General features: G+C 53.2%; 10 protein-coding genes across 10 annotated transcripts; 5 read left to right on the top strand and 5 right to left on the bottom strand.

Annotated features, from left to right (window-relative positions):
* Nucleotides 1-2532: 2532 nt before the first annotated feature.
* Nucleotides 2533-2880, bottom strand: CGGC5_v017286 (uncharacterized protein; the record flags this gene model as incomplete). Its single annotated transcript, XM_032027698.2, has 1 exon — nucleotides 2533-2880. One exon carries the CDS (start codon nucleotides 2878-2880, stop codon nucleotides 2533-2535), a length of 348 nt encoding a protein of 115 aa, XP_031875957.2.
* A 1680-nt stretch (nucleotides 2881-4560) lies between these two features.
* On the bottom strand, nucleotides 4561-6732 carry CGGC5_v017285 (uncharacterized protein; the record flags this gene model as incomplete). Its single annotated transcript, XM_032027697.1, has 1 exon — nucleotides 4561-6732. One exon carries the CDS (start codon nucleotides 6730-6732, stop codon nucleotides 4561-4563), a length of 2172 nt encoding a protein of 723 aa, XP_031875966.1.
* A 32997-nt stretch (nucleotides 6733-39729) lies between these two features.
* CGGC5_v017284 (uncharacterized protein) lies at nucleotides 39730-40375 on the bottom strand (the record flags this gene model as incomplete). Its single annotated transcript, XM_066153880.1, has 5 exons — nucleotides 39730-39751; nucleotides 39835-39993; nucleotides 40054-40090; nucleotides 40167-40192; nucleotides 40260-40375. The coding sequence occupies 5 exons, from the start codon at nucleotides 40373-40375 to the stop codon at nucleotides 39730-39732; spliced, it is 360 nt and encodes a 119-aa protein (XP_066006730.1).
* Nucleotides 40376-42537: 2162 nt separating this feature from the next.
* On the top strand, nucleotides 42538-42924 carry CGGC5_v017283 (uncharacterized protein; the record flags this gene model as incomplete). The annotated part of the gene is made up of 1 exon (XM_032027694.1): nucleotides 42538-42924. One exon carries the CDS (start codon nucleotides 42538-42540, stop codon nucleotides 42922-42924), a length of 387 nt encoding a protein of 128 aa, XP_031875961.1.
* Nucleotides 42925-61327: 18403 nt separating this feature from the next.
* Nucleotides 61328-61924, bottom strand: CGGC5_v017282 (uncharacterized protein; the record flags this gene model as incomplete). Its single annotated transcript, XM_032027692.1, has 1 exon — nucleotides 61328-61924. One exon carries the CDS (start codon nucleotides 61922-61924, stop codon nucleotides 61328-61330), a length of 597 nt encoding a protein of 198 aa, XP_031875963.1.
* A 23-nt stretch (nucleotides 61925-61947) lies between these two features.
* Nucleotides 61948-62605, bottom strand: CGGC5_v017281 (uncharacterized protein; the record flags this gene model as incomplete). Its single annotated transcript, XM_032027690.1, has 2 exons — nucleotides 61948-62396; nucleotides 62458-62605. The coding sequence occupies 2 exons, from the start codon at nucleotides 62603-62605 to the stop codon at nucleotides 61948-61950; spliced, it is 597 nt and encodes a 198-aa protein (XP_031875958.1).
* Nucleotides 62606-62893: 288 nt separating this feature from the next.
* On the top strand, nucleotides 62894-64386 carry CGGC5_v017280 (uncharacterized protein; the record flags this gene model as incomplete). The annotated part of the gene is made up of 3 exons (XM_032027689.1): nucleotides 62894-63280; nucleotides 63330-63398; nucleotides 63445-64386. The coding sequence occupies 3 exons, from the start codon at nucleotides 62894-62896 to the stop codon at nucleotides 64384-64386; spliced, it is 1398 nt and encodes a 465-aa protein (XP_031875960.1).
* A 139-nt stretch (nucleotides 64387-64525) lies between these two features.
* CGGC5_v017279 (uncharacterized protein) lies at nucleotides 64526-65542 on the top strand (the record flags this gene model as incomplete). The annotated part of the gene is made up of 2 exons (XM_066153879.1): nucleotides 64526-64549; nucleotides 64601-65542. The coding sequence occupies 2 exons, from the start codon at nucleotides 64526-64528 to the stop codon at nucleotides 65540-65542; spliced, it is 966 nt and encodes a 321-aa protein (XP_066006735.1).
* Nucleotides 65543-65772: 230 nt separating this feature from the next.
* CGGC5_v017278 (uncharacterized protein) lies at nucleotides 65773-66591 on the top strand (the record flags this gene model as incomplete). The annotated part of the gene is made up of 1 exon (XM_032027686.1): nucleotides 65773-66591. The coding sequence occupies one exon, from the start codon at nucleotides 65773-65775 to the stop codon at nucleotides 66589-66591; it is 819 nt and encodes a 272-aa protein (XP_031875956.1).
* Nucleotides 66592-66890: 299 nt separating this feature from the next.
* CGGC5_v017277 (uncharacterized protein) lies at nucleotides 66891-68489 on the top strand (the record flags this gene model as incomplete). Its single annotated transcript, XM_032027685.2, has 2 exons — nucleotides 66891-67999; nucleotides 68069-68489. 2 exons carry the CDS (start codon nucleotides 66891-66893, stop codon nucleotides 68487-68489), a joined length of 1530 nt encoding a protein of 509 aa, XP_031875954.2.
* Nucleotides 68490-69814: the final 1325 nt, after the last annotated feature.

Raw genomic sequence — 69814 nt, 5'->3', positions numbered from 1 at the left:
GCACAGAGGAGCAACTAGCAGCAGGTCGAGGGTGCGGAGGATGATGAGACCGAGGTTTGGAATACGGCTTAGTCAGTTACAAGTTCTCCCACGATGCTCTTAATGCAGAAAGTTACGTATTTAATGGAAATCGTCGCCTAGGAGGAGAAGTACACGAAAACTCCTTTTCCCTTCTGCAAAGCCGTTGATGTGTCCACGAAAAATGCTGCTGCTGGTCCTCGGAGTCCCTATCCTGTTTGAAAACTTGGCCGCTTCGCATTCCCTTGAAACGCCTCATCGAGGCTCTTTGGTGGAGGCCTGATGACCATTCTGGTGACTTAATAGCCTGCAGTTGTATTTGAATGGTTCTCAGAGCCGGGAGGCATGTTACATCGCGATGACCATTATCATGACCACCACTTAAGCCCGCGATGCTCGCGGAAAGCCCGTCACCAATACTTCCTATCGCTCAACAGATGTCCTTTCCCCACTGAAAGGGGCTGTGGAACCTGCGTGGAGGGCAAGCATGGCCTCCGAGGAAATGCAGGAGACGTTAATTAGTCTGACTTACTCTGCTTGTAACATTGTCAAGATTGTTAAGCCATGGCAATGACGATAGGGATGAAAGGTACGCGTGCTCGGTCCACTCAACCGTGACATGCCGCTGTTCCAAGTATCACTCAGGGCCGCGGCAGAAGTGGCGATAGTGTTCCAAGAACAAGATTGTTGCTTTGGTATTAAAGGCGACGACTGCCTGTGCATGGGCTTTGTGCGGACTGTCAAATAGTCTGGATGAAGAGATCCTGGCCAGAACTCATTTACAGTTTCAACTTATTCCCAAGTAAAGCTCTCATTTCACTGCCTCACTGGTGGAACAATGTCTATGTATCTGTCCGGTCTTGAGTTGGATTACGCTGCGAAATGATGGGGTCCGTCAAAGCCACTGAACAGGGTAACAAGCAAAAGGCAAAAGCGTGGAACGCACAAGAACACCAGAAAAAGGTTGATTGCTCCTCCTATTATTCTCTTGAGCCTTGACTTCGGTCTAGATCTGTTCAAGATCTGGGTGTCGACATTCTGCACCGCAGGGAGGCAGGCTGGCGCCATCCACTTCTGTTCTGCATGCTTCCCACGCCACTAAACTCACACGTTTCATTCTACTTAATGGAGTTTCAGCTCGTAAGTGTCTTGCAGTCGCCGTCTCACAGCACAGTATTCCCCCGCGCTTGAGCGCTGTTCTATCTGTGATTATGGCTGTACGTGGGCATCACTGATAGCAACACACAGCTGCCCGAGTATGTTAGCAAACCCGATTTGGGCGGTAAAAGTTGCAAGGTATACCTGTTTCAATCCGTGGAGCTCGTGCTACGGTCACAGCCAGCGGACGAAGACGTGCAGTGGTGCTGCGTACTGGATTCCCGACTGACCATCCATTAATGCTCCTGTTGCCGGCCGGCTGCAACGACAACGCTGTGCTTTCTCTTCTGTCGCTGTTACTGACATCAACTAAGTCAAGCAGAGGTTCAAAGCACTTTCATCATGCTTTGAGTGATTCAGGCCATGTTATTGGACTGAGTTCTTGGGCGTGTGGCTGTGGTGGGTAGGATGCAGGCCGGGAAATTTCACATCTTGTCTATCAGGCAAACAACTCACTACGTTGAGAGGTTACGTTCAAGATAGTAATATCATGTCAGACGGCTCCTCCATGTATGAAGAGCGGCCTGTGAAACCGGTGCATGAATATTTGCCGAGCAGGTTTGTCCGTTGTGTCTGCGCACCAAGTTTCGGAACATGGGCTGATGGGAAGCCTCCCAGGCGCGTGCTGTCTGGCGCAGAGACGAAAGCACATCTTCCAATGCCCCCGACTTGCATTTCACTCTCATCATAAGCGTTCCACGCCAACGAAGTGACGTGATGCGGTTTTCGAACCAGTGGAACACAACCGCGCGAAAAGGCCGGAGTTGGCCGCTGCGTGCAGTAGAAAGTGCAGATACAGTCGGTCCGGGTGACGGCGACATCGCGTGGACAGATTCGAAGCGGCCTTGAACCCAAGGGCCTGGCTTAAGCTCTCGCTGCTGTCAATGACCGCGTCTTGCTGGGAAACTTTATTTCTCCCCTGTCTCAGGATTGGATATTGAGGTCGACTTTGGCTTCTATCAGACCGACAGACCGTCAGAACTACGTAGCGAGTGGCTTACGACAGGCAGCCCCTACATTGACCACTGTATCATTGTATTGATATCCTCTCTATAAAAGCTATCTACGGGTGCCAAATCATAGTCCGATCAAATACCATCGGTTCTTGGCTTCCACCCCACACAACACGACGGAACATCTTCCCCAGGTCCGACGCCAGTCACCGCCCCAATTACATCCCGTCTCTCATCACGCGACTGTCAAGCGCCGCCGGCTCTTATGAAGAGCGCCAGGCCAATATGTGTGTATTTCGACCGGCATCTCCTGTTCATATTCAGTGCGGATGCCATCCACGCCGGAAAATTGCATCGACTTCAGCAGTAGCGCGGGAAGTATGGTGACTAGGGAGAGCTCGATTCATGAATCCGCCTCCTTCTCTCTCAGATGCCCGCCTGGCCTCCCTGATTGGTGCTCTTGGCTTTGTACTACACCGCCTTCATTTCCCTTGCTGCTGCCCTCGCCATTGTCGACGTCCATCGGCTCGAAGACAACCACAGTCGAAGTAGCCTTCCCCGCCCCCTTCACTGCGCTGCTAGCTCCGCCATTATCCAGATCCACAACAACGGGCGCCATCTGGACAGCTTTCAGCTTTCCCTTCGCCTTGCTGCTACCCCCGCCGGTGTCAACGTCCATTGGTTCTTTGCAGCCCCCGCCGGTGTCAACGTCCATCGGCTCTTTGCTGCCCCCGCCGATGTCGACGTCCATCGGCTCAGTAGCCGGAACAGCGATCCGGACCGGCATCCGCCAATCTTTAGCGGATTTCGTACGCCTCTTTCCTGCTTGTGGCATCTGCGACTATGGTATGCACCAACATGTGTTCCTGCCGACGATACGTGCAGCTCGCCATGAGCATTAATCGAAAGCTGTAGACACAGCCAGAGCAGGGTCCCAATGCCAGGAGGGGTCATTGGCCGGCACTGGATTCTCCGCCTGAGGTAGCGATACCAACACCCAGGAACTACACGGCTCCCAACCCGGCGCACAAAGCTACCGCTGTCCGTAAGTCGGGCAACGGAAAGATGCTCAAGACGTACGGAAAGGGGTCGCCTGAGAAGGTGTCGAGCCGTCTACCCAGCATGACAATCGTGGCTGCGGGGGCAGATGATGACGAGACGCCAGTCCCATGATCGCAGGAACAGTCTCGGCAACTAGCGTAGGAGCAGATGAGCGCGATGGTGCGGGTCCAACGGCCGGCGAGGGAGAAATCTCCTTAGGTGAGAGCGCTTGGCGGGTGACGTCACGCCAATCGCCCATCGACGCCAAGCCCACGATTCGGACTGAAGTTCGCGGGGGGCGATGTGGGCGATGCGGTGCGGCTGCTGTCGGGGCACACGCGCGGGTGAGGTGCGCAGACGTCTGGCTGACCCATCATGTTTATCCCCAGGACTAAAATGGGAAAGGGCAGGTGTGAGCTGTGCGCCATCCCCCGCTCCTGCCTTCTAGTTGTGCCCCGCCACGAAGTGGTAGCCAGGCCCGCTGCAAGCTGAGCTACCACCTCCAGCTACCACCTCAAGCTACCACTTCAAGCTACTACCTCGCCCCACGGTCTTTCCCCGACACGACACGTGACCCCACTTGCCCGGCGCCAACTGCCTTGACCTCAGCTGCTGCCTCTCCCGAGCCTGCCTCCTGTTAACCTGGAGCTTCTCTTGCAATGATCATCCCTTCCCGCTCCTGCCTTCCAACTTGTGCCCCGCCATGAAGTGGTAGCCAGGCCTGCTGCAAGCTGAGCTGCCACCTCAAGCTACCACCTCGCCCCACGGTCTTACCCCCGACACATGACCCATCTTTTCCGAGCCTGCCTCCTGCGAACCTGGAGCTTCCTTTGCAACGATTGTCCCTTCCCGGCTATGCTCTGGCTGGCATAGAGCTCCATCCAGCTCACCAACTGCACCTTCCGCCCATTGCTTTGGCTGTCAGGGGTATTTGTGACCTGGATCATCATAATGAGAGGCAAGTCAACGATTGAGCGACGGTTCTGCCCGGCCACTTGATAATCAGACGATGATGGTGAAGACTGGAGACCCGAGCCATTGTGGTGGTGATACCATCTTCGCGAAACCATCGCCGCCTCACCGCTCGATTGATGCCATTCTTATAGAACGACTGGTTTCATGTTCGAGATCGACGATACGTTCATGGCCGCATCTATTCATTCCGAGATGTCAACGAAGTCAGGGACAACAATCACAAGTCGCATAATCAGTTGAAAGGGGTTCACCCGGGGACCGAAACAGGGACGGTAGACTAGACTTCGCTGCACACGGAGTCTTCACACACGATTCGCAACGAGGCGCATTTCACTGTTTTGATGTAGCAGCAAACAAAATATATAATCCTTGCAAGCACCCCAAAAGCCCCATATCATCCACACGGGACAAATACTCAGATGCCTGCGGCTGCGAGGATGGAGGCAGCGGGATTGCCGAGCTTCTCCTCCAGCGCCTCAAGCCACCCCTGCAGTTCCTCGTCATCCTCGACATCGCCGTTGTCCGGTGCGTCTTGATCCGGTGCGGGTGGTGGCGGCGTCCGCGCGGCGTCTTGGTCTTGGGCGCGGATGAGGCGACGCAGGCTGTTTGACACGTTCTGCGCCAAAGCATGCACCTGGTTCCGGAGGCCGTCAACCATGTCGGCCTGCACACCCAGGGGGGGCAGCACGCCGTGGCGGAGTAGCACGCGGTGCGACGAGCGAACTCGCAGACGACCGTCCGTCACGGCGAACCCCGGCGCGTCCTGGAACGAGACGCCGACCCAGCTGCCCCTTCCCCGACGGAGGTCGTGCAGTTCAGCGCGGAGGCGTTCTGTGCGTTCGCAGAGGGATCGGCTCGTCACAATGGCCTCCACGACGGCAAGTTCTTGAGAGAGGATGGACGACATGCGCACGGCGGACAGCCGGGTTGCCAGGGTCTGCACCTCGGAGACAGAAGCAGTCTCCTTCCGCGAGCGGGAGAAGTAGTGCATGGGCGACGACCAGAACGCGGGTTGAGGGGACTCTGCCGCCGCGGCGTTGGGCGCGAGCGGATCCCAGAGGCCGCGCGAGCGTACGATATCGAGGAGTTCGTCGACCTCGGCGGCGACGGCGGTGATTTGGCCCGCGAGGGCCATCAGGAGCGGGACGTCGGCTTGGTGCGACATTGGACCGGGTGGCGAGGTGGGGACGGCTGCTGCGTGGTCATCGACCTGCTTCAGTTGCAGCCTGCGCCAATGCTCGAGGAAGCTGACGAGAGGTTGGACGTCGCTAGACGGCGGGAGGTCGGGCAGCTCGCAGACCGGGTGAGGTTGGCCGCCGGTGCCGTCCGCCGAACGGCAGCCGCGGAAGAAGGAGCATTGGTGGCCGCCGAGGCGATGCAACAGGGTCTCGTTGTACGTATCGAGCACGGATGTCATGGTGGTAGACATGTCGGCGATGGCCAGGACGCCGTCTGCGGCCGCGGACAGCCGTCGGCCCGACGCGTTGAAGGACTCATCGGATGCGAAAAAGGACGCGACAGCATCATCGCCGTCGTCGCCGCCGCTGGTATTGGCCTTGCTTCTGCGGTGAGCTGTGCTGCGCAGGCGGTCGCGCGTCCAGTCGAGCGTGTCGGCGATGGCGGGGATCCAACGGAAGCCGGCGTGGAATTCGAGATCGACCTCCCAGGTGGAGGTGGCGGCGGAGGCGGAGTCGATTATGTTGGCGATGAGAGAGCGCTCGGGTCGCGAGTGGCTGGCGAGGGGATCGCCGGGGGAAGCACGAAGAACGGCGCTGACGAGGGAGCGGGCGAGGACGACTACTTGGTCAAGCGGGACGGCCTTGCCAAAGTGGCGGATGAGGTCGGCGTCGGAGATGGTGGCGCTGCAGAAGGCCAGTCCGCGGGGGCGAGCGAGGGAGAGGAGAGTTTCCGGGACGGAGGCCCAGGCCGCGGCGAGAGCGAGCAGCTCGTCCAGGAACGACATGGGGACAGCGACATGGTTTACCGTGGCGGCGGGGGCAGAAGGGCATGCCGTACTTCTGGGTGGACATGGAGGGCGTGTGGGCCATGGCGACGGCAGTGTGAAGATGAAAAAGACGGCTACGCTAACGGCGGCGGCAGCGCAAGCGACAATGTAAGGGGATATTCGGGAGAAGAGAGTCGCTGGCTTGGAAGGTGGCTGCTGCGCGTCGTCAGGCCGAAGACTCGAGGAGGCAGAGGGGCCTATGTCGATCGGATCGCACTCGACAATGTAGCATGGTGGTTGCGGGGTCGGCAGCACAGGTGGAATCGGATAGAGGATGACACGGTCGCGACGGTCAAGGTGCAGCGACACGGGATGGTCGGGGTTGGGGGTGAAGTCGGAGTGGAAGCAGATCTCGACGGGCTGCAGGACAAAGTCGGCGTCGGAGCCGGAGTCGCTGGTGTCGGGGTTGATGGGGCCGCCCTCGTACTCGTCGTCCTCGTCGCCTGAGGGGAGACATAGGCGGACGCTGAAACGCAGCGCGTCGAAGCGATTCGGAGGATGGTCGGAAGCGCGGCCGAGGACGGCACGGAGTGGGTGGTTGTCGGCATCGGGGTCGGCATCGAGACCGGGTCGTGAGGGCATTGCAAATGGACTGACCGACTGACCAATTGAAGCGGAACGGCTGCTGGCGGGGTGGTATTCGTACCGCGTTACGGTGGCAGCAGAGAGTAGTTGGGTAGAACTGGGTCGCAACGAGCGCGCAACAGAGGTTTGAAGCTGCCAGACATTGCGGCGGCGACTGTCGGCGGTGGTGGGTGTGGTGATGTAGTTCGGGTAGCAAACATTGTGTGATGGAGCAAACAAAGGCAAGCTGATACGAAGAAGTTGATGAATGGGAATTCAATTTCCCCCACACTGACAGTAGCAGCAATTCTCTGATTGGCTGCAGGCACATGCAGCTACCCGTCTGAACCTAGTAGGGGGAAGCTGCACCCCTGACCTCACTACGTATACATAGGTACACCCATTACCTCAGCCAGGCCAGTCCACCCCTCCCTCTCTTTTCCGAGGGTTTTTTTTGGTTTTTTGTTTTTTTTTCCCCCTTTTTCCGAACCTAGATATATATTATTATTAAATCTTTTAGAACTTATTAATACTATTTAGAAGATTTAAAGTATTTTATAGAAGTTCTAACTAGTTAATAATACTTAAGTTTTTTTATATTCCAAACTTATAACGTGGTTGATAAGCGAGTCGATCAGACAAGCGAGTCGATCACCTTAGCAAAATTATAGTAGGCTGCACGCGAAAATTTGGTAAGAAATTGTTAAGATGTAACTAAGATGTAACTAACAATTTCTTACCAAATTTTCGCGTGCAGCCTACTATAATTTTGCTAAGGTGATCGACTCGCTTGTCTGATCGACTCGCTTATCAACCACGTTATATGTTACGAGCGGGTCAGGGCAACCAACTGTGGCACAAAGCAAAAGCTTCGATAATGACAAATCCGTTGTCATTGTCCCCTGTTCTGCACTATATAGTTACGAGCCTACAGTGACCAACTGCAGCGGTCGTAACAATATAGTATGAAATAAAGCTTATTGATATACTTATTTAGTATTATATAATTATATTATATAATACTCTTAAAGTAAAAGTAACCTTACTATTAAATTTTCTATAGTTAGTTATAATCTCTTATAAAATAATTACTAGTGTATTTCTTAACGTTTTAATAAATAAAGATCTATTTGTTAAAACTTTCTTTAAGTAAGTTTACTTATTTTAATAATTCTATACTAATTTACTAAATTTTACTTATTCTTTATTGTTAATATAACTCTAAGTCTATTCTTATAATAAAACTAGCTAAACCTTTTTCTTAAAAAAGTAGGATTATTTTATAAATCACTGAAATATTTGATTATTTATAAAAAGTCTCTATTTACTAATTAAATCTAGATAATATATAGTATTTATATATAGTAATATAAGAAACTTAATAATAAGTAAAGCTTTAGGTAAACTCTCTTTGTAAGGGTCTAGGACAAGGTCGATGCCATTGGTCTATGTTACGGTCAGCTATCCGACAGTAGGGTCTGCTAACAGAAGCTGGAGATTGAGACGTAATAACAGTACACTTGGTCGTGGTCTGGGTCATAGGTCGTAGGCTAACAGTAGATCAGATCTTCAGAGGCTAAGGTGATCAGTCTTAGACTCAACAAGTAATTCGCAGTGAAGGTAAGCTGAGAGTATCCTGAGGATGAATACTAAGTTGATTGCTGAAGAGCTATGGAAGTCTGACCATGAGCCAGGCTCAGGGTCATACTATATATATAAGTCTTATATGAACAGTTCTGCTTGTTCATGAGCGCTGTGCCCCTTGTCACTATGAGCGCTCATTCTAGAGTGGGATGAGCGCTCATTCTAGTCTCCACTGAGCGCTCATTGTGGGTCCCTTATCTATGCTCATTCCTTATCATCACGTGACCTGTACCATAGTTCTTCCGTTCCTGAGTGAGTCCCTGTTGTTCCCGTGATCCTGCAGAGTACAAATGTCCTGTCCTAGCCGCCCGACGCCCGAGTGGGTCGCGGTTAACTGTTATCCATGCATAACGGGTCGTAACAGTCTAGCCTACTACTACGAGTACAATAAATCTTCTTGAAGAACAGGAAACAGAACCGTATCCTCCCTATTTCCTGGGCATTCTTATAACCTTGCCATTGACCTTGTCGATATTCCTGGAACCTTCTATCAAATGCGCCATTGGATTTGGTGGGTCCAATGAGTCGTGGCTGAGGGTCTTGCCGAAGGCCGAACACCGGTCCATAGACCGTGACAGCAACCATTGACTTCTTGTCTTATCTGCGATGACGTTCCTAATCTACGGAATCAATGCTGACTGTTGATGCTTTTCGAGACCGGCTCTGGGGATGGAGAGAGCTCGGAGATGGTCTTTTCCTTCACATGGTGACCCTGCAAAGACATGGGGTGGGACCAGGAACAGCAGGCTTCCGTTCGCGGGTGTTTGCTCCGGAACGATGCCAGGTGGAACGCATCGTCCTGGACTCCAGACTATCGCCTGACGACTGACACCATCCAGTCTCTCCACGGTCTTGGGTTGTTTTCGTGATGGGGCGAACAAGCCGTTGTCTCAGCTGGGGTCCAGCTGTGGTTGACAATGATCTCTGGGTTCAGGCAATCGCCAAGGCCATGGGAAGATCCGAGCCGCCAATCGCGTTGGTCTACTGACTCCCTGAGGACATTCATGACGTCTTTCTCATCTGAAACGGCGATGGAAGGGTCACTGCGAGAAACATTCATGGAATTTCGGTTTGGTGTCGTCGGGCCCGGCGAGGTCCTGGTTGCTGACTTCTGGCATCTTTTGGTTTTCATGACGAACTTTTGACAACTCGGCATGGTCCAAGGTGACGCGAGGCATGATGCAATCGGATCGGACGTGTCAAGTTCGGCCTGAGCAGGATCTGTTGAAGAAGATGCTAGATCCGGGGGACGAACCAGTAGACGACAGGCGGCGAACGCAAACATTTAGAATTAAACTTTAGTAGAAGGGAAGTACGATCTGGGTCTAATTTGATTTGATCCTTGCTGCCAGGGCAGTCGCAAAGTGGACATATGTTTTGTACTTTGGTCTCTGCTTACAGGACTCCCCAGAAGACCGAAGGGCACGCCGCAGAAAAATATCCAGGCAATATCTCTAAACATCGAGGGAGCGCTCAATCATGTAGAGATTCTGATCCATGATCTGCCAGCCGACGATAGAGGCCCCCTCAAGATCGAAATGCCTCCGGCTGTTCCCCTGGAAGGACATTGCTGGATGCAAAGTATAGAGAGAAGAAGACCTTTGTCCATATGACATTCATATTTCGTAAGGTCCCCGAAACTCTTGGAGACTGGAGCGAGAGGCTTCATGTTGCAGTCGTGCGCATGGATGGTAAGCGCGCGACGGAGGGTTTGTGCGACCCATGGCAACGGTGGTGGGAGCGTTGGAGGTCTCGGGGATCTAATCTTGGTTCCGAGCTTGCTTGCTTTGGCCATGATGGGTTCTGTCATCCCACGCCTAAGAATATCGAAGAAGGCATTCGTGGGACTGGACCCATGGCTTGGGACGTTTTTGAGGATACGCGGTGGTGAACCTGTCCTACATCTGCGAGACGATGATGACGGTCGCGCTGTAGGTCTGATCGCACGGAAGGCAACGAGTGCGAACCCCCTGAACGAGCAAATATCGGAGGCCGAGGTCGAATTAGCAATCCATCGCATCGCATTGCGACGCTGTCCTGGGACGAAACCTCGAGGCATACCCTTGGGCAGCAGTCGGCTTCCGTGAACGTTCAGGCCATGATGCGTGGTTTTCAGGAATATCGAGAGAGATGCAAGTATCTTGGTGTTCCTGAGGCTAGTCGAAGGGTTAGAATGGACGTGTGCTATGCGTGTCTCTGGGGACATTACCTCCGTCCGAAAGTATGACGATCAACTCGACAAACACGAGACGGTCGTCCCTGCGTTCAGGAGGTGATGAACGAAAGTGATTTAGTTCACCTGACATGCCGTCGGCCCTGGGGGAGGAAGTCCTGGAACGTCCCGAACACTTTGGGGCCGATTGCATGGGTACAGCCGGGTGATTAACATGCAAGCGAAGGTTTTTTGCCTGAGGGCTGGTGAGACTAGAAGTGAACGCAAAAGGGCAAAAGCAAGAAGGCTCGAGGGAGAAATGGGCCGAAGGACCTTTGGAAGTTGACGTGCCCGGTTCCCAGGAAAGAAGGTGGTGGGAGAACCTGCTTCCGCTTCCAAAAACCACAAAAGAATTGGCACTACCTGCGGAATTCGTCCATTTGTGCAGAAAGTCTCTGGTGAGCAGGTGGATTGGTACCATTTACCTGACTTCGCTCTAGATCGAAACCAGATGGACTATTGTGCCCCGTCGCAGTGACATCCGAAGCTTCAACATTCACACGGACAGTGGTAAGCTCGTTGGTGACTAGAATCGTTCGCGGCGCCTGATTAAAGACACGTTTTGCTGATGATCATAGCTCTTGCATGGTTCAGTGTCACGATTGTAACAGCAACTCCAGATGCCCACTTCAATCCATCGCCCACATGGTTGAGGCCATAAGTTGCAGGGCTGGGTTACTGTCAAAGGCCCCAGAAAGAATTTAGCGTGCGGTTTTATTGATCGGGGAAACACTGGTGGTTCAGTTGTCGATTGGGCGAGAACGTCAAGTTTGCACTGCCTCGCAAGCGGACTTTGACAACTTCTTTCTTTCACTGGAATTACCGCGCCGTGAACGATTTATAATCTCCTTCGTTGTACTCCAATGCCACATACGACCATACCCACTGGAAAACTCGGGATCCCGTCCGCTCTCCCATAGATAAGCCAGTGAGGGCTGGAGTAGTAGTCGGGTCGGTGACGACCGGCGAATGCCCGGTGTTGTATGTTTTTGCTGCCCAACTTTTTTGGAATAGGGACGCCCGCGGAATCTCACACGAGTCCGTAAGGAAATCGAGATAATTAATTAGATTAATAACCCAAGTCGCTCGCGTGTGGCGGCTCAGCCGGCAGAGCAGTTTAAGTGCAGTAGGCCTTCAAATGCGACATTAACTTCACCTTGAAAATGACTTGCATCGCCGGGTCAGAATGTTTCGCGTGCTTGGTCCATTTCACAGGGTTCCAGATATTCGTGTAAGGAACGCCGAGTCCCATGCCCTTTGCTGGCATTATCACCCCCCTCGTCCTTCAGACTCACCGCCTGTTGGTGGTTAGAGAATACAGACTGCAGGACTAGGAAGCTGAGATAGGCGTTGAGCTAGATACGGACTGTCTTGGTATAGCCATGTTCGGCGTTCATGTTCGGCATCCACTTTCATCCCTTCTGGGAGCTTTCAGGAGAGCGCTTGCTGAGATGGCTGTCTTTGGGCCCGGCTGAGACACATCACTTCCAGTCCCTCAAAGCGGATTTTGTGATGGATGAAAAGGTGATCTTCGGGTGTCATCTGATGGTCAGTCGTTTGCAGTGGTGACGAGGGCATCAGTTTGGCGCAGCCCTCCGTGGAGCGGAGGTGGGACGCTGGACCTCAAGAAAAAGTACGCAACTGACGGTTCCTTCCCTATGAGTCGCCACGGTGCCGGCACTGCCAGCGTTCTTTTCCGCCATGGCGCATATGCCGATGTTGTGGCTGCGCCGAGTACCAACTGTCGAATTCAGGCCCGAAATCGGCAGGTGGCCTTTGTGCCACAGCGATGTGCTGAGGGGCAACGACGACGACGGCGATGACGACAAAAATACGAGAGGATACCAACAAAAGAAAAATACGTGATCTCTCTGCTGACTTTTCCGGCTTCAGAGGCCTACTGTGATATTTCCCAGCACCCCAACCGTCAATTTCAAGGCCTTCCAGGTGGCAAGAATACACAGCTGGCGTACCAGTCCTACCCATGGAAAATCGTTGAAGGCTGCTCGTCAAAGTTACCCTTCTGAGGAGACGCAAGCCGTCCCCACGGCCCCATGCCTTTTCGACCTAGACGCCAGATTCTGGCCTCGTTCTCCCGTCCTAGGAAGGTAGTACTCCCAAGCAGGAAAGCAGAAGAGTATGTCTGCGCCACGGAGACATCACCAGAGAGATCTGTAGTTTGACTGAGAATCATGGAGCCCAGGCGTCGTCTTATCGCCCGAATCCACGAATCACAATGTGCGGGGATACCACATCTGGCAAGTCGCGAACAGTGCATGAGTGCACCTCGTACCACATCTACGGTGCACCACTGGGATAAATCTCACATCCCTGGGAAGAACAAATACGGAGGTGGTTGACGGAGATGGCACACTTCCAATTGCTAAGCGATTTCTTCTTACTCGAGCACGCACTATTGTGTCGCGCTGTTCTCCCTCGGCATATGCTCCAATGACTCCATGTCCTGAACTTCCTAGCGACCTTCAAAGACAATCGAGCTGAGACGCGAAAGATGAGCTCTTGATATCGAATGAGACGAATTGACGTTCACTTGAGATTCCATGCTGATCCCCTAGTGAATGAAGGCGCGCGTGGAAGTCGGGAGAACCCGCGATCCTTGAGAACAAGCATGTTTCGCTGTTCTCCCGAGAAGCCAGGGAACTATTCTTCGAAGTCAAGCTTTCGAATGTTTCCGCCTGCCCGTAAGTCGTGGCGCCGCTGGGCTTGCTGTACCTATAAATAACGACTGCTCTGGACCTTACAGGAAGGCAAGGAACCTCGTACTGGTCCGATCATGGCCCACCACCGTGTGCTAGCTAGGTCTGTGGTACTCATCGTGTCTTTCTGTCGACCGTCGCCTCATTCTACCTATGCAGAGTTGAGCAGAATTTAGCAGCATTGATTGGTGCAAGCGCGATTCAAACAGAAGAGGAGAAGGGAGATAGGTCAGAGATGGGCTGATCGGGGCTGAGCAAGACACATAGTCAATGTTGGGAACTTACAGCCTTGAACTGTCCGCTGGATAGATGGCCATGTCAGCAGCCGATTTATGATGAATGCTGCCAGTTGGGGCCAAATGGCGGTTTGCAAGGTGCTGAACTCCGGCAAGACTAGGCTCAACATGCCCAAGCCAGCGGTCGCCTTGATGCAGATATCCGACAGCAGAAAATGAACATTCCCTCCGGTGGTTGCGCATGCTGCCGGTACAAAAGTTGCAAGGCTGCAACAATTGAGTTGAGACAGACGAATTAAACAGTTGAATCAAGATGCGTAAAGGCCACCAGGTTTGACTCGCTGGATGTCCGCAAGATACGACCAACGCCCCTCCATAATGATCACGGGAAAGCTCTGCTTGCATCTTTTTGTTTTCAGAAAAGCAGCCAGCCTGCAGACCGACTTCTCGCCGGGCTCTCCGTCTCCAACAAAGCCTGCAGACACCAAGGGCCGGTAGAACTAGACTCAGCAGATGCGCTGGTTGTGATTTTGAAAGCGACGAGCCGACATAAAGTGGCTGTTACGAATGGGAGGATTGGATGGGTTGGTCGAAGGACGGGAAAGCCGTAGACTCAGAGCTCAAATGGGTGCAGGGCGAAGCGTGGAATGCGGTGCAAAACTTCCAAGTCTGATGCGAGAAAAGGTCATTGTCGAAAGCGTCAGATTTGATTGGGCTCGAATCGTCCCGAGATGATGCCTGTCCAAACTCGTTTCGCAGCGGATGGCGATGCGAATCTGTCCAGCGTCGTTTACTGCCAGGCCTGTAGAAAGACCGGAGAGTCAGCGATGCCGAATATCGCCGATGTAATATACCTGCTCAACAACCCCTTCCTCATCAACGGCCTCGAAAATCTTCCTTCTTCCTTCTCAACGACCGAAAGAAGCCCCCTCGACAACCGAGATAATACTTCCTCGATCACCGATGTGATACCCAAGGAACTCCCTTCTCTACAACCCTCCTCGATCACTGATGCGATACCTCGGCCGACGATTCAATACTTCAATCACCGATACAATACTAGTACTGCGAAGAGTGCGAGAAGGAACATTCCTGTGGATGGAAGTTTGAAAGCCGTAACCAGAAACAAACGATTTCGCGGCCATGTGGCTTGCATCTGCCGTTGAAGATTGCTCACTGCACAGCCCTTGACTGCACAGGTCGCTGTTTGAATAGCGCTCGGATCTCCAGCCTCGAAGGTTGAGGGGTCAGAAGACCAACTGCTACTGTTTGGTCAAGACCCAAGAAACCAGTTCGGTAATTTGAGATGTATCCTTTGATCGGCCTCTACTTAGAAAGCTCCTTGAGTGAAATGCTGGCTGAGGAATGGGACACAGCCCTGAGATTTGGCAAAGGTTGGTGCCTGTCCGCAGCTGGAGGTTGAACCGCGTTATGCGTTGGACTAAAAGGGCAAAAAACACTGAAAGAGGCGAGAGAGCAAGTTCCTGTTGATCATTTTGGAGTGAATCGTATGGATTGCTTCAGGAAGGGTTTTTGGAGGCAGTAGAGACTCGAACTGGCGGTAAGGCATGCAACATGGAGCGAGTGATACGCAGATGCTGGGTTTCAATCGGGCACAAAACCTCATTCTGTAGCGAGTGGGAAAAATGCAAATAACCTGTCCCGTTGTCGCTTCTGAGTCTGTTTGCGGAATAGTTGTGGAATCGTTATTGCTTCTGCTCTTGAGGTGGACCACACCGTTGGCTGGCTAGGCCAGTATGCAGATGGGGGATTGTAAGGTGGTTTCAAACCCCACGCGTATGAGTAGTGTATGTAGTTACCTCCCCGAGAGCGGTGGTTCTTTTCTTCAGAGGCACAAACAGAGGGATGATGGATTTCGAGGACTGGCAATCTGAAACTGTGTGATATTTCTAGCGTCCGCCGTGTTTGAAGCGATGGCTACATCTTGCCGACGCGTAAGCAGGGCACAACCTGAACCTCACACGCCATCGTACTGTGAAGAGGCTGCAACACATGCTGCTGAATATTTCTGCCTTCCTGCTTTCTTCAAGCCCGTTATACACCGTCCAAGACGGTGTTACGATGCCAAGAGACCCAGACCATACCGAAACCCCGGCTTTGCGGTAGAAAACACCGCCCACGCAAGAGAGAGATCCACATAGGCAGTTCATGTCCATTTGGAATAAAGGGGGGATGGGTGTGATCCCCATCGAAGCTACTTGAGCGATGCTACGGTAGCTAATCTGTGGCTTTAAAAGTGACATCACTGGAAGCTACGACTACTTGTGCTTGCTGTCGGAGGGTGCGCTACTGCACGTCCCCTGTGATGCAAGGGGGCCCTGATGATACTGAAATGGACAACGAGAGCGCTGGCAGTACCGGCGCCCAGAAGTAGGATTTGCGCAGCAATAGACAGAAAAAGTGAAAAGCTTGCAGGACGAGGTGAAGAACGGAAGGGAGCTTCCCCCGTTGCTGTCCTCCATCTTCTCCTCTCGGCAGAGACAAATAGAACGTACCGAAAGGGAGGTGAGCATGTACCAAACATGGAGCAAACAGAAAGAAATTGTAGAGCAAAAGTCAGGCAAACATCGGTACCACACGGCCAACAATCAGGGAAAGATTGTCCAGCTCATCAGCTTGGCATACCTAGCCTTATGCAGCTCAACGCCCCTAAGACTTCTTAGTTGGCTCCGGGCCTTGCTTCTACTTGAGGAAGGAAACATCCGTAGAGGATGGCGTGCTTGCATTCTGCCCTTCGCCGCCAAGCGGGGGAGATGATACTGAAAGAGGCGCGGCGAGCTTCGGGGGCACTGGATGTTGATGATGATGACAGGGGCAAACTTGCGGATGGCAACTGGAAGACCAACGAGATGTGCCAATTTACCCCTGCCTCCACGTTGGCAGTGACCTGCGGGAGGCTGACTTCGCGGGGACATAAGTTGAGCGAGTTCAGCGATTGCGTGGGTTCTCAATGCCAGCGGAGTCGGGGGGAGTTGCGTCGTGGGGAAATGGGGTGAATTGTTATCCGCGAAGGCCGGAAAGATCTGTGAATACCAGAAGGCGTTCGTCAAGATCTGGAACAACGCGAATGACTCGGTAGATGGATATCTCCCGTCTCAAAGGATGCCGGAAAGATTTAGTGATGGGGAGATTCGCCGTCAAGGCCGGGCGACGCCCATATCTCGCTGGGGTGGTGATCTTCCATATTGTCGGCCATAGTGCATGCTGCGATGGTGCCAGTGGTCTTCCTTGGCTGGAGGCGCAGTTTCGGACATCCGCTGATAATGATTCCCTTGCGATTTTCCCCATGCCATTATTCCAAACCTCAACCTCCCTGGGTACAATCACAGGTATCCCTCAGTGAAGCGTGTGGGGAGGCGCTGACGGCTTGCTTTGGTTGTAGCGTGACACACGAACACGAGGGCGAATTGGGTCCTGTCTGCAACACGAAAGCGGGCGACAGAGTGATCGAATTGACGGAGCTCGAAGAAGACGGCCGTCAGAGCTGCTGGCATGAAGGCTGCATCGCATTCGAGTTGCGAGCCTTTGCTGGGTCGGTGACGACTACCTTTGACGTCAGGATTGACGTGGGGGCCACTTTGAGTTGCCGTTTCAAGGCAGAAGTTGGAGGTTGAAAATGACACTCAGATTGGCAGACGAAGCAATGGAAATGACGAGCATGGCGGAGTGTGGCATGGCGCGCTATGTTGGGATGGTTGGAGACAGGGACGACGAGATGGATAAGGAGAGGGATGACGAGAGGGATGGGGAGAGGGACGACGAGGAGAGGGACGACGAGAGGGACAACTCATCGAGGCGGAGGAGATGATGGTGAGGGGCAAGGGAGACAGCCATCTCCAACTGGCGTAGCGATAGCAGGGCGAAGACGGACGATGTCATCGCGGAGGAAAGATGTCGCATCGCACGGAGTTGACGATGGTTCGTTATGGGGTCCCTTGAAAGCGAGGCCTGCGTGAGCAGCGTGTCTTTTTGTCGCCGGGCCGAGCCCCGCGTCGAGGGTCAGCAGCGTCGCCCGACCGATCGCCCGAGCGCCCGAGCGTTGGAGAAGGAGAACGACCAGTAGGTTTCAGCAAAAGGGTGTCCGTTCGTCAGGTTGATCAATCGCAGGAGGCTTGCAGTCTCGTTCGTCATTGCCGTCGAGGAGCTGAGCAGTAATCAAAACCCCAAAGTCAGCGAGGAAGCCGGCAAATGGCAACAAAGCCGTGAAGAACCATATTCTTACTGCGAGTATGACATTGCAGAGGCCTTCCTGGGTCACCGCGGCTTGCACATCCCTTCCAACGGAGACATCAAAGAGATGTGCGAACGTGCCACAGGCCCGGTGGACATGAGACGGCGGCGCGTGATCGTTCACCCAGCGGAGGGACTTGGACGGCAATGGCGACGAGTGTGTATGAAACGCGAGACAGTTGAGAATCGAATACTGAACAAAAGAGAACGCTGAGGTTGGAGACAAAGAGCGAAAGAACGCGGCGGATGCAGACGATGACAGGAATCAGCATTGTTGGTCGCCGAGGTAAGGGTTGGCTGGAGGACGTCGGCTGGGCTGGTTGGAGTCGGGACCTGTACTGGTGCTAATTAGGTAATAAATTACCATATGGTAATATGGTTGGTTGGGAATCCGCGATGTGTAATTCCATGGCAATCAACTGTGTGGCATTCGTCCAGTACGATCGAGGTAAGGGCGGTGGGGTAAGAGGGAGACGCGACGCGGTACGACGCGACCCGCGAAAACACGTGACCAACTCACCCGCCTGGGATAAATGTTGGATCGCTTTGAAAACACGGATGGGTGGGCATTCTCGAAGTCATCGTTTTAATCGTTGGCAGGCTTGCGCTTGGCGCCAACGGCAGGAGATATGGCTCAAACGCAGTGTCAGTTGGGTTCCCTTTCCTGAACAAAGTTCTTAATTGTGTGACGTTGGTGCGTTGGAGACGGATTTTCGCTGAGGCTGGGCCAGTGCAGGTCGGATTCCCACCACTGGAAATTTCAGCGCATTACGTAAGGTAATGAGCACTGGCGCACAAGATGTGGGCCATTGTGCTCCCCGGGGTGTACATTGACCCACCTTTGGGAACTCCTCCAATAGTGTGAAGTGCTGACCAAGTTGTGAAAGGCACCGAAAACCAACGAAATCCACCGACGGCAAACGAGTTTTTTTCCACACCACTCTGTGCGTGAAGAGCGTCGTGCTGCCAATCGTTTGGGGAACACTCGAAGTTTGCCGCGAAGCAATATTCAAGCTGAACTGAATGGACGTAACGCCGGGGATCCACATCTTGACGGGAAGATCATGCACCGGGTTCTCAGGCAGGCTTCGACCGTCCGTTGGTTCCCCCCTTTTGGGTTGCCCATCGCTATGCGGGTGGCATGCCGTGGAGAATTTGACTTTGGTGTTTAGGTATTTCCCAACACCCTTTTCCAGCAATGGCCATGACCGCACGACCGCAAAAAGTCGAGCTCTGTCGCAGGGTTGTATGATTACGGTCCCTGTGTGTGAATCATCTGCCAGTCTGGGTTGTTAAGTCACCTGCCAGATTCAAAGCAGATAAATCTTTCCAGCTTCCAATAGTTCTCTCCATCCCCTCCAAAGATGCTCCCATCAGTATCATCCCCAAGCCTTCCCCAGCATATTGACGTCCAGCGATAGAATGGCCCCATTCTCCTCGCCAATATCGCAATCCAATTCAGCCGAATTTCTCTCCTCTTCCGGAATGTCACTCACGATCGCGATGGTCTAAAATTCTCCCGTCCCGGTCAGGGGTCATGCTAGACTTGTTGAGCCAGTCGGTTCTCCAGTCCAAGGCCATCGTGCTCTCCCCAATAGTAGGGTTGGATGGGCTGATTTGGCGAACGACTCGCTTGATGCTGCTCCTATGAGTCAACATTTAGCAATTCCTTAATGGCCCACTGGATCTCTCTCCTCGCTTGATCCCGTTTCTGCCCGTCGACACTGGTTGCCAAATGGTCGGCTACAACGTGCAAGACTTCTCTAGAAACCTCCAGAAATTGTGCATCATCAGTCGACATCCCACAGAGAGGTTCTCGGCGGTGGCTAAGCGTCTTTTTCGACGTTGTTCTTTTCCATCGTCTCGCCGCACATTCTGTTTTCCAAGGAGCGGGTGAACCTGTCCTCTTTGACACTGCGTTCAACACACATCCATAGTTATCAAGTTCCGGATTGTCAACGAACAGGTTTTGGAGTGATCCCTCAATGTGTGAGCCTCGAAGGTCTTCAGGTAACTCTCGCAATGGAATTGAGAGTCCCAACGCTTTGGTCAGGTCCTCTCATCTGCTCTTCGCTCTGTATCTTTCACAATGTCTGCCATTGTCAGCCTTACGTTTTTTGTCTTTCATGAGCCGGTTCCACAAGAGCATTGAGTCGATATATCTTGGACTCCGTGCGGATCTCCGGTTCCCCTCCGGTCGCTCTTCCGCCTCCTTCGGATAGCGCAACAACGAAGCGGTCCTCTTTGTTCACGTGCAGGCACATGTTAGACAAGAGTTGAATTTCTGCGAAAATGACCCCGGGACACCCGGATTACTGCCGTTCCATGAGGACTGCTTGCTTTATCACAGCTTAGAAGGGCCTCGACGTGTCCGCCTTTAAGCCACTGGTGTGTTCCGATCGAAAGATGTCAGGGTCCGGTTACCATACTCTAGGCCTTCCTGGCAATGACAGATGGCTCTCCCCTAGTCAAGATTGTTCCGCCTCAATGCTCCCAGCCGGAAATATCGGTGCAGCCTGGCCCTCGTCTCATGAATAAGGGAAATACTTGCAAGATCAGCCTGAAAGTTTCCCCTCTTTCTACGTCCTTAAAAAGCAGAGAGGGTCATGACCGCGCAGCACAGGAATCCTAGTGATAGTTCTAACTCTGCTGAACCATTTGGAAGAGTCATTGTTTCATAGCAAGCAGGTACCATTCATCTTCCCCGGCGTTACTTATCTATCGTGAGCCGTACTTCAATTCTAGTTATACCTGAGCTCGGTCGGTCCTCGGGCATGATTCAACCTCTCCATACCCCAATATAGGTGAACAATACCAAAGTCGGATTCACAATCTCCCAGAGATGTATCTTCCTCTGATGCAGTTCGGGATGCGGAATTTCTCATCGAGAAGTCTCGTGGTCGCACTCTCAGATTGTTTAGAGTCAGAACAACTTCGTCGTCAGTCTCTAGTCCTTGCAGATCCTCGTCTTATCCTTTTCTTCACCTTCATATTCATCTTCATACTTCACTCACTTCACTCCCTACTGCACTCCTTTCTGCACTCCTTACTTCACTCCTTACTGCACTCCTCGCTCTTCATTTCACTCTTCACTTTATTCTTTACTTCACTATTCAACTTCAACTGAATATTCATCTTGATCTCAATCTTCATCTTAACCTTCAGCTTCGCTCTCACCTTATTCTGCGGGTAGGCGGCGAACTCTCCATTAGGTGCCCTAGTTCTTGGCATTCTGTTCGGGATCGTCATCTATATTGTTCAAAAGGGGGTTTGTGATTCTGCAAGCAGCAGGCTGTTTCTCCTGTATAGCCTCTCTGACTGATTTAGAGTGCTCAAATATCAGTTATTGAAACGCATGACATGATTTCCCGAAAATGAACGAGTCCCATTCTCTTGGTTCCACCCCCTTCATGTGAAGGTTGTTGTTCCCCTAGATATCCAATTGTGGAGATCAATCAATTTGATGTAGCGGTTCAATGCATCTTGTTGCTCGCCCGATAACTTCGTTCGCCATCCGAATGACCTGCATGAGTGGCAACCGTCCACCGTGGTCAGTTGTCTGCTTGTTCTGCACATGGCAGTCTTTACGAGGATTCATATGTCGGTTAACCTGGTTCACATGTTCGTTCTGATCATGTTGATCGCTGCCTGGGCGGCTCACGGGTGGCCTGGCCCGGCGGCCGTCCGCGGCTTTTCTCCTCATGCTCAGTTATCTGCTCATTCTGGACAAGACGGTCGTCAAAATGCTGTTCGTTCTGCTGGCCGTTCTCCTGATCTCTTTCGTGAAAACTCTCTTTGATTGCGGTAATGCGTCGGCCACGCTAATGTATCCTTCGTCTCTATAATTTCATCGCAAATGTACTGCCTGTCTCCTTACAAAACTAGATCCCGCGGCTGATCACGCCCGTTGTTCTGACTCTCGTCTTCTCTGCTTCAATCAGCCTCGACCAGAAGTTCGCTCGTCCTCCGAACGCTTCCATGTGTCCTTAATTTTCTTAGATTAAGAGCGGCCGTCCTTAGGCGTCTTGCCCTTGTTTTACCGGCCGAGGCGATCGAGTTCGGTCAATGGCCGTGGCAGGGGAACAATTAAGTCAAGTAATGAGGCCGAGGAGAGGAGGGAGGGAGAAACTCTGGAGCCTTGATTGTCTATTCAGTTTGTGATGCGAAGATAGTGGTCAATCACAAACCTAACTTAAGACGACTTAATCGATCGCAATGCGAAGTTTCGAGTCGTAGAAAAACGTAGTAGTCCAGGTGACACATCTGCATGGTGTTATTCAGGTCGCGGCTCTTATCAGGGGAAACCAAGACCCCCATCGCTGGCGTTTCAGAGTCAAATCGGATGTTTCTGTTTATTATACCCTCTCTTCATGTGCTGACCGTTCAACGGTGAGCTTCAGCTGCAGTCTCAAAGCTTTACACTCGCCGGTCGTTGCCACACAATGTGTCCACGTTTGCTGGCATACGTGTCCTAGCAATAGTCCAGTCATGATCACTCCGAGGCTGGCGCGAACAGAGCATGATGCCGAAACGAACATCAAAGTGTCAAGGACAAAGTCGGCCGGCAAGGGGGCATAATCTTCTGGGCAGGAGATCCCAAATAATACTAAGCTCTTGAAGGAGAGAATAGATGAGTAATGGCAACCCACTTCCGCGCAATGGTTCCTGTGCAAGTCGTCCCGAAAGTTGCAACCTCATAATAGTCTTGAGTTGCCACGAAGGGCACCAGATAAAAGAATGCAAGTTAGTATCCCACTGAAGACCTGACAGTGCGCCAGGTGATAACCTTCTTTAAGCACCTCAGAAACTGGACATACCCAGTTGCGCCGGGGACGTAGCTGGTGCACTGAGAAATGCGAAGCGGGTATTTGCTCTTCGAGTCCTTGACCATCCTGCATAGGGCAAGCTAGAAGCAAGCGAAGCAACAGACGCGGATGAGGGCAGTGGAGGGGTTATGGCTTTTGTAACAAGACGGTCTCACCGCTTGACGCGGGTGCACTACAAGCACTGGGTCAACGAATTGCACTTGGAGGCGGACAAGAGCGGTGCGGCTTACTTCAGGTGTAATCTCGCGTTGTGACGACAACGGTAGCGTGTCAAGCAAAGCAGATAATACCGAAGATGACACCAGTATGATCAAAGTCGACCTCGACATGTTCTCAACGGATGGCTTCCATTAAAGGCAGGCAAACGCCGGCAAAGGATCAGTATCTGAAGATGGTATGTTGAGGTGCATATAGAAAGCATGAACTTTTCAGCGTCTTCCGAAATAATGTCACCCAAAAGAGACGAAGAATGTGGGCAGTCTCTGTGTTCACGAAAGACAAAGCTTACTAGCATCCAGCTGCAAGACCTCTGATTCCGCAAAGTAAACTTCTTCCTTCCATTTTGTAGATTCCGAAACCACATAACTCCGACTTTTATTCGTTACTTTGCGAAGCTTCCTTGCAGCAATTTTGGTCTTGGTGAGGGTAGCTAATGGGGTCTGGTTTGTAAAAGAATGGGATGAGGGGCTGAAGTTGGTGTGGAGGAGAAGCTTGTGGATTGGGGGCTTCATGATACTCACGCTGGCACTGACGCTAGCAAGAGCAGCGTCGTTGATACATGTATGCAGATATAGAGGTGATGTTGCAAGGCTGTGAGAGCGACTTTCTTCTGGAGGGAGCTACTAGTTTGGTGCGAAGCGCCGCACCGTCGGCCGTCAGTCGTTTGGGAGCCCAGCACAGTCAGCGATATTGAGCATCAGCATGACCTCAAGTTGGAATCGTATACATCGGAGAGCCTCGACCAGGTGCAGGTGTGCGATTTAAAATGTTGGCCAGAACAGAGGGGCAGTGAACTGATGCTGAGATGGCTGACAAGGACGCAAGAGCAGGAATGCCCTCTTATACGATGCTAAGAGAGCCCTCAAGGGCAGGGAGTCGACAACAGCAGCTCTCACGACGAAACATGAGAGGCACATCCTCGCAAATCTTAGCAAACGGGGTGCTAGATAATCTTGGGCGCTGACGGCCTCAGTAAGTATGGTGTAGGGGAAGAGATTTGGACCTTGCTGCGGAATCGTTGGCGCAGGGGGGAAAGGCGTGTTGAGGGGGTCTGAATGTGTGAGAAGGGGCGGTACACGAGAAAACCACGGATACGGCGATGATCGCGGCTGAGAAGCTGCTGAAATCGTCAATCTCTTCAGTAGGACATTGGTGTCGACACAGTCGCCCTTTATACGTGGGTGAAGCTTGCCATGATCGAGCTGGTCTCAAAGATCGCCCCCGAATGGGGCGAATACAGAGGCGTACGAAGTGAGATCTCAGTTAGCGCCGAGTGAGGGTTGCGGTTAGGAATTAAAGACAAGGGTTTCTTGATACCACGAAGCGGCTTTGGATCGGAAGTCGAAAGAAGAGAATGAGAGCGGCAGGGTTGACAACCTCGACCAGACACCGCCCGAATCGCTATGTCTGCGCATTTCAATCATCGTTGTCTTATACAGCACGGTGCTAGATGACAGGAAAATGGTCGATCAATTCATTCGACGGTCGGTTCAATCAAGGCAAATGTAAGTATGAAAACTTGTGATGACGGGCGGCCTATGAACCCATGTAATTATCCTGTGGCGAGTGGCCTCACACTTGTCAATTGGAGGATACTGAACACGATTTGTGGCCTCATCCAGTGGGTTCTCTTTGAATGTATCGAGAATGGTGCAGAAAAAGGCAGGACTCAGCAAGAAAATATCCGGGCGGATGTAGTCGCGGCTTGAAGCCCGGAGATGCCCGCTGCAATAAACTCCCATCCGGCTCTCTCTCCATCCGCCGCCGAGGCGCCGAGTCCTCGTGACCTTCACATGGATGTGGCTAAGAAGAGGGTATGGGGGCAAGACACATAAGACGAACCGGGGTGGCCGCCGGACCAGCCTCGCTTAAGCTCTTCAATAGGCTGGAGGGCTTCATCAATATCATGCTCCAGATAGCAACTGAGTCGCCCGGCATCCCATGTGTTGTGGAATGAAAACGCAAAATAGGGGCATGTAATCGACTCATTGTCACGTTTTCATTCAAGTAGTTTACTAGTTCACACACCCTACTCTCTTGTTTGCGTTGTGTCTGCACAAAAAAGACTAAGCACGCATCGACCAGCTTGGAATAAAAATTGTATTACGGTGAACGCCAACACATACGACCATACCCATTGGAAAACTCGGGATCCCGTTCGCTCTCCCATAGATAAGCCAATGAGGGCTGGAGTAGTAGTCGGGTCGGTGACGACCGGCGAATGCCCGGTGTTGTATGTCTTTTTATGGTCGCTAGTCTGTCGTCGCCCCCCTTTTTGTTGATTTTTCAGCAAGAGGCTAGCTAGCACCCAAGCCGTAATGATCGTGATGCATATATAAATTTAAGTTCATTGAAAGATGCATGGAATAAAATCTCTAGATCATGCTATGTTATGTTAAGACTAATAACTATCATAAAGACTTCTTAATCATTTGAATTAGTGTTGCAGCCAGACAGATGCTACTCAGCTGAAAGGTCTCATGCGATATTAGCTGCGCAGCTTAATATTACGACAAAGCTCATCTACAATCAGATTTCATATCGCACAGTGAGTTTATGAATGAGAGCAGCGCAGACATATCACTCATATCAGTAAAAGGAGACTATCCATGATCGAGAACAAAGCAAAAGTGCTGGCAGCAACACCTCAGTCTTTGCTTTTTGCCCCTCGCGCTTCATTGGTCAAAATAAATGAAACATACTTTGACCCCACCAACATGAGAAAGGTGTCCTCATCTTCCCATGCCGCTCTACGTCTTGGAGGCACCCACATCGCAGAGTACGACGCTTTGCTCGGCTCGCCGAACGATTCAGCCGCAATCATGCTCAGAATCTCTCGCTTTCGGCTCACATATGGCCGAAGTAAACCTTGTCAGGGTTGGTGGCGTGGTGACGCTTGATCTAGATATGGGCTAGGTATTGAGAGCTGCAGCTGCAAGTAGGACTATGGGAATGTAACAATGCTTATAGAACCCGCAGGCCCCATGGGGGTCAAGTGGAAAAAAACGTTATGTTGGGTACGCGAGCCAGCTTGAGTTTGTTTGTCTGTTCGCCTCGCAGCGAACCTTTGGCCCACGTGCGGAAGCTCGGGTCTACTCCAAAACGATCTCATTCCGTGCCAGAGACGACGTCAAGCAGAGCCAGAAGAAGGAGCGGAATGTGTAGAGAACGTTTTGCGCACCTGCCTAGGTTTCATAACAAGGTGCATCATGTTCTCGTTGGAAACCATATCCTGCAGCACTGTCCAGCTTTGAAGAGTGCGAACCGTTGACGTGTAATGCATGGAACTGACTGTGCTTGCAGTGCTGGCAGTGCGGCTGAAACCTGCAACGGACCGGATTCGTCTGAGGTTTGAGGGCCACCTGCCGACTTTTGCGCTCACATTTGTCGTGGAAGCGAACGTCTAATTTCCAGAATTTCGTCCCAAAGAGAGCGTCTCTCTCAACCTCCGATTACTGGTTCTCTGGGCCTGACAATTGCATCAACATGAATGCCTCAATCCTCATGATCCAGACCAGTTTGTCGTCTATCACAGTCCCAGGCTTAAGTCCCAAAACACTGGAAACACACCACCCTTGTTACATTATTTGATGTATCCGCAGACGGACGGAAACGAGAGACTGAAGTCTGGGATGGTATCAGTTTTGGCCTACACGGCGTGTGAACGGCGTGTAATATCCTGGCGAGGGCGTCTGCGATTTCAACCTCCCATTGAAAGGAACGTTCCACTTACTGCTTCTGCCTAGACATCATTCCAACCGAGGCATCCTTCGAAGGATGTTCCATATACGCTATTTGAGCTCTTGCTTTAGAGCTGCCCGACTTGGTATGAGTTCTATGAGATAATGTGTCAATCATACTGGGCGTTCGAGTTCTTCCCTACTATAAAGGTGATTAGAAGTCTTCATCAATCATTTGAACCAATGGTTGTCTTCGCGCATCGTGCTCAAAGTTTCAACAGCCAAGTCGAAGCCTTCAGCGGTGATTTTATCTGAAAATATGATCCTCTTCGAAGTTTCAAATAAGAGTCTTCAAAGTCAACCCATTCAAAGTAGTCATGCAAGAAGTTGAAAGACCTCGAATGATCTGACCGAAGCTCCATGATCAAAAACCTGTTGAAAGACATACTGAGGTGGAGTAGATGGCCGACCAGCTTGGGAAGTTTGGGCCCTATGTCGTTCATAGTGACGGCAAAGAAATCTCGCCAAATATGTAGCAGTCTCTTGTTCCGGTTCTCAATGAAAGTAGCGCCGTTAATCGCAATTCCATAAGCTTCAAGCCATCATTCCACTTCAGTGTTATGGAAGTTCTAGTCAAGACAGATATCTTTGAACTTTGACGAAATGGTGACAAGGTGCCATCACAAATTTTCAAGAACATCACCTGCTGAACACTTCAAAAAGCCAGTCGAAGACAGTTGACCAGTTTAAGTCCAACAAATTCAGTCAATGAGCAATGGTCCACCAGCAGTCTTCCCATCTCCGCTCCAGTGACTTTACTTTTGCCCCATCCTAAAAAGGCCTTCTCGGGGTGAGGCAGGTCTTCGTTGATGCATGTCAATCGGCCGAACACTGAGGTCATTGATTTGACCCGGCGCGCCGATGCCTTCCCGTCCATCGGCCAGCTCCAACCTGGAACGTCCAGATTGTTGAAGACCCAGCTCGTACATCGTCTGCGTTCGACGTTGAAAAACCGATCCAAAAGTTCTCTGCGGCTCGTGATCCCGCTGATATGTTTCAAGAGGTAGTTAAATACTCAGTCTGCTGGCTTCAAGTTCTTCCATCGCCGGGATCGGGACTGAGTTCTTCTTACCACGGGATTGGATTTCATGACAACCTCGATATTTGCCTTTGTATGGACCAAGAAGTCATTTTCTGCCTTAGAGTAGCCGAATATGCGCAGGGGGGATGTGGTGATATACCTTACTCAAAAAGAGGTGCGTTCTTATCACCCACACGAGCTGTTCCAGCTTGCAAGTTGTCAGCCACCGTGGAGAGAATACAAGACTGACCTCTACCTTCCCACTTCTAGGCTTTCCAAGCATCCTCCTGGCCGGATAACTCGATGCTCTACTTGGTCACACCGCTACCCATCACCAGAATGTTTGTCGACGTTTAACCAATTGCTGGCACCCCTGAGGGCTTCAAGTGATTTAGCAGAGGCTCCTATAAGCAACATACCTGAAAATCTCATCACGATGATACAAGGGTTGATGATTATGTGGAAAACTGCGCGCTATATTTCCTAGAGTCATCGCAGTTGGAGCACGTAAAGGACCGACTCCGAGAACGACTCCTGTGAGTACCACCATGACTGAGATGACAGTATGGTTATGTTGTTGACCCACAACAGGAGCCTCCACACCCGCATCCTCCGCGTCCAAAAGGGGTACCTCCAAGGGATCTGTAGTCTTGTCTGTGCTATTGTAGGCCGATCTGGTAAAACTAGACATGTTGGGATGGGCTGGTCTGAGACTGGACTTGGTGCGATGGATGTGGCGTAAAATGGGAAGGCCGAGTGTGAACCGGCCTCCAATCTTTTGACATACTCGATGAGTCTCTTCATGACTCCTCCCAGCTGGAGACATGCTTGTCCCCACGCGGGTTCTGACAAGAGGGCAGGCAGAATTCGATGATGCATCCAAAGATATCGTTTGAACCTCAGGACCCAGCTGTGATGTTTCCTCAAAGCAGGCTTCTACCGACCATCGCATACAGGCTTTGCCCCTCAATGCAAGTCTTTTACTTCGGACTGAGGAGGCGATCAAAAAGTATGCGTATAAGCTCCTTGGACTGTTCGATGACATTGATGTCGCATGAAGGTTCTGCGGACGAAAGTCATCATTGTTTCACTGGGTCTCCGCCCAAATTTGTAGATTCAGGTGTTTGTGCTCTGATTGAAGTCTCTTTTGCGGACGGGGAACCTCTTCTTCACCTGTTCCCAGACATTTTACCACTTTTGCAGTTGGCGAGGAGTTTCTGAGTACCAGTCTTTCGTGGCCACACCCCACAGACCGGGGCGACAAGCCACATTCATCAGAGCAGTGCTTGGCTACAGAGTTTGATATCTTACAGGTATTCCTCTGGCGAATCTCCGGGCAATCTGCTTCAAAGCTGGCTTCATTAATCCGGCTGCTGTCTTCAGGAGATGTCAGTTTACAGATGTAACCAACAGAGCGATATTTACCGAAGAAGACAAGTTCGCCGGGAATGTACGGGTTGCAACGAATTGTAATGAACTAAGTCCTTGAGAGCCCTTGAAAGTAGATACATCGAACGATAACTGCTGTTGTCACCAGTCTGAGGACTCTCCTCATGTTCTGAACCGTGAGGTTAGCTGCAACCTTAGACGTTGTCTGTTTTCTTCTATCCCTTATCGGGGATTGGACCTTAACTGAGGTCCGGTTTTCTGCCTGATTCGGAGTATTGAACTTTTCCACTTTCCCTAGACGCTGAAAGGAAGATGGATGCGTGGCTGACCAGCAGAGAACATGGAATTTGTCGGTGGCTTTCTCCCTAAGGTGATAAGATCCGGGAGCGCTGTTCTCTGCCGATTCCATGATACGAGTACGCATGACAGTTTAGTACCAGCGGATGGTCAATATTCAGCAGCCGGATGATGATACTTCGTCACATGGCACCCTATCAGTCAATCTTGCTTGGAACTACCCTCGTCCTATCTGCAACATCTCGAAGTCACCCTGCTCCCCGAGCAAGACCAGCATGAAGTTAAAGCATATTCGTACAAACTCCGCTCCGCTGTGTTCATCAGCAGGCTTGCCGCCGCCGCTATTCGTCACCCGACCTGAGCAGCGGCATACGCCACGTACTTTCCGCCACGAATTTTGCGTTGGATCTCCGCGACGTGGTCTGGTAAACGCGCACTGCTTCATCGGCCTCCAGCTTCTTAGTGGTACGGTATCAAGCTGTTCGTACATGCTGAGCGGCGGGATCATGCCCCAGATCGCTGGCTAGACAAACGAGATGGTGCCACAGGCTGTTAAATTTGACCATGACCTTGGAAAACCCATCTACGGCATCGGTGAGGCCGGAACGCAATAGCAGGCTTCCAGAAGAATTAAAAGTTGTATGTAAATCATGGTTCATCATGCGGGAGATGTCTCCTAACAAGTCTGCCCGAAGCTTCATATGCGTGCTTGCGACGAGCCGATCGGGGAGGGGCCTTTGAATTGGAAGTTAGAGGGCGACGTTCTTGGCGGTAGTCATCCCCTTTGCACTGATCAACTAGGCCGTTTCGCCCTTATTCGCGCGGAAGGCCAGTACATTTTCATGTACCGTCGGTCATGGAACAGCTTTGGCTGCACTGGATCCATTTCTCGCTGCATCCATGTTGTATTCCAGTTCCGTTACATTCAGTCTACCCCAGCGCGTGGGAAGAAGAAGGGAGCTATCGGGCTGGGAAACCAGGACGAGGAGTGCTGGCGATCATCGAGGGGTACTCTGTTATCATCAAACATCAACAGTCTAGTAATCATCATCGTTCAAGCTCACAGGGGACTGTCGCATTGATTCACGGGATGCGTGTTTTCCTGGGGTATTGTGAGCATTCTGTAGTTTGTCTCTTATTCATGGTCCCTTCGTTCTCTCACCATGGATCTGTCTCACCAAGAACGCGTTCGGTGATCGAGGCGTCGTCACCGGAGGCTCGGTCTATAGTCTGTGTAACAGCAATCGTTTTAGAAGCCGCAACCACTAGGAACATGGCTACAGAAAGGTTGGATTTCAGCAATCATATTTTACTTAGCTTGAGGAAAGTTATGTTCTGGCCCGCTGCATGGGAGCTGAATGACAAGAACCAACATGTTGCTGAATTAGGCTTTCGATGAAAACCTGGACGGCAGTACCAATGCGACGGAGGCGTATTTGAGCAGGGCACGTAATTATGCCGACCGTGACGGAGGTCAGAACAGCGATAATGCGTGCAAGTGAAAGGGGGAAGATAATGAACTAAACATTGAGAATGTGGTTTCTACGTACCGGAGCGAAGACTGAAGCGCCCATGAGCAGACTAGAACGGAGGTGGACGGGGAAGTAAGAGCTAGACCCAAGGATGCCGCCTCGGTTCAGTGATAGAGCTGGTGGCCTCATTGCAACATCTGAGTCTCCACCCCCACTAGTTGGTATGCTTCAAGTATGGCTCTTGGGACGAAGGATTCAGGAGTTGAGCCAAGTGACTTCACTGCTCAGCAGCAACAACAGCTTCAGAGAATAAAGCAATTATGGGAGTCGTTTTTAACAAGTATGAAGTTCAGACGGCCAGATCTACACGAACAAGCAGCCCGCCTTCTGTAACATCCTGTCCAAAAGATTGAATTCGAGAGAGAATATTCGACGGAACCACCAACGAACCACCAACGAAAGCCATACAGCAGGGATCTCAAAGCATGCCTGTGGCAAACGAATAAAACGACCCGCGTCCGGGCGATGAAGCAAACAAGATACGAATGTGCTGGCGTTAGAGCGAAAATAATTGAGAATATCTTGGACAGGAGCAAACGGGTAAAGAACGAACAGTTCACAGGCCTCGCGTCGGCTGTTCGAATCCCTCGCACGGCCCGCGTACTCCAGGCCAGGCCAAGCCCGACCCGATTCAACCAACCCGGTTTTCAATGGCTCGACATCAGTCTCGTCATCTCTCTCAGAACCAGAACCGCAATTACAGAAAGAAAAGAAACGTACAGCGCGCAGCACAACTTGGTCCAGACGACCGAAAACAAATGGACCCAGCCGACGCATTGCGGGCAACTCGACTTCAACTCCAAGAGCAGCAGTGACGGTAGGATGCAAGAAGCTCTCTGTTGCTCGTCATCCTCAACTTTTGACTTCGGACCAAGCCCCAGGAGCGCGGGCGGTTAAGCTGCACCTCCATCTGATTTGGGATCAAGACACCCGTCAATGTGTTGGGCTTCATGTCCAGAATCTGTCTGCAGAGCTGCCGTCTTTGCCCTCATCATGTTTACTTCTCAAGCGCAACTATGGCATAAATCTCCACGAGTCGATCCCATTCCATCCAAGACGAAGCGGCGGGATCGATGCTGCCCCAATGAGAAAACTGAGGAGAAGCACACGGACAAGTTTTGTGGAAAGTTTGGCCCATATTACCCAATCAAGGTCCCAGACGGATGATGGGGGCACTTCTGAACGAGCCCCTGGAGGAGGCCGTTCCAACCGGCTGCCAAGCTACATCCTGGATCAACTAGCGAGAGACATGAACAGAGCCCGTGTCTCTATGTTGCAAGAATGAGAATGGAGGCTGAAGTGAACACACGAAATGCCATCACAAAGGTGCCTGCAGCTGGCGAGGTGGCAGCCAGCAAGGTTCGCGAGAGAGCTCTGAAGCAGCCCATCAAGTGCATCAAGCCCATCAAGTCCATCCTTGACTCACATTCGAAACTTTCAAATGGTGATCTACCCATATCTTCTAGCAATTATCAACGACAAGGTCTTCGTAGCTCAGTCGGTAGAGCATCAGCCTCATGGCATTCTTAGTGTGGTGATGGTAGCTGAAGGTCGTCAGTTCGAGTCTGACCGGAGACAGTTTCCTTTTTGCTATTCTCTATACTTTGAATTATGGTATTAGCCTTCGAATTATTCTGAAGCTTGACTCAGATTGTGATTTCGATGGCCGTGATCGGTGCGGTTGAACACGCTTGGCGATGGTTCTGTTCGAATACCTTACATCAGTCAGTTGATGACGAACAGGGAAAAGAGAGAAGAAATGGATGACCCCCAGCATATCATCCAGCGCGATCGGAACCTTCTGGGGGAAAATACCGAGCTGCGTATCGCTCTCTAAAAGAGATCTCGAGCCCTACAATTCTTCCAGTGGATCTTCATCTTTCAGTGAATATGTAGCCAGTGGGAGATAAAGGTGCCTTTCAGGTAAAAATGCCAGGTAAATAGGTGCTGCTAGCCAACTTGTTGCGGAAGACCACTCGGGGCAATGAGTTGGAAAGCTTGATGGAGCCGACAGAGAAGATGAAGGCGAATCCAGGCCGGTATCAAAGTTTGTATGCGGGCAAGAAAGACTAGAGAAAGTGGTTGTCGTTGACGTATCTGAGGTTTAATATGAGATTGACCCCAGCCAGGTGGCATATGATGCTGGCCATCGCACAGAATGGCGCGACGGCGTCCTTTGCATTTCGAAAAGCTGATCACACGGAGTTAAATGACGATTCACGACAGGGTCTTGCCAGCGCAAAGCGGCGCGAGAGATGTTGGGGAGAGTTATGGCCAGGTCAACCCGCTTTGGGCGCATTGAATTGCGAGCCTGGGTGGCACGAGATGGGGTAGTGACGCCTTCGCTGCAAGGGGTTACTTAACACGAAACTGGCCGTTGAATTAGCGCAATATGTGTTGTTGACGAGACCTACGCACGGGAGATATGATTTGTCTCGAGGAGGAAGCTATTGACTCCCAGCTTTGATTTAGTGTTGGAGATGGAGAAGTAGTCCCAGATGATAGGGGAGAGAGGAAATAGTCGTAAGAGAGGAAATGAAGCCCAGAAGTGCAAAAACACTATATCATAGTCTCAGTAAACTGTCAAGCTTCCTTTCTTTCAGTTCTTAACCAGACCTTTCTTGAGCAGACTTTTCTTTGATGCTTACCTATCTGGAATGTGCCTTTTGTTTTTCACTTCTCTTTACTCAGCAACGGTGACGATTTCACACAAAGGTTCTGCATCCTGCTCCTCCCATACAACCGAGGCCAAGGTGGAGTCTCGAGTGTTAGGAATCTCAGCCCTCGCAACACCTTTATCATGGCCATTTCGGTGAGTGATCAGCTTTTCTTTCTGCTGGATTGGGCCAGAACTTCCGGGGCGATAACTTGCTCTAACAATGCCAATGTGCCCCTTAACAAAGACTCATTCAAACCACCAAGCCTCCAAGGGGGTAGGTCGACGGAGGGACCCATACCTCACAAGCAGCTGTGTGCATTGAGTTCCATAGCCACGTGACCTGCTCTCCTTCATTGTAGATAGTTGACTGAATGTGATTCACTGGCTGAGAAGACTTGAATCTTGGAATTGCGTCTCTTTCACCTTGTCCTCTGTAAGGAGCCCACAATCAACCAAACCCACAGACACCTGAATGACCACACTTCAGGTATCTGCATAACTTAGAGTCTCGTACGGAAGACAGCTCCATAAATTGAGAGTGGGTGTCCCACTCAGGAGACGGCTGCAACTTCCAGCATGGACAGATGGGCTGGGCCCTCCGAGAAAGTCTTTTGGGATGCCCGCGCTACATGCCATTATCATGCTGCTGCTGTCTTCCGTATGCGGTGAAATTAAATGCAGCAAGTCTTCAGCCCGCGATCCGATCGCATACTAAGTCCAAACTCATCCCAGACAAATAGGGCAGTATGAACGAAAAGGAACCACCAAGACCGGCGGGAGACGGGGTTACAGCTAACCAGGTGACACCCCATTGTGGCCAACAGACAACGGCTGCGCGCAATGCCAAGCCCTCAGACTATCTCCTCCGTATGGAAGCTCTGTATGATGATCGTTGTCGCAATCCTCATGCTGTTCGTCTGAGTAATGTAGGACTCAAAAGCCAACTTCCGGGCCGGACTTCCGGCCCCCAGAGACTGGTTCAGAACCGGTCCTTCCAAATACGAATTAGCTAGGAATTCAACCACCCGGAAGCTAGCTCTCTTCAGATGCTGCAGTCCCCAATGACTTTTCATGCCTCATGTGCAAGACTTCGCGATGCCGCCTGGTCGAAGAACCGCCTAGAGGCATTCGCGCGCAAGCAGGCTAGCGTGTGATGACAAGGAATCATGGTCTGCTGAATGTTATGGTTTGTTTGAGGTTGGCCTCCAGGACATACGATATGCCCGTTGACAAGATACGCGAGTAATCCACGATTCACGACCCTTGAAGAGATAGCCCCTGAAAAAGCAATAAACGTACAATGGGCCGCTGGACGAGGACAAAGGATACTCTCGCACATGATGGGTGTTTTCAACTTGGGCCAATGGTACCGCGCTCTGCTAACGAGTTGAATTCGGAAACGATCATCCCCAGTCAGCTCTGTAGCTCGTGATGTCAGTCCAGGCACCGGTCATTGGGGGGCGGGGCGGCACCCACCAATTCTAGGCTGCACTTACCACCTGCCGATTTTGAGCAACTGTCGATTTTTACTCCGTACCTCCTGCCAGTTTGCGAAACCAGTACCCAGGCACGCACTTGCCCAACGCTTTCCAAGCACGTGACTTTGTGCCGCCTCCGCGCCGCCTCCGCGAAGGCGACGCGACGAGACCCGCCCCGCAGTGCAGAGTCCAAGAAAGTAACTGTCATCACCGACGATGCTTGCTAGTGGCTCAGACAGAGAAAGGCCCTGTCCAAGACCTACCACGCCACTATCCGGCGGGTTGATGTCTTAACTTCTGTTGCCCCATGGGAACATCCCAACTCAAGTTCAGCTTCCACCCTCGGCCGATATCAGCATGCCTTGCTTATGAAGTTTTGCCACACCACCGCATCGCACTGCAGCGATTCAGACCAACTAGATATATCCCCCAGAATGTCTCACCTTAGTCAACTTCCGCTTCCCACACCAAAGTTGGCTGTCGCCGCCTTGCCCGGCGGTACAAATCTCTCGCTGCATGCATGGTTCGAGGAGGTTCGCGACCTCAGATTTCTTCCACCTCCGGACCCTCTACACCGAGCCGACCTTCGCCTCATGAACACGCAATATGGGAAACCTGTGTCGAATGGGTTCTGTCTGCTGGCCCTGCAAAACCGCATACGCTGTGCGAAGGATGGAACTGCGACTCACTGGTGATGCAAAAGTTCCGTTCTGTTGTGGACTCTCTGCCGAATCCACGCAGAAGATTCTCCCAACGTGAGACGTCTCAACATCAACATTTGCCCGTGTTGTATGTGGCCAATGGCCATGTCGTCACTTGCGCCATTGTCGTGATTGCGACTGAAATTCACGAGTGTATCGACGCCAGGCGGCTCAATGCGAGATATTCCCTTGCGGAATACACCGCTGGATCTCAGGGAAGAATCATACCCAGGGCTATTGGCCAAGTCCAGATTTTTGTAGTTGTCGTTCCCGGCTCCAATGATTGCACTTGAGCACATTAGAGGAGCTAGACGAAAGAGCAAAAGTCAGCAAACGCAAGATAACAGACATAACTCGCGGGAGGAAACGATGAGATTTCCATCATGACAACTTTGCGGGCCGTTAATATGATTATTGTGCGCAAGCTAGTTGTATAATCGTACCCTGAAACCTGGTTCTATTTGGTACACTGCTGGGTTTGGACTGGTGGATGATACCTTATCGTCTTGTTGACTACTAAGTAACAATTGAGGGAACTATTGACTGCATTCGAGGGCTGTTCCAATAACATTTTGAGGTCATGTCAAAGGAATCCAAGGTGATCAAGACTCAACAGAAACTTGCATATTTCGGCCACAAGTGCATGCTTCAGCCACAAGCGCATGATTTGACTGTTGAGAACCTTCATCATACCGGAAGTCTCTTTTACTTCTTTCCCGTTCTATTCCGGGACTTCTCTTTCAGCCCCGCTGCCATCATGCCTCATCGTCTTGTTGTTCCATCTTCATCGCATGCACAACCCCCTTCGCCTACAACCGAATCATGTGTTCGCAACCGAGCCGTGTGCTTGCAGCGACCAATAATCGGCGATGTTTTCACTGCGCCGATATGGGGTCACCGACCAAAATGGATAACCCACCTATCTGTTGGCGTGAACTTCTCGTCAATCTGGGTTTCCACGTTCATCTAGAAACTTCGCGGCAATTTGTGGAGCGTCCCGCTGTTGGATGCATGATCTACGGCTACTGGAATGGTGCCATACACTACCGTGTTCGACCCCGACATTGTGTCGCCATATCCCACCTGCTTGGTCTGCCTGTGTTGCTACTGGCATGTTTCAGCGGCATCGAGTCCACGAGGAGAACTTTTGTACAAGATCTGCTCCACCAGCTAGTGTGGTGGCGTTCCCAAGCTAACCTTCTTAATTCTACCGACAAGGAAAAGGAGAAACAAGACTTCTGCTGAGATGTTTGGCAATGGGAGGCAAAAAGGCTCAAGCTAATTACGAGTGCCCAGTAGAAGTGCATTTCATAGCAGGCCACCGCTTTCAGTTGATCTGTTTGAGACCATGGGACTTCCTAGATGGGCATTTGCGACTAGAATATCATTTTCAGCTCCTCTACTCGTCCATCACTTTACCCGAATCGTCTCGCCTTACAAACAATGTCCTGCCTCTGATTGAAACCGCTTCAGCTCTGTCACAAACGCATTGGCATCTGGCCGTTCTGAGACCCGCAGCTCGCGGACGAGGCGGTGCGGCTGCTAGACCGCGGAGGACAAGCGACGTAGCCCGTGCAGTGAAAAAGTCAGTATCTAACACGACAATTCAGACCAGGTTTTCATGATATCTAGCACTACCGATTCTGGCATTCACGAGGTCATAATTGCTCAGACTAATGATTTGATTCTTCTGCTCAGCTTCTGCCTATCAAGCAGCCTCGTTCATCGCAAACAAAGCCTCTCCTGTAGACAAGCATCCTGGTCGATCCTCAAGCCTGACGCTCCGTCTTCATCTTACGCCTCGTCCCAAACATTGTCTGCCGCGGTATGCTCTTGTTGGCGGTTGCGCAGATGTGTGAAGCTGTGTTGCTCACTTTATGACTGGGTTTGCCTCTGTTTCATAGAGGATGAAGCTGTGAAGCAGGATTAGCCAGCAGAACGTTGCCCCGATCAGACACAGTGCTAGTGTTGCTGAACCCATGTTCAACGACATCTCCCATGTTTCGCTCTGCTTTTTGCAACCTCTAGCGTCGAATTCGCAATGCTTGTCACATTTTCGCTGCGATTGAGGTTTATGTTGCATAGGTAGTATTGTATTGCACTATCTCTTGGTTCCTCCATCTGCCGGTGTCATGGCGCATTCCTGCCCAACACAAGCCTACTCAAATCCTTCTTCTAAATATCAGCCTATCTGGCTCCGAAAGACCTCATGCTTCAGATGGATGATCAAAGAAGGGAGTTTCTATGTTCGATCTCGAAGCCTCAAGCGGCTGATAATAACACAGGAAGGAAGCCGGCTAGTCAATGGACAAATACTCGGGCGAATCCAAAGAGTCTTCTGGTATGATGAGACAGATTGCTCACCTGTTTGAAGTGTTCAAATGCTTCCTAGACGTGTTAGGCCCTGTATTGAAAGGTTTAAAGGAGTAAGTAACATGCCAGCTGGTGGACTTCTGACCTCTAGCGATGCGCACCGGATTCATTTGAGATTCACTGAACCAATGACATCCGCCACTACCACAAGTTGCCGCCAGGCAGACATATCCGCCATCTCCATATTGCTTGATAGTCGTCCGCAGCCTTTTGCACTCACTTCTTGATCCAGACCACTCAACCCCAGGCTGATCTGATCTTCATCCGGTTGAAAGCGAGACTCAGATTCGAGGCCGCCTAACGCGACCTCTCGACCGGCACTGGCGCCGATCGTCCGGCTGTTGGCTTCAGGGGTCTGTTAGTTGAAGTCAAGAAGCATAAATAGTGCACCTGGCACACGCAGCGAATGGCGTTCGGGGAGACTTTAGATCTAGCTGCAGCTGCCGGAATTGTCCGCTTCGTCAGCTCTGCGAAATCTCAGACACATCAGGTTAGTTGTTTTCACATTTGACCTGTGAGTCTCATGAACACAGAACCCGAACGGTGATGTCTAGGAGACTTGCTTTGTATTTCAGCGCAGACGTGGTGAATATGGAGCCGCGTTGATGATCCTACGAACACTGTGAATAAGTAGTGTCTGTTGATTTGGTTATCATACACGAGAATGACACAAATGTCTACTACCTGACACGGGCTGTCAAACATTACAGACAGCAATACCTTAGTCGCAGGTTTCACATGCATGGCGTACGAGCTACTTCTTCAAGAACCCTTGCAGGCAAAGAAAACACGCATGCTACCAAGCATCCTAATCTCCCTCCGGTTTCAGCAAGCTGAGCATCAAGTTGTCTGATGGGCGCGCCCCGCCGACATATTCCCCCCATATGCGGTCTTCTCACGCGCCTCATGTATCTTCCCGCCTGTTGCATCATTCAAAGCCTGCCGAGTTGGACAGATCCTTCGTCATGCCGCCATGCAGCCACCGCTGCTGTCAAGGCCCTCTTGGAGTGCCAAAGGGGGATAACCAAGTCGGTCAGAAGCGAGGTGGAAAGATGAATATGCAGGAAAATGATGCAGGCAAGATGCAAATAATTGCACGCAATTGAGGTAGGTATTTGTTTCTTGGGTAGCCGCGCGTGTGAACAGAAGATAGCTAGGTGCCTCGCTTGGTATGAGTGCGAAAGAAAAGGAGAAGAGCGTCGGTTGAGTGATTAGCGATTGCAGTGCTCCATTCCCAAAGCTGACCCCATTCCAAGCTCGACATCTTCTGTGGTCTTTCCTCTCAAAGAGAACGAATTGATCATTCGAAGACTCATGCACCACGGGTGTGTCTCTTTCCCTCCTGCAGCATCAATAACCACTCTGCGCGAAGCTGTCGCATGGCTTGACAATTAGTCTGACGGGTGAGATGCCCAAAGCATCGACCAAAGCTTGATTGCCTTGCCCAATTGCCTGATGCATCAGTATGGGTTGTGGTGACGATCGTGCGTCTTGGGTGGATGTGAGCCATGTTTCAATCACCTAGACATGACATCGGCAGATGCATTGCCATAACGATGCTCAGGCGAGCAAGAAGACAGCATGCGGGTTCATCTTTCTATCCACTACACTCCATTCCCAAACTCAGCATATTCGCTCGCTCTAAAACCTCTCGGCAGAATATGTTCTCGTTGCCACACGAATCAAGCGTAAGTAGATGGCTCGGTGTCGATTTCAAAGACTATGGAATCTTTGTGAAGTTCCTGCGTATTGTTGGTATTCAGGTCGTGGAAGTGCTGCTTGCCGCTGGGGCCGATGGGATGAATAAGACGATTCTCAATGTTACCTAGAGCTCGCTTGGGGCTGTCCTGGCGTCGATGTAAACTCAGGCGGAGGGAGATGATCGTTTCGAGTATGTGGAATCAGCGAAGGAGGGGACGGGAAGCGCCGGCTGTGTAGATCACCGACCGAGACGTATCGTGGTACGACCGACGAGCCGGTGGATCTAGAACAGTGTCAGTCAGTACAGAACAATCATATGATATGAGCGACCGAAGCTGCTCACCTGGGATCATGATGAGGACTCGCGGGGTCGCATGCTGCTGGTGCGGTGTCATGGCAATGAGGAGGGTGGTGATGTAAGTCGTGGGCGCGGACTGCGCGTCAGGCCGGGCTGACGAATCGTGTGGAGAAATCTGCAACGTCTGCGAGTCGTCCGAGGCCAGTCAGCTTCTGCAACAAAAGACGATCTTCAGGGTAGGAAAAGCGTACGTATCAGGGCAGCGTGATGGGGATGAATGCCTCCGCCAGCAGCCAATGACGACAATCTCTTGCACAGCAACCTCGGTAACTACGCAAACCCAGAGCTCTGGGCCACTCGGTTGCATTTTGCTCGTGGCTGATGGAAAGTGGCGGCGCCAGAGGATTTCTCGGTAGGTAGCATCGCTGGACAGCCTGCGCATCCATGTCCACGGCTCGCTGAAGCGCGAGTCAAAGTCGGGGAGAAGACAGCCGCTAGAGTTGCATTGCGAGGGATTGGAGAATGTTGGGGTCTGCCATCGGTCTTCAGTGGACGCCGACCGCACCTGCGGAAGAGGGAGGTGGATCGGGGACGGAAGACGACTTTTCAAAAGAGGTAGACGATCTGGCATCGAAGGGGCTGGAAATTTGCCCAAGCTCTAGCTGGGTGTAGGCCCGTTGGCGAGTTTGCTTGTGGTTTGTTGGTTCATTGTTTGTTGTGTTGTGACGTCGAAAATTGGGGAGGCAAGTTTGCGGAAGGCGGGGAGGCGGGGGGTCTGCTCAGGGGGAGGAGGAAGGTACCGAGGGGCTGCTGTGATTAGGTATCCGTAGAAGCCGCAGTCGCCAGCCTGTGAAGACAGGGGCAACGTTCGCGCTGCCCAGACCAACTGACCCCTGTGTTTGTCGACGTGATTCAAAGATCCAACAACCAAGCTGTAATGAGAAAGGATGTGGAAGCCTGAATGGTGTTCGACCAGAGAAAAAGACTGCAACGGCAGGGGGTGGACAGATTGGGGGGTGACAGACCCCAACCGAGTGCTTGTCTTGCAAGGGGAACACCATGGCGAACATGCACCAACAGTTTCCAAACCAACAGTGGGCAAGGAGAAAAAACCAGCCTGGTGAGCATGGTGCAGGGTCGATTTACCCTCCAATTAGCCGCATGCAGGCAAACAAACAGCTGTACTGACCCCGACCCCGGCATGTTTGCCACGCATCCCCATCCCGGGGTTTGGGCTGACCTGACGACCCCTGCTCCAACATGCATTCGACGTTTTTTAGTGAGCATTGTCGAGTGGGGATGACCTGTTGGTGACTCTCTGCAATTGGACCTCGGACGCCTTCTGCTTGAGGCGCCGTCTGCAGTTCATCGGCTGATGAGCTTTTGCGACCGATGGAGCTGGTTCATTTCGTCTTCGGCTGCGCAGTTGGTGCAGGGTCTGGGCGCTGAACATGTAAGATGATTGGTCACCGCACTGCAGCTGGGGTGCCGTCGCCGCCAGACGCTTGATGAAATTGGCAATGCACACGGAGGATAGCACCTGTCGTAGCGCCGCCGCACTCAAGCTAGAACATTCCACATTGGCTACAGAAGTTGGACCCCAATGAGATGTTATGGAATAAAGGAAGTCCTCAGCAGACTCCCAGTCCTGTTGAAGTTTGCTGCGTGGGGGGAAGCGTCCACTGGAGGGGGACACGGACGGCCGAGGGCGATGCCGCGCAACCGTTCCAGTGCTGTTGGTGGGTACCTTAGGCACGTACCGATTCCAGGCCCAGCACCCAGCACCCACCACGCACCTGTGGTAACCTGGAACGTCACGTGGTAGGTTCTTTCAGTGGGTAGGTGCACTGTAGCTACACAGTGTAGCTGTGGGTAGCGAGCGCATTTCCCGCCGCCGTCCCTGTGAAGAAGCTGGTTCACGGAAAGTAGCAGAGCTTCGACCTCCATCAGACTCTAGTCTCGAACCCCGACCTCGAGGAAAACTCGACCTCAACAAGAATTCGACCTGACAAGAATTCGAACCTAGGGTAAAAGATTTCAATTCTCAAAAATTCGACCCCAAGAAAAGTACGCCCTCGACGAGGCATTCAACATCTCCTCTCTCTCTTTTTCAGGAACCTCCAAGTAACCGCCAACATCGCATATCGAGCGCAGTGCTCTACTCGACACGCAGTGCGTCATCATCGTCTATATCGCACAGCAAATCCCAACGGACTTCACTTTCACTGCTCATCCCTCCACCAGAGTCCCTCCCATAGCAGCCTCGCCGGAAGACCCCGGCTAACCGCCAACGCCAAGCCACCATGAAATGTTTGCTTGATCCAACATCGACAAGGCCCCTTTTATTGTCTGCCCCCGGAAGCCACCAGGCTGACAGTCTTTTGCAGCATATTAGAAGACGACAGGTCTCGTCGCAGCATCTTCCCACTTTGAATCTCTCCGTCTCCGCTGCCACGCTCACTGCCGACCTGATTCCCAATCCGACCGCCGCCTCCGTCGCTTACAATCTTTCTCAACCAACAGAACACAATGGGCTGCCCCGACTTCATCGGTGACCCGCATAACCCGAAGCCAGCACCTCTTGATCCATCGACCGAATGCCCCGTTTGCGCCATCAAGGCACGCATGGCCAACCCCGACCGCAACCCGACCTGGGGCCACCGAGACTACCCCGCCGACCGCCTCATCGACCTTATCATAAAATACACTCCTATTGGCCCAAACCCGATGAACAAGGCAGAGGAAATCGCCATCTGCGGTGTTGTGTCGACGTGGTGCGGCAGGTCTGAAAAGCGAAGGTTCAAGAGCTTGAGGCTGTGTGACGAGTGCTATGGGAAGCATATTGGCGTTCCCTTCCGCGCCGAGTCCGACTGGTTGCTCAACTCCGCGGCCGGCCCCAACGATGTTGATCGGTAGTTCGCGTGCATCGATTGAATCATGTGTACCTGCATTGTGGTCATTGTTGGCCTTATGATTCCAGCGAACGCCCGCACCCATTGCGTCCCAAGACGAGGCAACGAGTCTGCAGCTTAATACAAACCGGCTGGAGGAATGGCTCGCATGTAATCTTTAGTAATGACAAGCAGACTCCTCTATGCTCGTCGAGGACCTTTGCGATTGATGAAGTGTCAATACAGACAAGATCATCAGATCTTCAATTATCTCCTTCTCATCACCGCTCGCGTGAAGATGCTTAAGCCGATGACACCCCCCGATTGGATGCTCGAGGCCGAGAACATACTTTGGGGGCCGACAATGGCGTTTTTGCCAAACACGTTCTGTCGCTTGGAGAGACGCCGTCCAAGGCCCGAACTGAGAAACTCGACCCTTGGAAAAAGTAAGTAACACGAGCCACTGGCTGAGCAGCTCGCAACAGGACCGGGTACATCTCCCGTCATGGGCCTCCAGTGGACATATGCCGATTTCAAGCAGCGCCAAAGTCGAGAAATATCCACCGACAGACCATCTTGAACCACAAGCATCCAGGCAGGTTCCATTATTTTAGAGAAAACCGGGAACCAGAAAGGTGATTTTTGCGTGCTTGCATCTCGCGTGATGCCCATTCGTAAAGCCCGCCAAAGAATACCATCAAGTCATGAAGGCGCGTTGTATGCGAATGATAATTATCGCATGTGTGTGGCAGCCATAGTAATGTGGTGTCTGTCCCGCGCGGCGCAGACCTTCTTTGCGTCTTTGACCACACCCCTCAGAGGACGACCAAGGTCTCCCGCAGCATGACAGACTTTTGCTGTGGCGGCATTGGTTTCCGTACTTGGTCCGTAACACAAGGATCTCTGCCATGAGTAACTTCGGTTGACAAGGTGACACGCCGGTAGAGGAGGCTTGGTGGAATGCTCGCGTCTTTGACGCACCGACCAAGGTAAACGGAAGAGGGGGTGGATGGGGGCAGCAGGCGAGCGACGCCTCCAATGAGATCTTGCAGATGGCCGGAGACCGAAGCAAAAGGCATGCCCCGTCTTGCGTTGAAGGGTTGAAGCGCCAAAAAGATCCATAGAAATGGCACTTGTCAAGGTTGACTCTGGAGTCACGTTAAAGTTTTCACATCAGGTCGACAAGGGAGGAGCTTCCGTTGAGGCAAACTGGGCAGGAGCATTTTTTAAGGGAATCGCGCAAGCTGAACACCTGTGTTGGGACTTGGAGAGACTCGCGGTGGTGGCTTGGCTGGGATTCTTGATGAAGATATTGTGATCGGAATAGATTGCTATCGGGGACCTTCAAAGTCAGTACGCGGCTAGCATATCTGCAAGTAGGGGGGGAGGGGCAATTCAGCCGGAAGAGACTGAATCGGAGTGGGGGAACGTACCAGATTGACCACGCGTGGAACGAGCGGGAAAACCCACGGTTTGGTAAGAAAGAATCTTGTATTTCGCAAGTGTTTGTCTTTAGGGAAGAAGTTCAAGTCTGAGAGGGACCCAGTGAAAGGGATTGAAGGTAGGAAGGATAGCAGGTAGGAAGGCCCTAAGGGTGCCTGCCTACCACGCCTACCAAGCCTACTATGACTAATATGGACCTGCTGCCCCTCCTTAGGCTAGAGGTGCCACACCTAAGGTAGACTCATGGCTCAAGCTGCAGAAGTTCCCGCTGATTCTCAGGTTCGAAATCAGTGTGTGGCCAACGGAATTTAGGTACGCTGCTATCGCCACTACCACCACCACCCGCATCGCCGCAGCCTTTGTCAACGCCATCCTCCCGTCACCCCAGCCAGCGCCATCTCCCGTCCCGCCAAGCTGGCTGAATGAGAAATTTAATCAACCAGCCAATCTAGAATCGACTTGTTCCGTTTCGATTGCCGTTAGATTGCGGGTCAAAAAGCCCGCACAAGACCAGGCGTTTAGTGGCCAAGACCCATGCGCTCCCCTCAAACCCAATCATGAGGTTTCCCAGCGGCGTTGGAGAACAAAAAGTAACACCCAGCTGAATTAAAAGCAAGCCAGATTCTTCTTGTGCTTTGTCGATAGACCCTTAGGCGGCCGTCTCGGATTTCCATGCTCGAAATCAAGCGTTTTCTGCGGAGCAAGATCTGTCGTCATCGCGCATAGAAGGAAGCGCCGGGAACATCGGCTTCCATCGTGGTGTCGTCAATCTGGCCGAGCTAAATTTTGATGGTTCGTACCGCGGCCAATCTCCCATTCGCTTGCTATTCCTTTAGTCTGACTCTTCACGCCTCAACGTATTCAGAGAACGAAAACCAATACTACCCTCGACCTTGCCAGCCCGATATGTGCAAATAGGTCGACTTCTGCCTCTGCATCCATCCCTCCCGGCTACGCTACTGAAGCCATTGAAATAATGGTCCCGCAGCAAAAGTTTCCGCCGAGGGCGACATCCTGAAGGCAAATATCATCGACCTCGTCATCGAAATGAATCTCCAGGACAACGCGTCCGTCGCGGAGGCGCCCAGAGTTTCGCTAAATAAAAGCTGGGATGCAGATTAGCTGAACTAGAGAGAGACTCCCAGATGCGCTCCTAGCCAAGGGAAGACACAAAGTACAACCTTGTAGCTATGGCTTTTGAAAGGCTTCATTTTGCTTTGGGTGCGGTGATCTAGGTTCGGCGAGCCATTCCCCGATGCTGGTTTGTGCACCTGTCAGAACTGAGTCGCGGCTTTCCGTCAATGCTATCGATGCCGTCGCTTAAGGTTTCTGCTAGGTGGAGTCGCTGCCATTTGTCACTGCTAGTGGAGTCGCTGTCATCTGTTACTGCTAGTGGAGTCGCTGCTATCTGTCACTGCCAGTGGAGTCGCTGCCTTCTATCACTGCTAGTGGAGTCGCTGCTAGTCCTTATTACCACGACCACCTCGCGCTCCCATAAAGAAAATAAAGAAAAGTCTTTATCGCGAGGTCCTATTACTAATATCCACCACCACCACCAAGACATGTGCGTTGAATTTTTTTTTAGTGGTCATCTGAAGAAGCCATCCGATTTCTTTTGGCTTCCAGAGGTGCATATGCTAGTGACAAAGAGACGGAGGCTCCCTGTTACAAAGTGGCGTCAGATGAACTGGACTCCCTGCCATCTGTCGCCGCCACTACAGTCGCGAACGTCCCCGGGCCAGTGTGCCAGGAGAGACTTCGCATTTCGCCTACTAAAAATGAAGAGTCCAAACCAGTCAGAAGGTTCGTACCTCATAGGGCTGTGCGGGAAGGGACGGAATAGCAGTTGCTGAAAACCGTCAGTTTGTTGGATCGGCAGGTAGTTGAGAATCAGCAGGAGGTAAAATCAGCAGCTTGTAAACGGCAGTTGCTGAAAACCCACTCCACTACAAGGTCCGCTTGCCCTGCCCTGTCTGGGGTGCGCCTGTATTATGTTTCTGCGATTGCGCTTTGATTGGAACACCTTACCCAGAGCACCTTTCGAATTTATCCAGCCAAGGCAGTTATCGCCAGCCAGACCTGATAGTTCGGGGTTCAAATCACCATTGACGGTACAAATTGCGCGGCGGAGTCTTGGCTTCTGGTCGGGGGCGGAGGGCTTGGAGGTTATCCTCCGCAATACCAGGAACGCGGCGGCGACAGTGCCCTCGCTTCAATTGGGGGGGGGTTTTCAGCGGCCTCCATGATCCAGCAAACATCTGCCTCGCTTTAATGCATACGAGCGGGTTGCCTGGCGAAGCGTGAATGGAATCGGAAAGGAAAGCAATAGCGCCGCAGCTGAGAGGACGGCTGAGAGTCTGGGGAGGCCTAACGCCCAACGAACACAAGATCCGCATCGAAGGTTCACTGTGAAAAGAAGGCCGTAGCGCCAGTGGAGGCGGGCGATGCGCGGTGCAACGTGCTGCCCGAAAGCGGGAAATGGGCATGTGTTAATTGGTTGTCGAATCGAAATAGGGGAATCTGGATAGCAAGTTGCAGCACCGTGGCGCAGGCGCGCGGAAGTCGGCGAGCGACAATGTGGCGAGCTGGGGTTGCGGCCGGATGATCCAGGCTGAATTGTCGACGGCAAGTCTGACCCATCACTAGGAGTCGGTGGCGTTCAAGCATGAGAAACAAATTTGAACTAATTCTTATGGATAAGAGGCTCTGAGATAGAGCAGTGATTCAATCAACCTGGTGCGTTTTCTCGCGGCTTGGAAGCTGAGTGGAACGCTGCATCGTCATCTTGCATTGCAGGCGTCAGCCGGGCAAGAGCAGCGATGGATATCACCGAGCTTTTTGAAACAGCAAATCAGAAGGGAGAAGGCACAGCTCCAGCTGGGAAAGAGGTACACCTGCCGACTGAGAAGGCACAGGAGATCCCCTTTGCTGTGATGCTCCCTTGCATTCAGCGATGTGTGGTAAAGTGGCTCTTTGCGGCGACGGCGGTCCTCTTTCTTTCTGACCTTTTCATACTTTCGCATAGCAGGCTACTGTCTCCGCAGAAGAAGAAGCTTGAATTTGGAACCAGTTCGGCAGTATTCAAAGCCTGGGTGCCGAAGTAGGCGCTGGATGTCGGCTCCAACCATTCCGATTTCAAGTAAGATTGGGAGCTCTTAGACTGCGTCCGGATCTTCGAGGAAAATCTCGCTAAATAGGTGGCGGCGGATGGAAAGTTATAGAAATCCTCAATCAATGTTGCCGTCGTCATCGTCATTGTAGTATTCGTCGTTGTCGCTGTGCTTACATGGTTGGACGTCTCTGCAGTGACGTGGGCTGAAGAGTGCACCTGCCACATGGGTTAGGCGCCGGCCGCACCCAGCTGGGCTGATTCGCATAGATCCTGCCTACTTTTTCACACCGACCCACCCAGCTGCACGCCACCCCCACCTCAATCACATATGACTGCCCCTCGTTCTATCGGGCAGTCACTAACAGACCAGGCCGCTCTTTCCCCTATACAACGCCGCAAAGGTGAAAGGAAGGCTGCCTGCCTACCTACCTTACCCGGGTGCTCCAGCACGCCAGCACGGTCCCGGCTTGCTTTCCACCTGATTCTCCTCCCACATCTTCCACATCCTCCTCATTCGTCACACTATTCTCCGAACGGCATCGTCGGATGTTGGCCATCCTACTCCAACTACCTGTCTCCACGCCTCGCGCCCACCCACCATAATAACTCTGTTGCCGACATTTTTACCCGCTTGGCCGGTCTGTTCGTCACTTCTCTTCTCCTTGTCTGCATTTTTAATCGGCTGCCAGGCCCCGCTCCCAGATTCTATCTTTCGACCGTTGGCTTCTGCTCAGCCGACCCTGCCTATCAAGCCACAATGGCGGAGTAAACGAGTCAATCCGACCAAAAGCTTCGGCTCTCGCACTTGTGTATCTCTGACAAAGCTTCGACGCTCCATCGCCACTAACCTCATTGACGGTGATTACAGCAGTGACGGGTTTTCGAGGCTGGTCCACCCGAAAGAAATGATGGTGACAACGCCAAACTTCCACTTTCACAGCGTGCAGAAATCTTCCAAGGGATCTCCTCATCGCAACCAACAAGACGGTACACCCTCGGCCGTTTTCCTACATCTGCTTCTCCAGCTGACGCTTGAAGGTCTGCGCCATGACAAGAGTACCAGGGGAAGCGACCTTGACTTCACCGGCGAAGGGCAGATGTATCTTGCTATTGAAGTAGTCGGCGACGGCCGGCTTTGACTACGGAAGAATGTTTGGGAGCTCGATGGATGGCTACTGCACTGCGCACCGTACGGATCTGTCGGCTTAACGCCGCAGGGAGGCCTCGCGCTTTGGCGTTTGATATGTCATGGCCTCCCCTCGGTTCTAGATAGCCTGGTGTATGATGCTTATGACTAGCGTCTTTTGATCTGTCTGCTAACCCTTTGGAATCCATCGAAGCTGATGATGATGCTCCCGACTCTGAGCCAACACCTTTCCATCCCAGAGGAGCCAGCACAGGCTGAGAAGCATCAGCGCGGCAGGAATATGGCTAGTTTCTCTATTGGAATAGCGCGTTGAATACATTTTGCTCAGTCTTCGACGGTAAGTGGCTTTAGATACTTGCAATGAAGTCGATGCGCTGGCAATCTGACAAGGAAGCCTGATGCCCAAGGTGCATGTGAGTGCTTACACGAGTCAACCGGATAGACAACAATCTCTCTGCCTTCGACGGCTGGCTCGAACTCAACTCATGCTGCTTGGTTCAAAAGTCTGTGTCTACGATAGGTGTCGGTCTCTATTGCATCGAGCCCATGCCGTCTGAGGCTGCTTGATATGGCTATGCCATTGTGGGTCACCATCGATGCTCTCGCTGCGACGAGATTTGCAAACATTCGAGACTGCAAAGTCGCGGGCGCTGATGAAGATAATACCACAGGTCCAGTGTCCATCTCAGGCCTTCCAACAGTCAAATTCGCTCAGACATACAGCACTTAAGCTGCTGGCCTTAGATTGTTGCCTGCATGTCAGCCGCCCGAATGTTGCATGTGGTTGTTGCCCCGTCCAATCTATGTTGGTAGCCTGCCCTGTTTCATCCGGCTTAGACGCATCGGCGAATTTCTCGAAACTAAATCTAGGCGCGGAGGGGTGGAAAAGACAGGTATGCGGTATCTAGATGTGGTCGAGAGGTTGAGGGCAATGCGGGTGCCGTGGCAGCGACAGATGGCAGCGACAGATGGCAGCGATAAATGGCAGTGAGTCTACAAGTAGGGACCTTAAGGGAAAGCATAAATAGTAGCGACTCCACTAGCAGCGACTCTAGTAGCGACTCCACTGGTAGCGACTCCACTGGTAGCGACTCTACTCACAGCTAGCGACTCCATTAGCAGCGATTAATAGCAGCGATTCCACCGACGTGTTGGCTCGGGGCCAGTGGAGATGTCAGACTTTAAGTGTGGATATTGTTGATATTGTTTATAAAATCTATGCTGCGTGCGCGGGAAAAAGTGTGGCTGCGTGAAGTTTCAAGGAAAGTGATGGCGAGCTGATCGGGGTGGTCGAAGGCGGGCTGGTGGAAGAAATGTGAGGTGTGCTCCAGGGCTTGGAGGGCGGGCGGGTATCCTGAGCAGTGGCAGCAGCAGGGCGGTCAGCACCAACCACACCATCGTACCTTTTGGTGATTAGATCTCAACATACCAGCCTTCTCGGCAATGAGCCGATGAACATTGGAAAATGAACGGGCTCTTTGCACTGTGCTGGTTTATTTGTACGGGCTCATGTGTTCTTTTACGGGTACCTCGACGGTCGACCTTGTGGAGGGTATTGGATGTGCGCATGTTGCCAACCAGCCCCCAACCGTCTAACTCGACCAAGAACTTCACGACGACCGATACGTTTCCAACCAGTCTTCAAAGAATGCGGATTGGGCCCCCTTTCCCATCCGTATCGATGCGATAGCTATGCTACTGGCGCATGCCCCTGCCAAAGAGTTACCTTCTTGCTGGACAGATTTAATTGAACGTGGCAGTGGTTGTCGATGGAGATGGTTGGGATCAAATTGCTAGGCACCCACCAGGCATTGGTCTCGCTGTAAGATACGTCCCTTTTAGTGGGTGGGTGCAATGTCATTACCCACTGAAGCTGTGGGTAGCGCACTTCCAGCTACGGGCCTTACCCACGCCCTGGAACCCACACCACCAAACTTCCCACGCCAAACGCCTGTCTGGCACTCCAAGGCACCGCGCCCATCGTTTGTATCTGCTGCCGCCTTCGGCTTTGACGCTTGGATATTCGAGAATGGCGAGATCTTGATAGGCAATGAGTCTTTCTTGCGTCTCAAGCGCGACACCTTTTGCTGGAGGAGAAGATCAACCCGTAGGTAGTTGGGCACGGCAGGCACAACGAGAATCTGGATCTCCTTCAGTGCACCTTGAGGGCCTGGATGAGACGTCATGTCGTGGTTTGTAAAGGTCACGCAAGGCAATCACAGGCTGCAGGGCTTTCAGAGTCATCCCCTCCTCAGTCACAATGAAGCCCACCAAGCCCAGCGGCCCCTCTGGCCACCAAGAAACGAGACCGACCCACACCAAAGTACCCTTTCTCGCACCCTTCACTCTGATTTCCACCCCTCTTATGCGTGGCTCCTTTCAAACCCGCCATTATCAACACTCGAAAGCTATTCTGGTCATGTTTGAATTGTAGCGGTACTGCAGGTCATACCAATTTATCCACGGCACAGACATTGCCGTTTCCACCGCTCAACCTCAAGGAGGACGCCAGACAGGCTGACCAGCGAAAACGCAGCAAACGATGTCGGCGCGTGGCTTGTTCAGACGCGGAGGGTGGCTTGTCCTGGTGCGATGGGGTACTGTGCGACCGGACCGGTGGACACATCCACGCGACAGAACGGACAGAGGAGACTCGGCAACTTTGGGAGGCAGGTCGGACACACTATGTGACCTATCACCATCGCAGTCAGCACAGGCATGCATCCGATGTACAGGATATCCACAAGACTCACCGCACTCGAAAACCAAAAGGTGCAGCGCCGGCTCTTCTTCGCAAAGGGGACATTCTGGAGACTGAGGCGGGTAGGCCAGGATGCAACGTTGGCTTTTATGGCAGCACTTGGCGCCCCGGGCGCAGGCCCCACATGCCATCTGCCAGTGAGCCAACGGTCAGCATTGCAATGGTGCGTGGCGAGAATGAGGTCTTGCTCACATGGGAACACTCGGTAAAAAGATACTTCTTCTCGACAGAGCTGCTGCAGAGGCATCCGCCACCCGCCATGGTACGGGACATTCCTGAGTGGGACAGAGTATAAAGGCTGCTGGGTCCCGGACTGGGCCGAATGGCGCGTGAAGAAAGGAACTCTACCTCATCCTCCTCATCATTCTGTCGGGCGTCTGCAGCTTGATTGGCACTGGAAGAGGGCAATCGCCGCCAACTGATGATATGGACGTCGTCATTATCGTCGTCGGCCTCACGGCCTGGGCCTTCAGCGGGTCTGTTGGCGTTGTTGGACATGATGCAAGGCGCGCGCGCTTTTGGGACTTTCGAAAAATTCAATTTGAAATGCGGCTTCGGAACTCAGAAGCCAGTAATAGAAAACCGGAAGCCACCGAAGCGGACGTCGACGGCGTAGGTTGCAATCTTTCAATCCAAAGGCAAACGGCGTCAAAGCAAACGACAAAAAACGAGGTTGCTCCAGGCAGTGTCGCGCTAACCAGATTCGGATGGTGCCATCTGATCTGATCTGATCTATGAAAATCTCATCGGCCCGGCCCGAAGGAATTCTCCGAACCTGTGTGCGTCTGACAAGGCACGTACCGACGCACCACCGGGCCCGTCGCCCACCACAAGGTGCCAATCACACACGTTGGCTTTCTGACTGCCTGACCTGCATGTCCCAACTTCAAGGGCAAAATCGGCACGTACCGACAAGCCGCAGGCTTTCGCAGCATTGGCAGTTGCAGCCCCTTCCGCTGCGCTCCATACCTGTATTCCGCCCTGAAATCCGCGTCCTGCCCTGCTGAAAAATCGGCACCGAGCCACCAAAATGGAGCAACAAAGTCCACTCTTGATTGACACCTACAAAGACAAATGACAAGCGGCCAGAACCAGCTTGCAAGGGGGGCTGGCATCAGAATTTACTAATCAATAGACTGACAAGCGTACACAAAATGGCTCTGAAAGCTCCTCGAATAGCGAGGCTGTGTCGCAGGGACTCATCCACCAGAGACCTCACGTTCTAGTGGACCAGAGGGGTGCGCGAAGTACGTGTGAAACTTCGAAAAGTCGATTTCAAGGTCTCACCACCCGTTTACCGTCTGTTCCGATTCGTGTATCAACTCCATGGCGGACGCCGTTCTCATGCGCTGCCCCAAACGGGCGTGCTCCGGGGGAGGAGTGTCTTCATCCGAAACAAGAAAAGCCAGAGGTAGAGAAAGAAGAAAACTCAAAGCAGACGTAGATGAAGCCATTTCGAGCAACGAAGCCCACATCATTAATCTGGACTTCATGGATCGTGATTCAATGTGGCTTGCATTCGACTAGTCCCGATTTGAGACTCTCAGCCAGATGAATTCTTCAACACCTTCTACTCGGCGAAGGGCATTGCGAAAGTCGTGCATCCGCTCCAAACCTGTAGCAAGTGCCACCCCCAAAAGCATCTCGCATCTCTCAGACACGTATTTGGCAAAGCGGCTGAAGGAGTTCATCTCGAGGCTAGGTCTCCTCGAAGCTCTGACGATTCAGCTCGTTGAGACTGGAGGTGATACCCCCCTTGGCCCCTTGAGTCTTTTTCTGGTGGCATGAGGGTTTGTGCTACGAGTAAATGTATTATATGGACGGTCGGCTGTCGCTCTTCTCTACATTTACTGTCTCTCTCTGTGGTGTTTGAAACCGTCTGAACACGCATGCTGTGACTGGTAGCAATTGGCCCGCACAAAGTTACCTTCGCATCTCAAACGCGTGTTATCAGGTACTTCATGGCATTGACGCACCCCAGGAAGCAAAACAGTCAGTTTCTGGCAATCATAGAGCTTTTTCTGGCAAATCTCAGCTGAGTTAGCTCACTTCATGCGCGATGCTGCGCAATGTGCTGCACCACAGTAGCTTGCTTGTCTCTGAAGAGCGAGGTGACCTGCCTTGTTTGTAGCGATTTGGAAACTGAATGACGAGGGAGAGACGGTGAATGAATGCTCTGAGCATCAGAGCGAAAGCTACTTCTGAAGGGTCCATGTCCCCAAGCCACTTTGCGCAGCTAATATCATGTTTAGCGCTGATTCTTTGGCCATGATCTTGACAACAAGGTTGGTGAGGTTGCGCAATGCTGACTCCAAAGCAGCCTTGGTCTCACCCCTTGTTTGGATTGAGATTTCTTCGCCGCTGTCGGTCGCCGTACACGAACTACCCATTAAAGCTTGCTGTAATAAACAGGATGGCACAGGCTGCCTGAAACTTATTGCCATCATCTTTCCTCCAATATCCCGACCGTCTTTGTTCGGTTTCCCAACGCCAGAATCCCAAGTTTCCCTCCAACACACCTTAGTCCTAGATGCCTGATGGCAGGCACAGAGATAACATGACTCCTCCTGACTCCGCCGGCATGCCCAAGATGAAGAAGACCGTATCTCAAGTCTCTTGTATCCAACCGCTTGCCTGTTTCCCCTGCATCAAGCGGGACCAAGGTGAGTCCAAGCATGCACAGTTTCATGCCACAACCAGCGTCCGTCACTTTAACTCGTGCTGTATGAGGCTGAGCTTTGCGGTAAAGTGCACCGAAACCAAGCCCAGCACAGCCCCTACGAGGAAGCTGCCCCGATGCAGATAACATCATCATCATAAGCAATACTTCTGCTCGAAACCAACATAGACTGGAACAACTCATGGTCAACAACCCGTACAGATAGGGGAAAAGCCCGACGCAAAGAAATAGATTGCGAGAGTAACCCACGTGCAAAGATGCGAGAGCGTAAATGAGTTAGTGGACAAGGACTCTGTAATATTAAACACAAAATAATGTTGCTTACTTGCTCGCTTGTGTTGTGGGATCTCCGGTTGCTTCGGCCGGGCAAACGGGCGGATCGAGCCAAGACCGACTTCACGCCGTGTTGCCAAGAACCAGAGCGTGCCAATCGTCATCAAGACAGGCTGAATGTCCAGTCATTTCTGAGACCATTTCTTGCAGGCATGCTTCTGCATCTGTTGTACAACGTGGCACATTCATTTCGGGCGGTGTCAGTGGGAACACTTTTTCGCGAGCAGACATCATCACGGAGCCCATCACGGAACAGCCAGCATTCACGTCGCATCGCGGGGCCAAGGGAGTTGCAGCTAGCCATGCATGCTGGTCCTCTCCCACGCATCCCTGTCCGAAACGAGCGCCGATACCACGCAACTTGAGCCAACGCGGTGCCGCTGCTCAACGATAGCCTCGACTCCATGAGCCGGCATCTGAGGACTTGCCAGAGCGGCGGCTGCGTCTCGTCAGACCTGGCAGTCACTGGTGAAAAAAGTATCGGTGATCCATGGGTGCGTTGCGATTCTGGTTCATTCATTCTGTTCCACCTGGCTACGAATTCCTGAGACTAAACCATCTTGATACATTGGCAATGCCCTGTCACCCTTGTCGTAAAGTGCAACGTGTGGTGCGCAGCTCCCGTCCTCGTGCCAGCACCTCGACAAACTATTTCGGCGTGCTGAAAAACGCGGTGGGCCAGGAACGGTCAATTGAGCCTTCTTGGGACTTCTTGGTAGCATGGTAGGTCTCGGGATCGAAATCGTAGATTGGTGCCCCGAGGCGACGAAGGGAGTGAATGACCTGGAGCCGTTTCAGCGTGAGATTCCAGTTGGCAGTTGGCCCTCGGAGGGGTGGTGGTCTGGCGAGAACCGCAGGCGGAGGCCAAAGGTGGGAGGAACTCACGTCGTGAATGGTGTTGTTCTTCGCACCGCGGTATTCCACGTATGTGACATAATAGCCACCGGTGATCTGGCACTACGTGAGTCAAGCTAGACATGAAGAACGTTCGTGGTTTGACACGTACAATGGGCGAAGATGGTGATAGTCTTGGCCCCGCGGTACTCAAAATTGCCCGGATAGCCAACTGACACTGCCCGGTTAGCAAAACGCTTCGACATATGTGATGCAGTCACGAATGATCTGGAATAGCGTCAGTCTAGATGGTCATAAAGAACGTTCGTGATTTGGCACGTACACCCGTGAGTCCGATCCTTCAGAGCGGTGCGTGCATGGTCGTAGATTGCTGGACCAGGTCCTCGACACTTGAGTGTCGCGGTGCCACGCCATGATGATCCACGCATTTTGGGGATGCGATGGTTCAGTCCCAAACTTCCAGATCGATGTTGAAGGGCTGGAACAGACCTCGACACCCGTTCGTAGCGTGAAAACGAGGCAGTCCTCCCTGCATCAAGGTTAGAGTGTTTCCCATATGCGGAGCGAGAGGACGCACCCAGATCCAGCGCCAGATATAGGAAGAGGACTGACCTAGGTAGAGCGGAATCGACTTCCAGAAAGGTTGGGGTTTGGAAACACCAACCTTGGAGAAGTTGGTCGAGGCTTCGATGTCGCTCTGTTCCATGTGGGTGTTGGGTCTTGTTGTGAAGTGATCTTGAATGCGTGCCTGATGAGCGTCCTCTGTGGAACGTGGTCTGGGTGGGAGGTAAGTAGCCCTGTGAGGTGTAGTTTGGTCTGCAAATACCTTAGATTGCATCGGCCTCGTAACAATGTCGGCAGCAACCCATTGGCTGCCTCGAAGATCGCTCATGCTGAGCATCCTGATGGAACTGGCTGGCATGGCGGTCGAGGATCGGAAAAGGACTCGTTCCAACGGCGACATCCAGAAGGATGGAGAATTCTGCGGTGCGGACTTCGTGCAAAGAGCCGCCTCGAAATGAACAGCTGAGAGGCGAGATGACGCACTGGAGTTGAGATCGATGCTTTTTTGACGAGAAGAGGGAACCGAGACACGGCGAGGGGTATGTTGGAAATGGTCGTTCAGGCGAGAGGATTTGGTTTTGCAAGGCAAGAATACTCGAGCGAGGGGGATGAGGGAAAGCGACGTGGAAGGGTAGAAAACCCCAACAGAGAAAGGACCATCTCGGCTCTCACATATTTCCCCGTCAGAGTCATGCGGCAGTCATAAAGATGTGCTCGCGGGCGGTAACCTGCCGAAAGTATGAAAAGAAAGTTAGAAGGAAAGAAGGAGAGGGTCAAGGCATCGACGTGGAAGCAAGAGACAACGACCCACGGAGGAAGTAGGGAAAACAGACAACACTTGAAGGCAGCACCTTCCCAGCCCGCCTGGGAAAGTGCGAAGAGGGAAAGCGGGCGGGCCAGTCGCGAAAAGACACAAATCACTTGGAAGGTGCTGCACAAAATTCAATGGTGGCAGCTGGCACCAATTTCTCCTGCCGACTTTTCGTCAGCACTTCTCTCCACTGCCACCCGCACCCACTGTCACCCACCCGTAAGTTCTGCTTCGCATGATGCACCCGCAGCTTGTACAGTGGTGGCTTTGGTAAGGTTGAAGAAGCAGAATTCCCGTCTCGATTCATCTTCTTTTTTGGAGTTTTCGCGTCAGAGAGTATGATTATACGCATCGTGGATTGAATAATTAGGCACCAAAGCAATGACTTCCCCCTCATGTCCGCGGACCAATTCCATCCATCTCCCCAAATACTCAACGCCAGCCACCTCAAGCTTGTCCACATCCACAGCCTTCCGCTATTCTCAAATGCTAGTCCTTCAATCCTCATCAGGCTGTTGAGACGAGCAAGCTGCTCCCCAGGAGGCGCATCTAAAGCTCTGGTCAGCGTCCAGGAACACCGATCCCGATCAGCAACGGCACAAACCTGTTCAGGAAGACCGCAGGAATCGCAGGCATAGACTTTCTGTTCTCGTCCCCTTCATCTTGAGTCTTCTTCGTCGTAAACCGTTGCACTGGAATTGCAACAGTCTCATCGCCTTCTGGCGCATCTGAATCTTTCTTCTTCCTCCGTTTGGGGGCGGCTTTGAGGCTACCAGCAGCCATCCCTCTTTCTGTTTCGCCGGACTCCCATGGGTCTGTTTCTTCCGCCTCTTTGTCAGGGGAACATCGCGAAGCTCGTCCGCAGGAGTTGAATCCGAACGGGGGCTGATTCGTCATGCATTGCTTGTGCCGAGGGGTCTGGAGGGGCTGGTTCTGAGTTTGGGCATCTGCACAAGAGATGGGTCAGAGAAATGGAACTCAAAGGTCTGGAAAGGTGCAAAATACCACCATGTCGTCAGTCCTTGGGGTTGTTAACGAGATTGACGGTGCGTAGTAGTCGAGGGGACTGGGAGGATGTCGTCTGGTTGGGATGGATGGACGGATGAAGTCTGATGGACTGCACCGTTTTATTTAAGCGGCGAGAGATCTTGGCAGAGGGGAGAAGGAAAGCCAATGGACCATGCGACCGATGGCCCAGGACTTGGAGCTTGTTGGGCAAGAGCATGAAACGGCAGAGAGGACCTGAAGAGCTGCGACCTCATGGCTTGGCTGGGCAGGTACAGAAATGCCTGCCTGCCTTTTGAGAACCAGCCAGTCTCACTCAGAAACAGCAAGTACAACACAGCTGCACCTGTACAAGTACCTGCCCAAGTATAAAATTAATGCACAAGTCCAACTGACTCTGATCTGCCGGTCATCTCAACGGCAGTGCCTTCAACCGGACCGCTGATTCAAGAGGCATGCATGATGCGTGCCGTTCTCGCCTTAGCTTATGAACCTTGGAACCTCGTTTCAACCAAGGCCTAGTCCTCAGCGCAAGCTCACAAGCCTCCTCAGCATCGATGCTGCCTTGCTGTCCGACCTTGAGAGGCACATCATCCACATCGAAAGTCGCTGTCGACCTCGCGTAAAAAGGATTCGTTTCAGCCGCCCACGAACTCATACCCAAGGAAGTGCAATCAAACGCCGGGCTAGAGCGTGAGGATGTCTTCACAGCTAGACGCGCCATCACAGCGAACATGATCCCAAAGTTCATGGAAATGTTGGTGTTTCTTAGGGCAGCGTTGGAACGACTTTGCTTCTTTAATCCCTACGGAGGCCTCCCTCAGTGTCCGCCTTCCTCCTTGCCTCAAGCTTATGTCCATATTTTCAAAGATGGTCCAGCGGAAAGTGACCTGCCCCAAGTGCTGGCCGGCAACAACTTCCCGATCATCCGGACTTTCAGGTCACGCCTCCCCCCCCGCCTTCCCTTCCAAACCACCACCTGCTCTTCGTCAAGTGCGCCTTCAGAAAGCCCTGTCTTCTGTCATCGGTCCAGTCTGCCACCCTGAAACTTCCATTTTGCCAGCCCGCGATCACCTCTTTCGGAGGCTATGGTAACTACCCGTCAAAAAAGACTCACAATGAAAGAGAGGCAGAATCCAGCGAGGAGTATGACTTGCGCATAGGCAAGCTGATGAGCAACCAGCCGATACGGATTCCGGTGCCAACGAGACGGGACAACGACCGCAACGCCCAGATTCAGGCCGAGGCTGTCAGGCGGACTGCGATGTTGACATCACAGGTTTCACACGTCCATCCGGGCGAGCCAGCCGATGAGCATCAAGGCCGATGGCGTTAACGTCATCAGCACCAGGACGGTCGCGAACGGCATCATGTCAATCAGCAAGGTGCAGAAACATAGTCAAGGGGGCACAACTCGTCAGGCACCCGCTTGCAACATAATCAGAAGCCACAGAGTAATCCCAATTTGGCTTAGAATACAAATCATCAGTGTCGGAATCAGCAACGGGAAGAGAATATTATGAGTTTCGCAGATAATGGCAACCGAAGACTTGTCGCTAATTGGGCTGGCTGTCAGGTCAGATCGCGCGGGTGGAGTTGTGGAGCGAAACTGTTGATGCCTGCGATGAGGCGAAGCGTGTCCGCGATCACCAGGTGCTCTTGCGTGAATCTGAGTCGGCTGATTTGGCCACAGAGGTAGCTTTGACTTGACTGCTACCTCATATGCAATTTGAATCATGAAGAGAAACGGTCAGAAGACTGGGATGTTATGATAGCAGTGTGGAACAACGGGCGTTTGTTGCAGACGGACCCAGTCGAACATGTGCCCGCACCACTCCCATACAAATTGACGATAAGAAGAGGAATTCGACTAGGATACCTGAAGAACAGACATGGATACAGAGTCAGAAGTTGGGATATGCCATCTCATAAGGTGCCTCGGCGCGATACGTTCAGGGGGAAACTTGCTGCGAACCCCTTGACCGGTTTGATTGGCCGCTCACTCAGGAAGTGGGGTTTGGGGTTGGAAATTCCGGCGTCAGAAGCTTGGGCCAGTGCGACCACCGCAGCTCGTACGTACCTTGGTGATGTCTTGATCTCTCGAAGTCAGAAGGGTATGACTTTCCAGGGTGACACTGGAACGAGCAGTACTTGTATGTTAAGGGAGGCGAGAAAGGTTAGCAAGTGTATGTGCACTCCATTCTGGATGCGAGTTCCTCGTCGATGGCAAATTCGAAAACGTTGTTGATTGTCACTCTCTTGAGAGCAACTCGTCTTTAGCGCCTTGGTGCACTGCTAGCTACCTGGCGGCTTCCACCATGTAGGTACCTGTAGCGATACGTACCTTTCAGTGGGTAGGTGCACTGTAGCTACGCAGCATGCCTGTCGGTAGCGCATTTCTGGCTACCAGTCCACGCCACTGATTGGCCCATGCATAGTGAGGTGGCTTCCAGGTTCTGCCTCCCCACTGAACTTTCAGCGACCACCTGCCGATTCCAAAGCTGAAATCGGCATGTGGCCACTGAGGGCGCCAACCACCCGCCATTGCTGCAGCTTGTAGCCGCCCGGGCAGCCGTCCCTAAAGGTCGCGTCGCGTCACACTAACACGCCACGACTGCAACATCAAATCCATCAACCCGGATGCAAAACCCATTCTTCTTCTCTAACATTACGCTCATTTCCACTGAGTTGCTAGCTTGGCCCATTCATCCTGCCGTTCTCGCTCAAATTAGTTCTTGACTGCGATGCGACGGCGCTCCCACGCTCCCACGCATGACGATGTCGCCGGCTTTCGACACAACGGAGCAACGCCGTACGCCGGAAGCTCAGTTGGTAGCCTGGGATGTATGCAGCCTCCCGAAATGCCAGACTCGACCTCTTTCTCGACAACTGCGCAAATCCCGATCCATGAAGCTGATGCAAGTGCTTCGCGATATCATCCAAGTCAGACGTTGGTTTTGAGTTGGTGGCGCATTTGCCTTACCGTTTGAACACACGACTTCAAGCCACATTACATAAGCAGATTTCCACACGGCAATATCCAAAGACCAACTCCTCTACCCATGATCTAATCCAAGACGAACGAAACACCATTACTCCCCATTCCAGGCATCCCACGCCTTCTTCACAACTCTCTCAAACTCCACCGCCAGCTCCTTCAGCTCCTCCTCCCACCTCATGACATCCGCGCCCGTCGCCCAGCCGCCCTTCTCCCGCGCCTCCTCTTCCACGCCGCGCACCGCCCTCGCCAGCTCGACCAACCCGGGCACAACACCCCTGTTCAACCGTCCCCGCAACTATCTCAATTGCTTCATCTCGGCTCCGGCTGCCTCGCACGCGATCCCCGCCACGGCCCCCTGCGCCTCCACCACAGCCAACACCTCCCCGGTCCTTGTGTCTGCATCTCCATCCCCCACCCCGCGCAGCGCCTTCTCCTTCTTCCCCAGCGCCTTCTTCCACCCGCACGTCGCCTCCACCGGCCCGAACGTCTCCTCCACCTTACCCGGCTCCAGCTGCTCCACGAGGTCTCTGAAGGTGCGCAGCGCGCCGTCAAACACAATTTTCAATCTGCCGATCCGCGCGCAGGCAGCCGAGGCGGGTGTGTTGAGTTTGCCGACGTGGAACCACCTCACCTTCCCCGCGCTCTTTTCCCTCGCGATGTTCCGGGCCGCGCGCTGGTTCGACGACACAGCGCCCAGGGCGGTGCGGACGGCACCCTCAAAAGGCGGCGGACGGCGGGAGTGGGGTGAAGTCTGTTGCGAGGGAGGCCCAGGCGGCGAGGTTCGGGAGGGCGTCGCCGTAGCGTGGAACGGGAGGCGCGGGCGCGATGGGGTAGGACAGAGGCTCCTCGGAGGCTTGGGACGGGCAGAGGTTCTTGAGGGCGAAGTTGGACGCGGCGGAGGCGATGGATACGTCGTGGGTGTCGGTCTGGAGGGTTTGGATGGTGGTGCAGAGGGTGGCGTGGAGAGTGTTGAGGGCGGGGGTGAAGAAGTAGAACAGTCCAAAGGGAATGTAGACGATGCGGAAGGTGAGGAGCCAGGTGAACCATGACCAGAGCCATGAGAGGATTGTGGTGATGACGGTGAAGATGACGTTGGTGACAGTGGTGTTGATTCTGAAGGACGTGGTGGTGGAAATGGGGGTACTAACTTGTGTCTTCTCGCCAGACTTTGACACAGACTCCTGCGGGGGAACATCAGAGGCATCCGACACTTGCCTCTCCTTCGCCTCCTTCGCAGCCCTCTGAGCACGAATTTCCGCCCGGAGCCTCTCCTTGCCAGCCTTGTGTGTCGCAAGCTCCTCCTCCGTCATCATCTTTGCAGCAGCAAGTAAGCAAGCTACCGCCACGCCTCGCCGCACTTCTCCTGGAGAAACGCAATCCGATCGCTCGCGCCGCCAGAGAGTGAAGGCTCGAAGAGGTGGTCGTACACGGTGCGCGTGTCCTCGTCAAAGAGGATGGCCGTGACAAGCGCAGTCACGACGGCGTTGTTGTTATGGATTATGTTGTTCTCGTTCGTATCACGATTGTTGTTATCGGGATTGGAGTTGGAGTTGGAGTTGGAGAAGAAACCCCCGTGAGGAAAGTACTCAATCAACGTGCCCTCGACAGCCAGATAAATCTGGTGCGTGGAGCAGCGCCGGGCGGAGGAAGACTTGGAGCGCGCCGGGGTCGGGGCGCAGGCGGCGGCGATGTGGAGGTATTCGTACAGCGAGGGCGGGCGGTTCGTGGGCACTGCGAAGAGGATTGCGGCGTAGGCGCGGCAGATTCGCGTGACGGTTTCGCTTGCTGTTGGACGGTTAGCTGTGGTTGCCTCGAAAGGGGCAACAGAGGGGGGGAAGTGTCTTACATTTGGTGACAGTCTGTGTTGAAGCGGGCTTCCTGATCTCAATCACGAGGGCGGGGGGCGGTGTCGAGCACCAGGTCCAGCCTTGGTAGAGTGAAAAGAGGACGCAGACGGCGACGAAGATGTTGAAGGGGATGCCGTGGGGGAGCATTGTGGTGATGCAGACTGGAGACGCGGCATGATAGAGGGAGTGATGCGCGCATTTGTACTTGAGCTGAGGGTTGCTCGATGGTTAGCGATAGACAAAGAAGACACGAGACACGGGCCGAAACAACATGCGACCCGAAGAAGCCTCGTCACATTTCAGATCTGGTCAAGGCTTTCTCGTCAGCCTCATCCAGACCGGCAAAACAAGAACAGAAAACCAAGAGGATATATCATCCCCCCTTCCAACCCTCACTTCTCACCCCCGTATCAGCAAATCTTTGCCTTACCATCGATGGGCCGCCACTTGCTCACGCCCAACACCCCCATCCACCTCGCCGAATACCGCGACCACGACCCCCAAACAGACTGGCCCGCCGACGCTCCCCTTCGCAGCACCTTCCGCGTCAATCAACTCGTCACATCGAAACGAAACAGGAAGATGGCCACCGACTACAGCCTGCGCGCGCGGCAGCTCCTGCGCTACGCGGCCGCGGACCCGGCTCAGCCGCATGCCGACACCATCACCAACGAGCACGTGCGCCGCGCGCGTTTCCTGCAACCGCTGTACGACCCTGCCGCAGATGAGGAGGACGAGGAGCGGTGGCCTGCGCAGTGGGCGGAGAGCGTGAAGAGCCTGCGGGGGTTTGTGACGTGTAGGCCGTGGAAAGAAGCTACAGAGGTTCGTTTCCCCCTTTTTCCGTGAAAGACAGAATGCTAATGTTGAACAGGGATATCTCGCCATTGTGGAGGAGGAGAAGGAGGATAAGGCGGGTGAGAAGGATGTCGCAGCCGCAAAGGTTAGTTCTCTCTCACCTTCACAAAGACAACACTGACATATGTCAGGATCAGGAACAGCCGTCGGCGGAAACCGCTCCAGGACCAGAGCAATCTGACAATGAGGCAGCCCAGGCTGCCGCAGACCTGCTGAACCTCAGCGGCTTGGGCTCAGTCCTGAATCTGAGCGGCATGGGCACCGTTGCTCCGCAAACAACGCCCGTCAAGCCCGCGCCCCCTGCTCCCCGTCGCCCGCGCCACATCCAAACGCAAACGCGGCAGACGCCTGCCATGGCATTGACGGGTGGTAGCTCGCGGCTACCCGTGTCTACTACCCTGCTGCCGGGCGCTAGGCCTTTGATGGCAGGCGGTGGCAGAGGTGCTGCGAAACCTTTGACACCGGGCAGAGAAATTGCGACAACTGACCTATATCTCCCCGTGGGAGAGACGGCAGCCACTGTCACTCACCTGTCCCCTCGCTTGGGAGTCACATCCCCTCGCTTGGGAGTCACATCCCCTCGCTTGGGAGTCACAGGCAGAGACACAGCTTATCCTTCCCTGAATCCTGGCCTTGGCCAGACCGTCCAAGGCACTGCCACTTTCGACCCGTTGCCTCGGGTTGGAGAGACGCGCAGAGATACCACCAACTCTTCACCAGCAGGCGGCAGATACACTTCACCTAACCCATTCCCTTCCCTTGGACAGACTGCCCCTGTGCCCGGCGCATTCCCTAGTGTTGGAAACACTGCGACTGTGCCAGGCGCATTTCCAGACTTTGGCGAGACTCAAGACACCCCCGCGGCTTTATTCAGCACCAGCCCCAACATGTTCGGCCCAGGCGGTCGGCAGCGCAACCGCGCAAACGGCCTGGGCCGCAGCCGCAGCGTCTCCCCCAAGGGCGGCAACAACCCTGTCATTGGAGGTGGTTTCACGGAGGAAGAGATGGAGCGGTTCCGGGCGTGGGTGGCGCGGGAAGAGCGCAAGAAGGCCAGAGAGGCTGGTGGAAAGTAGATTGCCGTTTGTGTGTTTGTAACTTGCCGTCATCACCACCAGATGTCAGACCTCGGCTGTCGGTGATCACCACCTCAATCATTTCCGTATTCAATCATTCAATCTCGGTCTCATCTAATCTCGGCTTCATCCGCCCGTCATGTGCCAATCCAACTCCGAAACCGTACCCCCCCCTTCCCTCAGTTCTCACTGCCAGTCAGCTAACGCCCTCCAGCAAGTATGCGGCCGACCCCTGAGGAACCTCAAAGCCTCCCAACACGCGGCACGTCTGGGGCCCGCGCTGCGCTGCGCGCGCGCGATGAACCAGCACATCATCCGTCACTCCCTCAACCTGCGCAGCTGCCACACGCGGCACATGGACGAGGTTGAAGCGGCGATGCACATGGTGCGCCCCGGCCCCGGCGCCAAGCGGTGGAGCGCCGAGTTCGACCGGCTCATGGTGCCGCGGATGAAGGACGCGCTGCAGGGAACATTCAGGGAGCTGGGGAAGGCGGGGGTATGGCGGTATGATGAGGATGGTGAGGTGGTGTATGAGGAGTGGGCGAAGGCGTTTGTGAAGGAGGAGTGGGATGGGGTCAGTTTTTCGAAGGAGGATGCGGAGCGGTTGTTGGCGCTGGATGAGAAGGAGGTTGAGAATGAGAGTGAGAGTGAGAATGGAGATGATGAGGATGAGGATGAGAGAGGCACAGTGCGCCCGGAGGACTCGGTCTCGAATGTTTTCATCCTCACCCCACCGCCTACCCCGATCCGATCGCGAGTTGCGCACTGCGCGCAGCTGCCTCCCGTCGCAGAGGAGGAAGAGGAGGAGGAGCAGGATGACGCTGCCGCGGAGCTTGACGCCCTTGCCGCCGAGTTCGACGCCCTCTCATTCGCCGACCTCCGCAACCTTATGCTCGAAGCAGCCGGCAACTTATTCGATTTCAAGGTGCACCTCGACTTCCTCGAGCATGGCATTGCGCGCGCCGGTGCAGAAGAGCGGGCGGAGGCCGAGGCGATGCGCGACCGGTGTCTGGAGGAGCTACGGGTACTAGAGGGCGCGCTGGACCGTGCCGCGGTGCGGGAGTTGGAGATCCGGGAGGTGGGCGGGGCGAAGGCGCCGCCGATGGGTGCTATTTGGGAGCGGCTGCTTGGAGGAGTGGTGCGCAATGCAAATTGAGATGACAGGAGGGTTCTGGGAGACGCGTGACGGGACAGTGTCTGTGGGCTTCTTTGTTAGGTGTCTCGTGGGTGGTTCTTGTCTCGAAGAGTGAGATTGGATGGGAAGACGTACGGTATGAAAAGCAGCATAAAGGAGCAGAAGTCTGGAAATACGATGTGCTGCGTTTCTGCATCTATTCTGTCTTTTTTGCAGAAGTCTGTCTAAACAGACTCACCTCCACCGTCACCATGCCAGATTCAGACTCCATCACGTCGCGCGAGATGGCCGAGTACCTCGAGAACAAGCGCGAGTTGAGTGAGAGGGACAAGGAATATCTAGCGCTCGATGCCAAGAAGAACCAGGCCACAGCTGCTCGCGAGGGTGCCAATATCAACGCCTACACCAACTGGGCCACCAACATGAACAACAACACCCTCAGCACCACCAACGCCAACGCCAACGCCAACGCCGCCAACAACACCGCCATCAACGCCAATAATGCTGATGACGATGACGACAGACGCTCCGTCCTGTCCTCGCGCATCATGCGCTCCGGCCTCACCAACGTCGGCCAGCTCGTTCGCAAAGCGCCGGGCTTGCAGTCGGCGCAGGACCGTCAGACGGTGGAAGCGGCGATGCGCGACCCGCGGTACCTTGATTCGTGGCGGGGCACTAAGATGGTGCAGCTTCAGCAGCTGCAGCAGCAGCAGTCGCAGCCACAGCAGCGCCAGCCACAGGGCTTCCAGTATCAGCCACGCCCCTCGGTTCCACTTGCTGAGCCACATCAGCCACAGGCCCCGCCACAGCCAGAACATGATGCGGCGTCAGTCCTCCAGCAATACCAGGATCACCAGCACCAGCACCAACAACTGCCACTGCCACTGTATGCTCCGTTCACTTCGCTGCAGGAAATCGACGCCGAACTAGATCGCGTCCTGCAAGAACAAAAGGGCCACCTCTTCGAGGCCGTCGACTGCGAGGTGCGCGTCAAGGTGCTGCACTGGCATCGCCACGCGATGATGGAGCGGGAGGCCAACGCGAACACCGCCAAGAACAATAAAGAGTAGATTGTCGTGTTAGGTCAATTGATTGGATCATATGTTTACGGACTCGTTGCCGTGTATGTCGAGATTTGTGCGCGTCTTTGAGAGTTATGCAGTCCTGAATGCTACTGTTTGCTTTCCTGAGATGTTTGTGGCATGTGTTGATTGCCTCAATTTGTGTGTTTGTCCCGTCGCCGTTTGCATCGTGTTGAAATGAAATGACAGCCGCTCTAGCCTTGGTCAGGGGCTACGAATAAGCCGCCCTCCTCGTGTAGGTTCCCATCAAGTTCCTGCGTCGTGTTCTTCCTCGATGAGGCGATGCAATGCCGGCCGTCACGCGCAGCAAGTCCAGCCGCCGCCCGTCGGACAGCCCTCCGCCTGGTCTGCAAACCACGCCACGAAGACGGCGCCGCAAGAGTAGCATCACCACCAACAACAAGACGGAAGCCGACAGCGACAACAACAACAAGACCGAAAACGAAGACGACCAGACCGGCCAGGCCATCCAGCTCAACCTCCCCCTCGCTCTCCCGCCGCCCTTCAACCGCCAGCTGCTCTCACTCTGCTTCCACGCCTCCTGGCGCACCCGCCGCCGCCTGCGCATCCATTTCAGCAACCGCAGCGAGGTGCTTCTCGATGATGACACCTCCTCTTCCGACTCCTACTGCTCCGACCCGGACTCCGAACACCACCACCATAACCTGACCGTCATCGACTACGACCCCATCGCCGTCCCGTCACACCCCTCTGCCCGGCGCTGGCTCGTCCCCCTGATCATCGCATGCTTCATCGCCGGAGCCTTCATCCTTGCCGCCGTCCTGAGCTACTCCGACCTCCGATCCATCAAAATCATACCACTGCCACCGCCGCGCCCACGGCCGATCACGCTCCGCAACCTGACCACCCTCGTCCACCCCTACGCCCGCCTCATCCGCCTCCTCGACACCAACACCCCCGCCACACCTCTCCCCGCCGTGCAACGCGAGTTCACCGAGCTGTGCACCCTCGGACGCGCCCTCGCCATCCCCGCGGGCGTGTGCCATGATATTGTCGATCTGCTGGACGATACGAGTGTGCACCTCGCGCGCGTGCTGGTAGGCATCCGCGCGCGCGCTGGCCCGGGAAATTTGGTTGGTGCGTTGAGGGATACGGTGCTTCTGATGGCGTGGGGGATCGATAAACAGGTGCAGGAGCAACAGGAACAGGAACAACAGCAGGGGAACGGAGGTGGTGGCGAGGGTGTGTGGAACAGCACGGCCGAGGGCATCTTCCGCGCTGTGACGGCGCAGCTGCCCAACTGGTGGGACGACCATAACGCCCTCGCCGTGCCCTTGCAATCGGCCCTGGAGTCGCTAAGGCAGGCGAGGGGAATGGAAGGGGATGTACTGGGCGCGTTCAAACTCGCCGTTGGCAGCTTGGACCCGAATACCTTGTGAGTCGACTGCAGTCCCTGAACACCCAGGTCTTGAGGACCGCGTTGACTCTGTGACACACCACACAGCCCCGCCGAAGACGTCTTCTACGCATACGACCGCCTCTTCACCCCCCTCCTCCCGCGCCGCGACGCCCTCCTGACCCCGCTCGAGTCCGCGACAAGGATGCTGGAGGACGCGGCGGGAAGGGTGTACGACTTCAACGCGACGCTACACGGGGTACGCGCGGAGGCGAAGGAGGGGACACGCGGTGCATGTACGTTTGAGGGGCTCGAGGTGTTGCTTGGGCGGGTGAAGGATGCGCTTGCGGTGCTGGACTATGAGTTGGAGGCGGTGGGGGTGAGGCAGAGGCAGAGGCTGAGAGATGGTGAGGGTGGGGAGGAAGAGGCGAGGGAGGTGGAGGAGCGGAGACCGAGGAGGAGGAGGGAGAGGGAAGAGAGGGACAGGGAAGAGAGGGAGAGGGGGAGGAAGGCGTGGTGGAAGCTGTGAGTTAGATTGTTCAACATTGGGACATACAAACCTTGCATAGAGTGCGTGGGAGACTTAGCGGGCAAACGATGTATTGAAACGACCATGTAGACTAGCATCCCCTCGCTACTGAACATATCCAACATACCCAAACAACCCATGCTCCCTCATGGCCATCTCCGCCTCGACCATCATACGCTGCGCCGCGCGGTGCATCTCGAGCGCCCGCGTGAACGCCTCGCTGGGTTGGTGATGCTTGTCCGTCTCGCCCCCTTGTATAGCCTGTCTTGCATAATGATCCTGGATAACGTTTTTAGGTGCCATTTAAGGAGACCGTCAGGCATCTCTACGCCCAGTCAACTCACCACCTTGGGAATTACAGACTGAATGTACTTTATCGAATGCACCCGCTAGCCCTTCGGTGACATAAGCCGCCCTTCAGTCCGCCGTACCTCCTCCTGTCTGGACCATCCATGCCGCAAGCAGATCAACTTATGCCGAGCCTGAAAGGATGCACTATGATGACTCCAACATACTGGGGGATGTAACAAGGCCAAGGCGTGAATGCCGTCATGTTTGTCGGCGATTCTCGAGGTTGCTGAGTGTTTTTCTCGCTGTAGTTGCTGGGCGAGAACCGGAGGAGCCCGTTTGTAGGTGGGCCGAAGGTGCCACGCACGAACACACTTCAGAAGACGGTTTCCGGCCGTGCAAGTTTACCGTTGGATGCGTCTACCTTAAGCTGGAGTTTTTCTAGTGATTCCAGGCAGCTGATGAACCGCTTGCTAAAGCATATCGCGCAGCATGCCTCCGGGGTACTCCGGCGGTCGAGACACCAATGTAATTGCGACCGATCAATGTGAGTGCACTGTAATCAGTCAAAGCTTCGAGCAGAACTCTGTCCAGAGACGCCGAGCAATAGTTTTGCGTCGCTCAGGGATTGGTGTGCCGTAAGTGAGCATTTTGCCTCAACCATCCTGCTTCAACTAACAAAAACCAACAGTTCAGAGTCCACAACGTTGAAATCATATCGTGATCATCTAAGTCGTTCTCGGCGTCAAAGGTGGGAGTACTTCTGCAACGCTCCATGTCGTTTATACGCGAGGCAAGCCATTCAGCTCGATTCTATGTGTCGCAGCGACCCACGCAAGCCCAACCGTGAGAAAAGGTAATCTCCAAAGATCAAAAACACAAAAAAGAAGCTGGATGCCAATCGCTGACGGGAATTGAGCCCGACGTGGGGGTCGAACCCACAACCTTGAGATTAAGAGTCTCACGCTCTACCGATTGAGCTAGCCGGGCGACTGAACCCAACTTGTTTGATGGTTGGGGACGAGAGAAGCGCAAGT

Source organism: Colletotrichum fructicola (genome assembly GCF_000319635.2).
Source record: "Colletotrichum fructicola Nara gc5 chromosome Unknown KSG_Nara_v1_contig12, whole genome shotgun sequence".
In the NCBI taxonomy this organism is placed as follows: Eukaryota; Fungi; Ascomycota; class Sordariomycetes; order Glomerellales; family Glomerellaceae; genus Colletotrichum; species Colletotrichum fructicola.
Note: the sequence above shows the minus strand (reverse complement) of the source record. Positions and strands in the feature narration are given on the sequence as shown.